The sequence below is a fragment of the Abrus precatorius genome, unplaced genomic scaffold, assembly GCF_003935025.1.
Source record: "Abrus precatorius isolate BTA unplaced genomic scaffold, Abrus_2018 Scaffold1, whole genome shotgun sequence".
NCBI classification, from domain to species: Eukaryota; Viridiplantae; Streptophyta; class Magnoliopsida; order Fabales; family Fabaceae; genus Abrus; species Abrus precatorius.
The window spans coordinates 6,533,873-6,605,961 of NW_020874291.1; the positions used below are offsets into that span (position 1 = coordinate 6,533,873).

Genomic DNA, 72,089 nt, shown 5'->3' on the forward strand with positions numbered 1-72,089 from the left:
CTCAATATAAAGGAACCACGCTCACATCCATTTAAACCTAAATCCCCATTTCCCTCTGAAATTCCTCTAACTTTCAATCTTTCGTGAAGCAACCAGCAAGCAATTGCTCCCTCTTTTTCACTGTCATTCACATTTCTGAAGCTCAAGGTACGTTCTCTGCATTTTACGAAATTGTATTTAGGGTTTTTCTTTGTTGCAACTCTGGAAAAATGTCAAAAATGGCAAGTGGGGAAATATCTTGAGCGTATTCGATTTAAGGAACTTTAAATACTGTGAATATGTTTTAAAAGTCATTCAATCTCCTCTGTTAACATATGCACATCTGCATTATGCGAAAAATCTGAACATGACTTTGAAAGAAATAGAAATATTCCAGTTGCCATCAACGAAAATACTCTTTGCATGCAATATATAAATGTTGATGTCTGAACTGAGTTGTATGGAACGAATTACTGCTGTATATTGCACTGCCTGATTGTACAGATAGCATACTGATAATCCTGCATTTAGTGGATATTTAGTCTATGATGATAATGAATGAGTGCACTGTTCTAATTGTATGTGATTCAAAGAAACAATAGGCAATATTCTGGATGGAATTTTACTGTCAGAAGATAATTTCTTTTAGGAACCATTAGTAGTTGAAATTTGGTTGAAAATTGTGATTCTTTTTCTGCATTCTTGGTGAAATTGTGAACTCTGAGGGAACAAATTATGAAGGCCATTTTAAAATCCCCTGAATATGGTTTGATTAATTTTGTACCTAAGTTCTGGTATATCTGAAAAGTTAAGAGAGCATGTAAAAAAAAAATATGTTGATGACCAATAATAGCATCTCTGCGTTAACCTGATGTGCTTTGAAAGTGTGCACTCTAAACTACAAATTTAAAGGTTTAACAAATTTTGACTGTGATTGCTTAGTAATTTGCAATAGTGCTTGTGTGTTTATATGATTACATTCTCATGACAGCAACTGATTGTAAAAAGATACATACTGCAAGTTGGAATTCTGCACATGGATTGATTGAAATTATCTAGTAAAGAGATGTATACTGTCACAATTCTGTGTCATGAATTTTAAACTGTCAAATTACTTGCTTGTTTTTGCAGCCACTTCAAAATGGTCAGAACTTCTTTGAATACACCAATTGGACCTTCTAAGAAGACCAAAGCTGGATCTGCCAGCAACACTCCAAGAAGGAGATCTATCAGGAATATGCAAGCTGGAACAGCCAGGAATTCTCCAACCACTAAAAGAGCAAGAACTGATGGTGTCTCACCTTCCTCACCCATTGAAATCGCCGACCCTCCTCAGCCAAGTGTACCCACACCTGCAACCTATTCACCACCTCAGCCGACCAGAAGAAATGCTCCTTCTACCTCTACCCCTACTGATCATGATCCAAGATTCAGGAGTATTGCTCACGAAAACTATTTCAAGGCAAATATTCTGAGGAGGAAGATTGTCCCAGATAGAGCCTTTGAAATTGCTGAAGGCAACTACCCTGAGTACTCAGAAGAAATTCAGAAAAGGGGATGGGACAACTTCTGCTCCTTGGCTGATAATGGTTGGAGAGAAATTACACAGGAGTTTTATGCAAATGCAATGCGGTTCAAGGGAGACCAAATTCCCAAATTTCACACAATGGTCAAGGGTATGAGGGTAGATTTCACTGCTGCCAACATCAATCGAGTGTTGGAAATTTACACTGAAAGGCAACCTGAACAGATGGACTTCACTGACTTTAAGAATAGTCCAGACAAGGATTATATTGAAATCCTGCACAGAATTGGAAGGCCAGGCACAACTTGGCAGCTGACCTCGCCCAGAAACCCAAGTGTATCACCACCAAGAACCTGCTACCATTTGCTAAAGTCTGGAGTACTTTTCTGATGAACTCTTTCATGCCAGTCAAGCATAGTTCAACCCTGGCAGTAAAGAGGGCTGAATTATTGTTTGCTATTGTTAATGATATGTATATTGATGCAGGGGAAGTAATTAGTGAATGTATCTTAAATATTCTGAAAACAAAAAGAGATTCACTAGCCTTTCTCTCATTAATCACTTTACTTTGTGAGGATGCAGGGGTTGAAGTTGGAGACTACCAAGAGAAAATCAGATCTGCTCCCCCTATCTCTGTCTCAATGGTAAAGGAAATCTATGCCACCACCTCCTGCACTTCAGCTGCACCTATCCCCACCCAATTCAGAAAGGAGAAACCAATGAAGATGAAGGACATCCTACATCTTTTGGTTGAAAGGCAAAATCAATTGGCTGAACGACAAACTGAGCTCCACAACAGTTTGAAGGCAGGAACTATGCTAGTGGAATGTGTGTTGATGAATCTTGGTCAGAAGATGGGAATGACCAAAGATGAACTTTATCACACACCAGACTTGGCCGAGAATGCTCAATGTCTACGCTCATCAGTCTTTAAAGACTTACCAATCTACAAGACTCATTTTCCACAGCCAACTGAAGAAGTGGTGGAGGAAGAAGAAGATGAGGAGGATGAAGAAGAAGATGAAGATGAAATTTCTGATGAGGAGGATGCTCAAGATGACTAATTTAGGATTTTTGTTTTCTTTTCTGTTAATTCGAATTTTCTCTTGATGGTCTTGTAATTAAGTTTCAAACTTTTTGGTTTCATTTTAGAATTTGGGTTTGTAATTTGCACACTTGGTATATTTTGGTTTCATGCTAATTCTGAACAATTATATTTTGAACATACATTAATTCTGCAGAATTCAATCCCTTTTCGCTTGATAATTGATGGAATTTTTGGTGTTTTGTGCAGAAAATGTCACAACCACACAACACTCACACACCTTGGAAGCTGACACTTGCACAAGCTGCCATGAAAGGGGGGTTTCATTCTCTACCTCTTATTCATGAGTTAGCTTCACAATTACACTGAATTATTCCTGAAAAACACCAAAATACTAGAATAGATAATAAATTGCTGGCTGCTAATCAAATAAAAATGATTGACAATTTTGTGAATTCTGTGTGAATTTCTTTTTAAGTTGTTTTTCCCATTCTCAAAATGAGATCACACTTGTATTTTCAAAAATGAGGCAGTTGCCACTAGGTGCATATATTTCTGAAAAGTGCATTGTGTTTTCATTCATCCACATGATCACTTATAAATACCTAGTGAGATTTGAGCTGTCTAATTTTTTTCTTGTGTGATTAATCATATTTGGCTGTATTCTCTAGAACTTGCCCTTGTTCTTAATTGAATATGCATGCTACAGTTTCCACCCACATGATAGAGGCTATGTTTGATTATACCTAGTCAGCCTAAATGCCTTCCTTTATGATTGAATGTCTTAGTTCACCCTTTTGAGCTTAATATCCCTTTTCTTGAAATTACCTCATTATAAGCCTTGCTGAAAAACCAATTTTTACCATTCAAAAGATCAAAGGGATAATGAGTTTAATCAAGAATGAGTTTTAAAACTAAGTTTGGGGTGGTATCCAGATTTTAATTGCTTGAGGACAAGCAATGTTCTAAGTTTGGGGTGGGAAATATCTAAGTGTGAATTCAACAAGCCAGAAAGAAAGAACAAAAATGCTGCAGCAAAATGAAAAATTTATGAAGCAAAGCTGTGAAAAGAACAAAAATGTGAGTTCAAAAGAAAAGAAGTGCAGCAAAGTGCTGCAGAAAAGAAAATAGTGACTGAAAGCAAGAAAAGAAGAAAAGTATCAGTGAAAATTCTGCTGCAAGAAAAAAAATTTGTTTGCTGCATAAGTGAGAGAAGTAAGGAGGAATAATGTAGATCCAGACTAGTTTTAAAACAAATCACTCAAAATGCCTCTGATCTTTTGAAATTGCATGTATTATTTTCCATTTTCTTTGATACCTACCCTAACCTTAGCCTTGTTATAACCTGAAAAAGTCCTCTAGATGTGTGATTAATTGTACTAAGCAGAGGAGATGGAGAAATTGGGCAAGCATATGGTAGAATGCAGTGAAATTGATGATTTAGAGTGAAAACAGCACCTAAAAACTGTTGAGTGATGAGAGAAACACTTCCAAGTGAGCTGTGATCATGTTGATTAATTGTACTCACATGAAATTTGATGAAATATATGAACGTAGGTAGCAATTCTTACTCAATGATGATTATGCAGTAAAAATATCATGATGAGTATTTGGATGAACAACTTGATTGAAAATCTTGCAGAAAACACAGAATTAGAAATTAGAAAAATCTGAAATAGGCAGTTTATGAACTGAATTTGAAAATGCAGGAACTTACCCTTGGTTTAGTTTGATTTGCTTGAGGAGAAGCAAAAATTCAAGTTTGGGGTGGTGATGAATCCATATTTTTACTGATATTTTAGCATAATTCTAGCTCATTTAATAAGGAAAATATATGAAGAAAGCAGAAAAACTCAGAAAAAGAGAATGATTGAAAGTTTTATTTCAATTTGTAGTTATTTTCGCATTTGTACAATTTATGCTTAGTTCTTAAGGAATTTATCTTGTTTTTTAAGGAATAATCTGAGCAAAAGTCATGGAAATGGATTATCAATGGAAAGGAAGAGGAAGAATGGCAATGTTGGACTCCAAAATACAAGAATTATGGGATGCAGCCTGGGCGTGATCACTATTGTTAGTGAAAGTGATCATTCCAGAGCCTAAAAGAGAAGAAGAGCCTGTGCGTAATCACTTTTATTTACAAGAGTGAACGTTGCCAGTGTGCGTTATCACTTTCGCCAACTAAAGTGAGCGTTCCAGAGAAGACTCCATTCCTGATGAGCTGCGCGTTGTCACTTTCGCCAATGAAAGTGAGCGTTCCAGAGACACTTGTATCAGGACAGCTTGCGCGTGGTCACTATTACTCACGAAAGTGATCACGCGCAGCCCTTGACCTCCTGCGTTGCCACTATTATGAATAAAAGTGAATGTTCCAGAGAAGCCTTCAACTCTGCAAGTTGCGCGTGGTTACTCTTGCTCTTCAAAGTGAACATGCGCACTACATAAAGCTTCTGCGTAGTTACTCTTGTGAAAAAAAAGTGACAACGCACAGAACTGGGGTTTCTATATATACATGATTGAAGCGCGAAAACGGGGGTCTTTTGCTCATTTTCTGTTTTGTTAGTTAGATTCTCGTTGAGAGAGAGTGGAGAGAAGATTGGGGTCGAAGCTTGAAGCTCCAAGAAGAGGGATCGGATTGGAGCTCGTGGCCATGGCTGCTCTGCATTCTTCTTCATCTTCTTCTTCTTCTTTCTCTGTTTTTGTTGCAATGTGTGCTTAATTTCCCATAGTTAGGGGTTTATGGAACTCGAATTGATGTGTTGATTCGACTTTATCTTCTGAACTTTAAGTTCTTGGATTAATTGAGTTGTTAATTCTGCTTTTCATGCAATCTTTGAATGGAAATTCATTTGATTAATCAAGAGGAATCGTTACCAATGGGAATTGGATTGTTTGCTCCGATCTGAATTGGCAACCAGAGTTTAGGGATTCTTAGGGATAAGGAGACCTAATTCTGCAATCTTATAGTTCTAATTCTTAATGCAACTTGAAATTGAATCTCACCTAAGGGATTAGGGAGGTTTAGTGGATTGTTAGGGTCAATGAGTTAAGGAATTAACCTTTGACTATTACTATGCGAAACTGATTGTCAATTAACCAAGTTCTTGAATGTTCAGAGGCATAATTGAATTAATACTAATATTCTTGTGAAGTAAATTCCTAACTATTCTTCATTCCTATCTCATTTCATTACATACTCTGTTTTTCTGCAAGTTCTTTACTTTAATTGCTTTTGTTTACTGCTGTTATATGTTACAAATCTCATTCCAAAATTCGTATGGCTCAAATGGTTATAATTCTGTGAAGTGGTACTTGAAACCTAAATTCCCTGTGGAGACGATATTCTGATCTTAAATTTACTCATCACTTGCTGCAATTCTAGTGCACTTGCTAGTGTTAGATTGCAAACAACAGTCCTCCACAAATACATCATATTTTTTTAAAATCCAGGGAATCATTGTCTCTCGAATATTAGCTTGTTACTTCCACTTGCACCTTCTTTCTTTTATGTTATAAACAGACAATCATTCGTTGAATGTCTTGTCTTTTCACAGTGGTCGCACGTTGTAGGTAGTCATGTACAATTCTTCAACATATGAGGTCCCCTGCACCGAAAACATTTTATTGAATCCAAGCAGTCCTTGCTTTTAGATACACATTTCTTGTTTCTATTGGCGCTTCCACTTTTCTAAGATGCTGATCAATAAATATTGGCTAAGTGCCCCTTGTTTCCATAGTAGTTACAAGTCAAGATTGACATAGGGCAGTCTTGGACCACACGAGGTCCCTTGCATTGGGAATGTCTAACCTTACCCCGAGAGTTCTTAGAGTTATGTGTGTTGCTATTATGAGGTGTCTTTCTCTTTGCTTGAAATTGAGTTGTATTTGGGTACGTCATAATTCATGTATTATACCATATCAATCAATGTATCACAATATATGTGCCTAATCGCACTCATCGATGCATTACAACACATATATCATAACTACATCAACCGACATGTTACAATGCATACATTATAATCATATGAGTACAACAATAATCCATATTCATCACACATTCACATTCATTGCCCCTGGGATCCTTTGAGGACTTCATAGCATAGATAGTCGCTGGTTAGTCGCAGCAACACGAATACACATGTGTCGACCTGACCTCTTTTAGCAAAGGTATAGTCAAGAGTCTTGTTAGGAAATGAGTGTGTGGCCTGTGAATGCTTTCACTTTCAGCAATTCATTGTGCACCCATTTATACTTAGTATTCACCATACTTATTTTCCAAAGATTTCCTAAATCTTCTTTGGACTATATACCCTAGTGTATCTCTATAGCTATCTATACTTACTATCAGCATTTCTCAAATATTCTCATTATTTTCCATATCCTTTTCATATATCAATGTGTCATAATATTTGAGTCTTGATCGTATAACTTAATGTATTACAATACATGTATTATAAGTCCACACTTTTGATGCACACAATACCTATATCATCATCACATCGATCAATCAATTCTGGCTCAAGTATTTATAATCACATTTCTCACAATTCCATCATCATGTCCTATCATTTCATTTCATACATAAAACTCTTTCTTCATTTGAGAATAGTATAATACTTTTCATTAACAACATAATTTCACCTATTCCAACATGCATCAGTCATCAACAAACATTCATATTTATATTATCATATCCATCTAACACAAAAGATCCTTAAACAATTTCACACAACACAAATCAATACAACGTGCTGGAGATCGGACACCTCCAAACCCAATCGTATAATCCAACATACACACTTTCTCAGCATTAATAAAATCGTCTATTCTAAAGTTCAATATTACTTATTCATACATAAATAATAGTAAAATCTTAAAAATTTTCCAGAAGCTTAGTTACTCATCTTTTTACTATAAAATTTTATCTATATGATCTTTGGATTAAACTATTAGTTCCTCATACCCAAAATTTCATTTGTAGTAATACAATTTAGAGAATCATTGGAGTTTTATTATCAAAAACAAAATACCGAAGTTAGGGTTCAAAAGGGGGGTTTCGTGTCAAACTCTCTATCCTACACATTAAATTTTTAAGAAAACCTTAGTATATAAGGTCCCAATAGAAATTTGGTACTTTTAAACAAAAATATCAATAAGGAGTTAGGGTTTGGGATCAACTCCCCTTACCTGGAAATAGGTCTCTCAGATCAAGCTTTCCTAGAGATCCAAGGGAGAGGTACAACATCTTGGTAGATGATCGCTCAGATTGCATAAAGATTTGTCACTAATCTTCATCAAAATATGCCAAAAAAAAATGTATATTCTAGGATGCAAGCCTAGGTTGTCTCCAATGACTTTGATTGAAAATGTTCATCAAACATGTTACAAACATTCGCTATAAAAATAATTAAATGGGAGGTTTTGTATGATTCCAACTTCAATAATAAGAGCAAGAAACAAAATTATGAAATTCAATCAATAAGATGAAGCTCACCCCGCCTTATGGCCATAGTCATCTGATACCTCTATCCCAAAGTCTTACACATCCATGTAAATAGTCATCAGATGATTTAATGTAATACGGATACAACCCATGCAATAGACAACCTAAGGTAATGATGGTCAGGAGTCAAGGCAGAAAATGAGTGTGTGGCCATGTGGTGCATTCGTTCACAATATTCTATGCACAATCTCAAATGTCGCTCACCACCATGCATTTCTCTAAGATATTCATATTGCCTCCATCTTTCGCACCCCCAGTGTATCTCTGTAACTATTTACATCATATCCATTTCCATCTCATACTCTTTTGAGTATATTCACATGTTCACATATGTCATTTGTCATGTTCACACATATTTTTCATTATATTTCCACATACTTTTCATCATATACATCAAACCATGGCATATTCATAACATACATCATTTTTACATCAACCACAATATATTCAAACATGAAGCATCATTTTCTTTGAACATTTCATATCACAAAATCATAACATCATATCAATCATCCTCAATATACCTTATCATGCACTATTTAGACATAGTAACATATTTTCCCAATATATTTTCATATATTCATCATAGAATCACATAAACAACCAATTATTCTCACTTTTCATCGATTATTTTTCACAAAACAAGGATTAATCCACATATAATCATATATAACAAGATCTATAAGAACACAAGTAATATTCATAACAAAATGATAAAGTAGAACCTCACCTTACCTTAAGATAAAGATTTCTCAAAGATTTAACCAAAGATTTTGCTCTAAAATCAAAGTTTATCCTAAAAACCATAAGATATCTATAAGAAATGTGAGATGAAGAGAAACAAACGGTAAATCTAGATTTAAACTTAGAGAAACTTACTTCAAATCGCATAGAATGAACGTACGATCACAGATCTAGAGAGATAAAAGTTTAGACGGGTTTAATATGAGAAAAAATGAAAATCTAAGGGTTTGGTTCGTTTGAGAGCTTAAGGGAAGTTAGGAAATGAAAAGTTTCGTACATGAGAACCCTTTTATATAGAGCTCACTTCGCAAACCACCATAGATCTCGCTTAAGCAAAAATATCTCTCTTGAGCAAGATTTGCTGATGTTGTCGACTTTGAAAGTGAAGGTCTAAGATTCATCCTTCTCGCTTGAGTGAGGTTGTCTCGCTTGAGCGAGAATTCATGTACTTCACCTCCATCAAACACTTAGAAATTCAATCCAAACTCATTTCAATCATACTTAATATCAAATAATTCTTCAATTAATACTTAAAAATACTGAGTGTTACAAGAAATACCCTTACATTCCATCCTTGAGGTCAAGGATATTTTCAAGGGAGGGGGGAGGGCATTGATATGAAGTAAAACTATTAAGTCAGTTAGTTACTTAGTTAGGTATAAGTAGCAAGTTAACTAATTGATCCCCATTCAATTCATATCTTGTAATAACCACTTCTATAAATCTCTGAAAAATCTCAATAAAATCATTCGGGACATTTTCTTCCATAAGGTTTCCTCTTTTCTCTATGTTCTTCAAGTTTATGCTTAATTCCTAGAACTAGAAATATCGTGTATCTTTGAATATCGTGTATAATAATGTGATAGTTAAGCCAGATTTTATATTTTGAAATATTTTTATATCTGTATGTTATAATTTGTAATATAAACTCCACAAATAAATATATTAGGTGTAATCAATTAGTTTATTTATTTTGTTGTGTTCGCAAAAAGATAAAAAATAAACTACAAATTTTCAAGAGATACTTTTATTCAAATTAAATTTAGAATCAGATTTAAATGTTAGAGTTTTAATATTGAGTTCACAAAAATCGTGAATTATTGGCTGATTCTAACGGATCGTCAAATTTTAGATGATGAAACTACAGGAGGAATTTGCTTGATATTTTGAAAAATTTATCTTACTACTTCATGTGTGTTGGCTTCTAAATAAACTTATCCGATTATATGATGTATCTAAGAAACTTGGCATGTGTAATGATCTTGAGTCTAAATACATATCGTGACATTTAATGATAATGTCCTGACCTTTAATATTTAACCTTATTATTAGATGATCAAAATAAAACTTTGACTCTGGATGAAGATCAACACCAACAATAATATTGCACCTATTTTTTATCCTTTAATTTGTTTTTGCCACTTCTAGTTAAGCTTGCTGCACATATGCTCTATCTAAAATCTTGAAAACCACCTTCACAAATCAGTCATCTAAATCAAATTACATTGCATTTTAACCAGTGAATCAGGTTGGGTAGAATAGAGTGTTTGTTTGATTCACATTTGAAGGGTCATAGATCCAAGTTTATTTCAATGTTATTGGATTGAATTCATGTTTAAAACACTTTCAATGTGTTTCGAAACGCTGATTTCTTTTCTTTCTACTAAACAATGTACAGTGCGGAGAGATAAACACAAAGTTTCTCTTACACAAGGCCCTACAATCTCTATCTCTTTCAACATGGCATTTTGACAAGAAAACTAACACAAAAAGATTCAAATATGATTTTTCATCTAAAAAATTTAAACATAACAAGAAAATAAGTTGTTTGGATCAACAAATACCTACGAAGTCTATGTTACAATCATTCCTTCCGTTTTGTATTCTTTTTCCTCTCTTTTTTCAGTATGGATTATAATATTTCCATCACTTAAAGACTGGACCTGTTTCCCTCAATTACATGTTACAAATAAGCCCCACCAGGTGTGAACTGAACAAAGTTCATCAAGCTGAAGGGTGGGATAAATTTTTCTATAACTGCCAAGGACAAACCAGGGCAGAAAATAATGCACCAGTGAATGCCTCATTGGAAAAGATTCCGAAAACCTTTGAAGATGTTTAGGGCTCTTAATTCACCAGCCCTCATATCCCTCAGTTTTCTTCTCAGTATCTGCCATCATTATTAAAAACCAGTCAGAATTAGTGATAAACAGATATTATATTGTGAGAGAGTTGCATGCCATCATTGGTGCGTGAAATTACAAAAGAAAGCATCAACCTAATTTGAAGGTTTATTATTTACTTTTCGACATTTTTTCATCATTTTCTTTTCTGGGACCAATGTTACATGGATCTCATGTGCCATTGAGCTCGGTCAAAAACTAAATTTTTAGAAATTTGGTTACCAATGTATAAACATACATGCTTGACAATATTCAAGTGCATGCACCAATCATAGTTATAACATATAACAAATGAATTGCTATTTTAGTGTCTTGTTTACTTTTGACTCCTTTCTTAATGTTTCTGTATCCATCCCTAACAATTACCACAACAAAAAGATAGTTGATGGAAATGGAATTACATTTGCCGATGGAATGCTTTTCATGTTTATTTGGAAAGTGAAGAAGTGACATTTGTACATGAAATAAACTATGTTAGGTTTGAGAAAAAAGTAGTTCAACAAATAAGCTATAACCAAGTTCAGTGTTTACTTCAAACAACCAGCAATGTTATGTAATGTAGAGATTAGGGGAAAAATGCTTATTAACTTACATATTGAGCACGGAATAATATTCTTCGCTCACTATTACACAAATCCACAGCTAGCTGTTTCAGAAACAGTCTTCTGTTGAGTTGTTTAGGAGAAGTCACATCCAAATCCAGTGATCCACTTGCCTGCCAGAAACATGCAAATTTCATTTAAGATAGTTCTGATTACCAATACAATCCAGATGAAAGAGAATTGCGAGGGATTAACTCATTAGAGACTAAGAATTAGATAAAGCACAGTGTTCAAAACTATGGATTAAAAAAAATAAAAATAAAACAAGACATATAAAGCATTTCCTTGCCTGTAAGAACTTGTTGTATTTTGATATACTGAATTCGCAGCTATCTAGTATGAATTGCAATGCTTGGTCCTCTATTTCAGGATATCTCAAATCCTTCATGGAGGTAGTTTTATTTGATGCTGCAGCAGCCATCTGTTAACAGAATCACTCATAGGGTCATACAACAGCCATAGAATAATTCACAAAGATTGCAAGTGCAGACCTCTTCAAATTTTCCTCCCATGCTTGAAGGACTAACAGCTAAATAAGCATAAGCCATTAATTCCAAGGGCCAACCAGTAATCTGTACAGGAAAACACTGAGATCTGATAAAAATATAACAAAGAAGTTAGTAACAAGTTCAATTACAAGTATACTTCAGAATCATATTTCAAAAGTATATTGTGTATGAATAATAATGTTTCTTGTCTGAAATTTAACTCTGTTGAATTTAGACACTAAGCCTAACTCAACCTCAACAGCTAGCTTGTAAGGAGAGGATTACTTTAACCTTTATAAGTTCTTATTAGTCATATACATAGTCAATGTCAGACTTCAACACACTCCCTTGCTCAAGATTAGACATCTAGAGCATGGAACTGTAGGACTGTTTTCTTTTTTTTATAATATAGCACTAGATAAGCCATGGGACCAAGTAAGTAGCACTGGGAAACCTGCAGGACCAAGTAAGTTGCACAGGGTAAACCACTGGGCCAGGTTAATTGCACTAGGAAAATTCATGGGGTTGATTTTATTTTATTTTTGTAGCCAAGGGTGGCCTAATATTGGATCTATTGGCTTTGATACCATATAGAGAAGAGAAGAAATATTCAAAACACCTCTTCTCTTTTCTATAAAATCTTCAATTAATCCAGAAAGATGGTAAGCAACAACTGGTGATGGTTGTTATGATAGTAGAAGCTCAATGTTTATCAATGGCAGATGACGGGTCAAGGCGGACAGCTAAAAAACTGCCATAAAATTATGGCCGGCTTATGGGGGAAGCATGGTGGCCGTAATAAAATAATACAATATATATATATATATATATATATATATATATATAGAGAGAGAGAGAGAGAGAGAGAGAGAGGAGAAGATGCAAACTGAGTGAGAAACAAAGCAGTGTTTGAAAAAGAAAAAACAGAGCACAGAAGAAGAAGCAAAATAGATGCAGAGAGTGTGACAAATGGAGCAGTGTATGAAGCAGAAAAACAGAGCACAATTAAGCAAAATGGAAAATAGATGCTGAATAACAGGGCTAAGAAGCTATATTGTAATAAAATTTCTGTTGAGATCCCACATCAATTACAGATATGGCCTAAGTAGACCATATAAAGGCTAAGATAATCTTGACCTTACAATCTATCTTATGGGGTTGACCTAGCCCAAGACCAAATCCAAGAATTTCAAAAAAGAAAATAATTGCACCAAAAAGTTGTGAGTAAATATGATTATTTTGAAGCATGGACACTTCTACACAGTACTTCACATGCTAAAAAGATGTGAATACAACTTTTATGATATTTTCAGCACCTTGAAAAATTGATATTTTGAAAATGCCTTGCAATGTCCTGAATGAAACTATCAATAAGTTGAAAAATGTTAATTGATACAACATTCGTAGTGAATGCTTCATATAACTTCCACTAAGGTATAAAATAGGAATGCTGCTGAAAATATTTTTACCAGAACAAAAGACAAGGAACTTCATCCTTATATATCTAGGTATAATTATGAAAATTTAGGTACTCACGCTGATAATCCATACTTTTTCAGCAATTCTAACTTCTCCTTATAGGAGCCATCAGTTTTTTTGAGTGACAGTGACAATTCAACTGAATCACTAGGATTAGCACCTTCTTTTGGAACAAATCCATACGATAACAGAAGCTCCCCATTAGATTTTTTTCCATAAGAAATAAACACCTGCATAATTTGATGCAGGCAATCAATTGCAATCTCAGGATTTAAATCAAATGACTGAGAAAACCTAAATGGTGAAGAATATCATCATCAAACACAGCTCTAATCAGACTAACATTTTATTCGTGAGGCACTAATGCAAATGGCAGAAACTTAATTGTTTTACTCATTCATATGCCATAATGCACTTTAGCAAAGAACAAGGGATATGTGTTTTATTTACTTGGCACTCACTTCTTTAAGTTAATCTAATTTAACAAATTCCAGTCTTTCAATTTATGTTTACCTGCTCACCTGGTTGATAAGGCCGATCTGTCATGAAGACAACTCCCTCTGATGTCTTATCATAATCCAAAAATGTCTCCACCTAGACCAGTGAAAACAAATCAGAGTTAAACTTCACATGGAAAAACTTTAGAGGAATCTAAATATTTTTTGCAAGATAACTTACATCACAACTATGATTCAACATATCAGCCCAGGGAACCAAAGCAACTTTTCCATCCATTGAGGGTAACCGAACCTGCATGGTACAAAGATCATGAATGATTGTTCTGGTAAACAACCATCTGTCTTAAAAATGAAACAACAAAATCAAAGTCTTGTTGAATTAATTGATCGAAAAGACAGAAAAATAAGAAAGCTGTCAGTTTTGTATAGAGCAAAAATATTGTCATAAATTATTAATTCTCCTTTCCTGTAGATTAGTTTTCAAATGCTGCAATTTTAGGAGCTATGGTTTTTCAGACCTGACGCATTATGGCATTTTTTTAGTTTTGGACCTCACCTCTTTCAAAATCAGCTCTATTATGACTCACAGGCCATAATCTGTGAATTGAATTATATAGGAAACATGGAAATTCTTAGTAGCTATACTTGAGTTGTACAGAAGAGGCAGACAATGGACTATAATTTGATTTCATTTCATCTACCAGGTTCACTCACCAAGCGAGAGAAAAGAATACCAAATGACCATTTGAAGGACTCTATGTTGAACACCTGTAAGTTATACAAATAACATAATCAGATCATAACCAGGTTATTGAAACAAAAGTCTATGGTTTTCTTGAACTATTAACTGTCATCCCTTGTTTAATGTAAGATAATTACCTCTTCGGGGAATAAATCAGGGTATTTGGAAAATATCCTTAGCCTTAAATCATTGTATCTGGAGAATAAAAGGGAAGTATTTATGAAAAGACACAGGATTATTCAATCAAGAAAGCACATTAGATTGATGCTTGAAGAAAAATGACAAACAACAAAATCCTCAAAAAATAAATAGAAGGTACAAACAACTGGTCCATACGTTCCAATAACATTATTAATCCTTTCAATTGCTCTCTCCCTAATCTGTGAAGCTTCCAAGTAGCGATCTAGTTCTGCTTGCGACCTGAAATGACATAAATGCCTCTCTTGTATAGACATAAGGAAGGGGAATGAAAACAAAAAGAAAAAGTAAAGTTTATATTTACTGAAATCAAAATGATACTTTTAGAAAGGCTTGTAATGTATAAATCTTAAATGCATGAAATGTTCCATTTTTGGATAGGCTGATGTTGGAGAAATTGTTGTAAAGTAGTCTCATCATGTCCATTTCTCCAATATGGTTGTAAAGTAGAATAGCATTTCAAACCCAATTTGTTTCCTCACTCTTCAGTATTCATTTTTCTCATCTTTCCTGAACAAGATCTCGAAAGATTTCATCAAAAGAACAACTCATTTACCAGTAAAGAAGTGAGTAAGGTTGACGAGGTAAGGCCGATATATAATTGCTCCATCTTGAAGATTCCATGAGGCTAGCTTCACTTATGAGGTAAGTTGCAATCAATGGCCAATCTGGCACTGAATTTTTCTTCAGTACTTTACCAGCCTCTGGGCAGCTCCACTCCTGACAACCAGAAGACACACCAAACAAAAGCATAAGCAAACAACTGATCCAAATTCATGTACTGAATCAACAAAGTATAACCACACATTTTCAGTAGAGATTTTAAAAAGCTTCCATTTCCTATATCAGTGAAAAACAACATTTCAGGGAACACCAGACGTAAAAATAACGAGCAACGCAATCAAGTTTGATGGTACTTCACAGAGTGTCAAATTTTAGTAAAAGCTGAACAAAGAGACACATTCTATTGACACCGACAATATAGTATTAACTACGACAAAACTAGATACAATAGCAAAAATGATATTGTACTCGAATAAAAATTGGACACAAAATATAAAACCGGTCAAGTGCCAAATTTAGTTACCAAGATGAAATTGATAGCCACATTGAAGGTCTGTAGCAGTTGGCTACCAATATCCAGCCAGTTTGTTTTGCATTTCCAGCTTTTGTAACTGAGTTTCACCGTTTTCAAAGCACATCAATAGTGGCTTTTTCAAAGTACAAGATTCCCAGTTCCTAGAAACTGAGTTTCCAAACGGTGAATGGTTCCAAAGAATCCAAACAAACCCAAAGAGCCTATTTGGAAAATAGTTGAAACAGAATTGTCACGCTTTTCAATGCACAAGAACCACATTAGCATCACGTTTTTCCGGGCAAAGTTTTATCAAAGAAGCAAAACTTGGTCATCAACACTGATACAAACAGGCTGGAAATATAACACTTGGACAGTTTTGATTTGAATATTGTATCTAAGTTTTGTCCACATAACTAAAGGTTATTCTGCTAATTTCCCAAGTATACCAATTCAAACGGAAACTTAAATAAACTAAAAATGGTGGTAATACCCACATAGTCACATACATAAACTAGACTACTAAAATTAATAATATATTTCAATTCCACTACTTTCTATTTACTTTGAATTAAAGTGAGGGAAAGGAAGAAGAAAGGGGTTACAGAATCTGCGGTTATGACAAGGGAGGGAGGCACAAAGAGGAGTTTCTCCCCTTTCCTTATATTCTTCAAAGCAACAAGTCCTCTCTCTCCCACATCCACTCTTTCTATGCCCATCTTCTGCGGTGGAAGGCCAGACTCAGACAGCCACCTCTGCAAAGCTGATGCATTCTCCAATGAGTCAATCTCACACCCCCAAGGAATCGTTTCCATAACTGAGCCTTGAGTGGCACCACTTGCAGACACTGAGCAGTGAATTTGGTGGCGCTTTCGTCGCATGGTTAGTTGAGGTTGACACACATGATGCGTTCTCTGGATCCTCGGGCTATAACATGGAACAAGAGTGCTGTTCATTATTCTTGATGCTTCAGCCATGTTTCTCTTTCAACACACACACCAACACAACCTTACCCTATCTGCTGAAACTTTAGAGCAACTTAGCTACGGAGGGATGGTGCTAAGTTACAGTTGCGCCACGTGTGGTCCCAATCCCAAGTTTGATTTAAGATTTCTTTAACGTATTTTAAATGTGTATTTTTCATAATAATGTACAAGAAATATAAAGAAAAAATCAAGTAAAGATGATAGGTCAAAGCAGAAGAGAGAGAAATTGATTGAAAATAAAATACTATAAATAATTTTTTTAATATACAAAAATTAAATATAAATATTTATTTTTTATTTTTTTAATAATTAACTACTAAAATAATTTTAAAATCAAATTATTTTTCTATTTGACTTTTTTTCGTCATTCCAAATTTAGTTTTGCATTTTAATGAGATAAACATATTTTTTATTTTTTAAATATTTTTGTATTATGACCAAATAAAATTTAAAAAGTAACGAGTTAAAATTTTATTTATATAATATATTAAATTTATTAAAAAATATTTTAAATTATTTGATATATATATATATATATATATATATATACATAAGAGAGATTTAAGAGAGAGAAGCTCTGAGAGAAAAACCTTCTTGTAAGCCTTCTTCTTCTTTGAGATCTTTCAATAAAATTTGCTGTTTCAAATTATTTTCCTCTCTTCTCCCTCTTAGCCGGTCCTGTTCGGACTACCGTCGCTCCGGCTTTCTTCTCTTCTCCCTCCACTAGATCTGTGTTGGTTATACCACCGTTCTAGTTTCTTTATGTTATAACTGTTTTAAATACTGCACTTTTAAATTTCTTTATGTTATAACTGTTTTACATACTGCACTTTTAAATTTCTGCATTTCATTTAGTAGTCCTGCTACTGCCTACTTTCCTTTCAGTCGTTTATTCTACCTTTAGTGGGTTATCTGGTATCAGAGCCAGATGGGGAAGTAGGAATATAACTGTTGATTGTCTGTAACTATGTTCTTCTGGATCTGGACTTTAAATTCCTTTATGAGATTTCTGTAACCATGGTTTATAGGCTGGACAGCTGACAGGCCCTTCGGGTGAGATCAGTAATGATCGTCCCTGTCTGTAACAACGCCACGAACTAATGGTACTGAAATATTGCTTTTGTACAGTTCTTTGTTTTTAGAAAATCCTTTACTGGAAGTACAGCAGTTCTTCGTTCTTTTGAATAGGGCTGTAGCAGTAAGTCCCGTATGGTTGAAAGGGCAGTAAGGCTAATTTGACGATGCTGTATTCAAAAGAAACAAAAGAACATAAGAAGCTGGTGGCTATAGTAAAAGAATTTTCAGAAAATTAAAAAATTAAAAAAAAAAAAAAAAAAAAAAAAAAAAAAAGTCCACAAATAACCAGATCTAATTGGATTAGTTATAAACAATTAACAGATGTATTGTTACGGAACCAAATGAGGGTTATGAGCCAGATGTTTTATATCATGTCTAGACTTCTACGCTCTTTCTCTAGCATTTCCTTTCGTTCTGGCTCCAGTTCCTCCTCCTCCTCTCCAACTAAAACCAATCCCTTTAATGACCAGGAGAATCATTCTCCTGAAATCACACCCAAACATAACCTCTTCGACGAAGAAGTTCGTTTTGAAGAGATCAATCAAAGTATGGATGACTGGACTATTCCAGTCATTCCTCAGGACACATTATATGTTCCTGAAGACCAACCCAAGAAAAACAGTTCTGATTATATTATCAAGACTGTTGAAAATAATATCCCTTTAGGGAAAGGTATAGGGAAAGAATTTCATCTCCTGTCTAAATCCTCTCTCAATGACCATAAAAGAAAGTACAAGTACCTTCACATAGGATGTGTTCAGGTAGCAATTAAACCTTTGATAGACATAGGCATAGATGCTGCTGTCTTAATTTGTCTCAGAGACATTCGTCATAATAAATTTGATGATTCTCTCATAGGAACAGTTGAAACCAGTCTCGGTCAAGGTCCGATTTATTTTAACTGTTTTCCCAACAAAACTGTGAGTCTTATGGATGAACACATCCTAGACTCCTTATTTCTTAATATTTGCTTTCATGGGTTAGACATGAAAGAGGGATCTATTCCCGCCGCTTTAATCTATAGGATTCAGTATAAGGTCATGAATTCTTGTGCCTCTAGAGTCCTTCTCAAACCTCAAAAAGGAGAAACTACTTTGTTTATCACTGATATGACAAAGGCTAATGTTTCTCTACCTAGAATTATTAAATGGGATGAGGTTACTCTTCCAGAAAAATGGGTGATGGATAAAGCCTCACCCAGTGTTCCTCGTCCTGCTCCTCAAATACAGGACATCTCACAGGACAATTCTGGAAAGGTTGAAATAACCTTTGATAGGAGAAACTCTTTCTCCTCTAGGATCGATGCTTATAGTAATCGATCTGATTTTGTCTCTGCTAGGAGATCTTTTTCTTCTAGATCTTATGTTAGACCTGATATCCCTAGGTCTGATAACCATGACCCATCGCTAAATCTTCAAGGTTTAGACACTTCTTCTAGGATTCCCAGAAATGTTTATCAGACTTCTGAAAAAGAAGACGAAAATCAGAGTATCCAATCTCCAACTTACTCTTCCCTTAATGAGTCTTATGATGTTATCTCATAAATTCATTATAGATAAGGAAACCCTTAGGAAAGATTTTTACTCTGAGGAATGGAAACCTCAAAGAGAGTGGTTCTTTCAAAATTATAGGGGAAAAGACAGGTCTGATATCCAAGAGAAATTCTATCAATTTCTCGAAAAAGTCAAACAAAATATTCCATTCTTTGATTGGTATCATGCTTATACCATTCGTAATAATATTAATTATCCCTGGCAAGAAGATGTTATTAGTACATCCTCTGCTAATGTCATAAACTGGCAAATCAAAGATGGACAAATAGTCCAAAGTGATTTACCGCCCATATCTCAATACCAATTGCCTAATTTGAAAGATAAAGGCGGTAACCCTGTTACTGCCACTCCTTTCAAGTCTAAAAGTGCTGATGAGTCTATCACTCCTCATGACATCCAAGGCCTTATGGAACAGGCCAATTATACCAATAAATACCTTCAGGTTTTAGGAGAGAAAATCTCTGTTAATCCTGTCAAAACAAAAATTGAAGAAACTGCTTCTTCATCCTCCCAACCACAACTAGAAAAACCCCTTTTTAAACCTTTTAAGATCAGCGCCAAAGCTAAGCAGAAAATCTTAGAACTTAGGCAAAAAGAGAAAACCAAAATAAATGAGGAAAACCAAAATGAGTTGCTTAGTAAAATTACTAGTCTCCTCACTACCATTCCAGACACTCCTCAACCTACTGAAGAATCTAGTGCTAAACCCAGAACTAGGTCTCTTGCCAAAACTATCAATGCCATCTCCAAGGCTGATTCAGAACATTGTTCTGAAACAGACTCCGTCTTAGCTATTAATCCTATCAATAATTGGAAAAATTCTTCCAAGCTTTATTATAATAGAGCTACTGCTCCTGATCTTATTTTAGAAGAAAAACAAGATTTTATTCAAAGTTTTAATTCTAATGATATTTATATTTGGAATATCGATGGATTATCTGAATATAATATCATTGCCAAACTTCAAAATATGTCGGTTGTCGCTATGGGCTATTTTACTAACCAAAATATGCCTGAAGACACCATTGTCTATATTCTTGTTGCTGGTTTTACTGGCCAACTCAAAGGTTGGTGGGATAATTATCTCACTGAAGCCGACAGAGATAACATTCTCTCTGCAGTCAAAATTGATGATAAAGGGAAAACCATTGTCAGTGACAATGAACGTCTCCCCGATGCTGTGTATACGTTATTATACACAATATCTCAACATTTCCTTGGTGATCCTTCTCTTTGGAGAGAGAGATCCGGTGAGTTACTGTCAAAACTCAAATGTAATTCCTTAGAACATTTCAAGTGGTATAAAGATACCTTTATGTCTAGGGTCCTTACTAGGGAAGATTGTAACCAAGCTTATTGGAAAGAAAAATATCTTGATGGTCTTCCTAAAGCCTTCGGAGATCTTATTAGGAGTAAACTCCGAAGTCGTTCTCCCACTGGAGAAATTAATTATGATAATTATGATTATGGTCAGCTTACTGCTATTATCATCCATAGCGGTATTAAAGCTTGCCAGAAAAATAAACTCCAAAAAGAGCTTGCCAAAGAAAAGGCCTTGAGCAAGAAAGAATTAGGTTCATTCTGCGAACAGTTTGGTCTTCCATCCTGCTCTCCCAAAAAGAAGAAACATGCCCCTAAGAAAGAGGCTGTAGAACCGTACAAAAAGCCCTATAAGCGCCGGTACAATAGAAAACCCAGTCCTAAGAAACAAGGGGATAATGTCATCCCCACCAATATTCCCAAAAAACCCAGAACAGGTATAACTTGTTACAATTGTGGTAAACCTGGCCATATTAGTAAGTATTGCAGGTTAAAGAAAAAGATTAGTAGTCTCAATTTAGAGCCTTCTTTAGAAGACCAAATCAACAACCTCCTGGCTGATACTTCTGATGAGGATTCTATAAAAGAATCCGAAGAAGAGGTCAACCAAATTCAAAATGATGACCAGGCCTCTTCTTCTGACAGTGATGAAACTCCAGAAATCAATGTTTTGACAAAAGAACAAGACCTTCTTTTTGAAGCTATAAGCTCTATTTCGGATCTTCAAGAAAGAAAAGAATTTTTAAACAAGTTTAAAGAAGTTTTAGAAAACAAAACTAAACCTAAAGAATATTTCACTTCAAACAAATTTGATATTACAAACATTTTCAAAAGATTAGAAAAGAATTCTAGTATTAAACCAACCACCATTCAAGATCTCCAGATTGAGATAAATAATCTCAAGAAAGAGATCAGAGAAATCAAAGAGCAACAACAAATTCATCAAATTATCCTTTCTCAATTAGATGATGATTCTGACATTGAGAAAGTTGAATTTCCTGAAAAAAATGATTCAGTGAAGGATGATTCTGATTATCCAGAAGAAACTTTTATGTGCTTGATCAACAAGGTCAAAATACAAAAATTTTATATTAATATCAGAATCGTTATTGATGATTTTGTTCTTGATACTTTGGCCCTTTTTGATACTGGTGCTGATTCGAATTGTATCTTAGAAGGTCTAATTCCTACAAAATATTTTGAAAAAACCTCTGAAAAACTCAGCACTGCTAGTGGTTCAAAGCTGAAAATTAATTACAAACTTTCTAAAGCCGTGATTGAAAATCAAGGGCTTAAGATTGAAACAAATTTTCTTCTTGTTAAAAATTTAAAAAATGAAGTTATTTTGGGAACACCGTTCATAAAGGCTCTTTTCCCTCTGCAAATTTCGAAAGATGGCATATCCACTCATTATTTAGGGAAACAAGTAACCTTCAAATTTTCTAATAAGCCTTTTACAAAAAATATTAATTCCATCCAGAACAAAATTAATCAAATCAATTTTTTAAAAGAAGAAGTTTCTTTTGCTAATATTGAAAAATATTTATGTAATTCTTCACTTCAGAAGAAGATCCAAGCCCTTTTAAACAAAATCCAAGCTTCTATATGTTCTGACCTACCCAGCGCATTCTGGAATAGGAAAAAACATATTGTCAGTCTCCCTTATGAATCGGGATTCAAAGATACCCAGATTCCCACTAAAGCCAGACCAATTCAAATGAATGAAGAACTTCTTCATTATTGTCAGAAAGAGATTACAGATCTCTTAGACAAAAACCTTATTAGAAAAAGTAAGAGTCCTTGGTCTTGCTCAGCATTTTATGTCAATAAACCCGCTGAGATTGAGAGAGGTACTCCCAGACTTGTCATCAATTACAAACCTCTCAATCAAGCCCTTCAATGGATTAGGCATCCTATCCCCAATAAGAAAGATCTTCTTAACAGACTCAATTCTGCTAAGATATTTTCGAAATTTGATATGAAATCTGGATTTTGGCAAATCCAAATTTGCGAAAGTGATAGGTACAAAACTGCCTTTACTGTTCCTTTTGGGCATTACGAATGGAATGTTATGCCCTTTGGCCTAAAAAACGCCCCTTCTGAATTTCAAAAAATCATGAATGACATTTTTAATCCTTATTCAAAATTTGTCATCGTTTATATTGACGATGTTTTAATTTTTTCTCAATCCATTGATCAGCATTTTAAACATATAAATGTTTTTATCAATGTTATTAAACAAAACGGTCTCGCCGTTTCAAAATCAAAAATTAGTCTTTTTCAAACTAATATCAGATTCCTTGGACATAATATTCACCAAGGTACTATTATTCCTATCAGCAGATCCATTGAATTTGCTGATAAATTTCCTGACAGGATTCTTGATAAAACCCAATTGCAAAGGTTTTTAGGTTGCCTCAATTATGTAGGAGATTTTATCCCCCACCTAAATAACATTATCAAGCCCTTACATGATAGGCTTAAAAAGAATCCTCCCTCTTGGACTGACGTCCACACTAATGTCGTTAAAGAAATCAAAACCAAAGTCAGGAAGATAAATTGCTTATATCTTCCCATCCCTCAAGCCTTCAAAATCGTTGAAACTGATGCTTCAGACATAGGTTATGGAGGCATTCTTAAACAAAAAATTGAGTCTCATGAGCATATCATTGCATATACTTCAAAACATTGGAATTCTGCACAACAGAATTATTCTACTGTAAAAAAGGAAGTTTTGGCAATTGTTTTATGCGTCTCAAAATTTCAATCTGATTTATTAAATCAAAAATTTTTAATTAGGGTAGACTGCAAGTCTGCCAAAGAAATTTTACAAAAGGATGTTAAAAATCTTGCCTCAAAACAAATCTTTGCGAGATGGCAAGCAATTTTAAGTGTTTTTGATTTTGATATAGAATATCTCAAAGGCACTTCAAACTCCCTTCCTGATTATCTTACCCGTGAATATTTACAGGATAAGTAAGATGCCTAGAAAGGCAGTTACCCCTTCTAGGGGAGGAACCACTAGAGGCGGCAAAGTCAGATTAGCTCTGACTTTAAACAAATCAAAATCACAATCTGCTTCGGCAGACCCAAATACCTCTTCTTCTGGGTCATCTACCCCCATTGAGTCATCGACTCAAAAAGCAATCCAAATTGTTGAGTCATCAACTCAGCAATCTGGAACTCCAAAAGAATCCTCTAAAAAGACTGATTCTGTTGTAAAAGCCACCAAACAAACCAAAGCAGACTATGCTCTCCCAATTAGTACGCTTTTAGCTGTCCAACAAGGAAGCTTGAATAGCCTACCAAATAAATCTTGGGCAGACATTGCCTCTGAAGAAGAAATGGAATTAGATTTAGCCAGCCTAAATACTATAATCCAGTCCTTCAACCAAACCCAGAAAACAATAACCAATAGACCAGAAGGGACCCTTGACCCTCAAAAAGGAAAACAAAAAACTTCAAGTCCAAGCCATTATATAGCCAAAGGAAAATTCTCCTCAGTTATACAAATGGAACCTGAATTTTGGGACAAAAACCCATACAAGGCAATTACCAAAGTTTTCCCACCAGGGTTTCATTTCAGGCCATATCAGGCTAATAAAACTAGACAGTTTTATGAGTTTATCTTAGTGGATTCAGATTCTGTTTCCATCAAACACTACAAAGACCACAAAGACCCATCAGTCACAACCCATTCGACAATCCAGATCCTGAAAGCCTTAACTCCAAAGGCTTTTGGAAAAAATTTAAATTCTTATAAAAAGTTTTCCCAACCATTTGATCCAGCAGGATACAATTATTGGGATTACATTGACGCTTGGACAAGAACTTTCTGGTTCCAAAATAAACTTAACCGACATTCTTGGTTAATATATTTTAAAAAGAATCAGAATTATGACTTTCCAAATTGGTTCCTCCAATGGTGGGATTATTTTGGGCCAATAGAAGAAATCCTTCCCACCCCTGTCAAGGAAGGATACAAAATCTACAAAGGTAGATATCTGCGAGAATCAAGAATTCCAGCAGATCTTAAATACTTCTCTGACTTTGCCCTGGCATGGGTATTCTCATGGCAATACAGATATGGTAAGACAGAGAATGAAGACACTCTCCCTCTATTGCATAGGTATTCCTTTGTAAAGTGGTGGAATCAATTCAATGCAGATCATGCCGGACCAGAAGGAGTTGCTGAATATTTTGGGAAAAATCCCAAATTATTAAATCTTGCTGACCCAGCAACATTTCAATTCCTTAATCAGAAATCCAAAATTGCAGCATTCTTATCAGGATGCGACACCAAAGAAAAAATGAAGAAAAATCTTCAAGATGTTCTCCTGTTATTGCAAAGCCAAGAAGAAGGAGAAACTTCTAACCAAGATGCCAATATTGAAGATAATCAGAATGAAGATGATTGTTTCGGTATTGATATCCAAGATCTTTAATAACCGGTACTATAGTGAATAGTTCCAGTCACCAACCGGAACTGTAGAAATAGTACTTTAAAAATTTCTATATAAGGAGGCCTCGTCTATATTGTGAGGTACCCTTTCATTTAGCAACATAAGAGAGATTTAAGAGAGAGAAGATCTCCCTACAGTAATGTACGTCTAAAAATTCTTACAATAAATTTAAACTTTTTATTTAACTTATATTTAACAAGTTATAATTTATTATTTTACTAGTCGTTAAATATAAGTTAAATAAAAAGTTTAAATTGGATGTAAAAATTTTTAGACTTACTGTAATATATATATATATATATATATATATATATGAAACTTGTTAAATTTTTTTAAGACAATTTTAACTCTACTTTCTACTACTACGTTCTTCCTTCAACGTATTTTAAAAGTATATTTAAATTATACATTTATATTAAAATATGTATATTTTTATAATAATGTACAAGAAATATGTAAAAAAAAAAAAAAAGTAAAGATGATAGTTCAAAGTAAAGGAGAGAGAAATTGATTAAAAATAAAATACTATAGATAATTCTTTTAGATAAGTAAGAACTAAATATAAATATTTAGACTTTATATATTATTTTAATGTTTTTTAGTAATTAATTATTAAAATAATTTAAAAATTAAATTATTTTTTAGAGACTTTTCTTTTATCATATGCAATTAGTTTTGCATTTTAGAAAGATGAAACTGATTTTTTATTTTTTAAACATTTTTGTACTTTAAGAAGGTAAAACTGAAAAAGTAATAAAACGTATTAAAATTTTAGATAAATTTGTCTATATAGCGTATAAAATTCATTAAAATAATATTTTAAATTATTTTGTATATATAAAATATGAAACTTGTTCAATTTTTTGAGACAACTTAGACTTTGTATTCTACTACTGCATTATTTCTCTCTCTCTCTTTCTCATGTATTGCTTATTGTTTCTTAATTGTTTCAATGTTTCACTCATCATTTTCTATGTCTCCTTTTCTAAATTCAAACTAATTTAAAATCATGTTGAAATGGGAAACTTGATCATGCTGAGCTTGTTAGCCTTTCACATTAATTTGGCAGTGACAAATAAAATTAGTATAATAAATTTATAATATTAAAGTTATAATAATATAACAAATATTTTTAATAAGGTTTTACTATTTTTAGTTTTTAGATGTAATTAAAAAGAAAATTATTTTTTTAATTATATTAAATTTTCATTATTTTTAAAAACTAAAAATAAATAAAAGGAAAACTATAATAGACACAGCTCACAATTAAATTCTTGTTACTTTTAAATGATAAAAAAAAAAAACCATAAATAATAGACATAACTCATACTTTAATACTATGTTTGAAAATTGTGTTTAAAAGGGAAAAAGAAGAAAAAAGAGGGATTAGGAAGACCTAATCATTATTTGTGTATCGGATAGGGCACTACTTGGTCCTACTCATAGAAAGAGGAAACCGAGTACCTATTCGGCCTACGAAGAACGGGTACCTCTCAAGCCACATTAATTATAAATTAATAAACAATTAAATTTATTTAGATAAAAAAACCAAGAATATTATCAGATTAATTATCAGGCTAAGAATAGGGTTGACCCACAAGGCCCGTTAGCCCATAATATCTCCTATAAAAGGAAAGTAAGAGGTACAGGTAAGTGGTTGACTTTTGAATATTGAACAGTATTTAGTACAGAGAACCGAGACCTGACTTCAGCATCAAAGTGCTTTTTGCACGTACCCTCCCCATGTCAGCAACATATGGAAGGACGTCATCCTACCCAGGCAGAGATTAGAAAATTAGTGTTTTCCTAACAGGACTATTTTGGCGCCCACCGTGGGGCACGATTTGCCTTGCTTTTTCAATCATCATGGTACTGACAAGAAGCCAACAGGAGGGACAAAATTATTAAGGAGGAACTTCTCGTCAACAGGAAGATGTGATACCTAACCAACTGATCCCTGAAGTTTTGGCTGAAAGGGGGGAGATGAAACCCTTTTTTTTGTAGTAAGATAGCTCAAGGCTGAGATGAGAGAAAGAGATGCTCTTGAGATGTCGGCCTTAAGGAAGGAGAACGCTAACTTGAGGGAGGAAATTTAAACCCATATACCCTCTCAGACTACTCCTTCCGCTCAAGAGTAGAGAGAATCCTCAGCACTGCAAGAAAAACCAAAGGGAACAACACAAATTGGAACCCCTACTGAACGGGACGATGTCTCAAGTTGGAGCCCTTTTATTCAGCCTATCCTGGAGGCCAAGTTACCTGATAACTGGAGAGGTTTAACGTTAGAAAAGTATGATGGGACATTTGATCTAGGAGAACATTTGGATATTTTCACAACTCAAGTCAGCCTGTATACAGAAAATGATGCCTTGTTATGCAGGATATTTCCCACTTCCCTTAGGGGACCAGCACTTAGCTGGTTTACCAGGTTACCCCCCTCGTCCATTGATTCATTCGCAACCTTGACCAGATGATTCAATCTTCAGTTTGTTGCAAGCCGTCCCCACCCTCTAACATATTTGGCACAAGTCAACATCCGTCAGGAAAAAAGAGAGACGCTTAGAACATTCATGGAACGCTTTGGCAAAGTTGCATTATCAATCCACAATTTGGAGCCAACAGTGGCAATGCACCATCTCACTACAACCCTAAAATCAGGCCCTTTCGTTAATAGTATTTGCAAAAAGCCACCAATGGATTTGGATGAACTGAGAAGCCGAGCTGCTAAGTACATGCAGATGGAAGACCTGGTCGAATACCAAAATCAGGTGCGACTGGAACAGGGTTCCAACTCAAAAGAAGCGGACAAAAGAGAAGCTTTCAAACCTAGGCAAGAAAACAAGGATCGAAGGAGTGATGTTAAAAGACTACCCAGAAGACCTAAGTATCCTTCTTATACAACCCTCAATACCAATCGATCTAGGGTGCTCAACCAAACTCTGGCAACAGAGATACTGACCATGCCTAGGGGTGCCAACACCCCCCCTCGGGCAGACAAATCCAAGTCTTGTCGATATCATAGAAATAGAGGGCACACCACCGAGGAATGCACAGCCCTGAAGGACCACATTGAGGATTTGATTAAAGAAGGGAATTTGCAGGGTTTTGTATAGACAAAACCCCTCGGTCATTCTGAAAGAAGTAGAGACCGTTACCCTGACCCACTAAGAAGATACAATGACAATAAGCCTGAACGACAATGTAGCCGGTCAAGAGAACCTCCCGTCAAGCGATATGATGAGCATGAAAAATATCCCAAGAGGATTATCAACACTATAGCTGGTGGGTTTGCTGGAGGAGGACCGACTAACTCAGCTAGAAAAAGGCATCTGAGATAGGTTCAATCTGTGAATAACATATCATTAGGCAGCAGAATCTGAATCCCTTCCATCACATTCACTGATGAAGATTTCCAAGGAGTGGATCCGGTTTAGGATGATCCCATGGTCAAAAGTGTCAATATCCTTAACTGCACAGTCTGAAAAACCCTAATTGACCAAGGGAGCTCGACTGACATCCTGTACTTGAGTATGTTCAAACAACTGGGGTTACTAAAGGAACAGTTGAAAGAGTATCATGAGCCACTAGTCAGATTTTTGGGAGAACGAGTTGAGACACGTGGCTGTATCAATCTCTACACCCTGTTCAGATCAAAAAACGAAGGAAAATGCATCAAGGTCACTTATCTGGTGGTGCATGCAAACACTTCATACAATATACTACTCGGTCGACCATCGCTCAATAAATTGAAAGCCATAGTGTCCACTCCTCACTTGGCTATGAAATTTTCATCTGACAAAGGCTGAATTTTTACCATTCATGCTGACCAAAAGGTGGCCAGAGAGTGTTATTTTGCAAGCCTACGGGTAAAGCCACTTCAGGAGAGCAGACGAGATGTTAACATAGTATCCTTTCGGTCAGGAGCGGATCTGGATATCGAACTTGATCCAAGAATAGATGAGGGATGTCGGGTTGAGCCTAATGAAAACAAGCAACCTTTCCAGCTAGGAAAGAAGCCCGAACAGGTTACCTACCTGGGAACTGGTTTGTCTAAGGAAGACCAGATGAATCTTCAGAATGTATTTATAAGAAATGCCAAATTGTTTGCCTGGTCGGCCTCCGATATGTTAGGAATAGACCTTGGATTTTTTTGTCATCATTTGTCAATTTACAGGGGAGCGAGACCGATAACACAAAAAAAGAGGAAGATTAGAGGTGATTGAGCGAAAGCGGTCAAGAAGGAGACTAGCAAACTGCTACAAGTTGGCTTTATCTGAGAAGTAAGATACTCCACCTAGTTGGCCAATGTAGTCATGGTCAAAAAGGCCAATGGCAAATGGCGAATGTGCACTGACTTCACGGACCTCAACAAGGTATGCCCAAAGGACGCTTATCCTCTTCCAAACATCGACACCTTAGTGGACGGTGCAGTCGGCCACACAATACTTAGTTTCTTGGACGCATACTCTTGATATAATCACATCTGAATGTATCCCCCGGATGAGGAAAAGACAGCATTTATCATGGACTTAGCGAATTTCTGTTACCAAGTAATGCCTTTTGGTCTGAAAAATGCAAGGGCAACTTTTCAAAGGCTGATGAATAAAATTTTTGAAAAACAAATAGGGAAATCCATAGAGGTATACATCGACGACATGGTGGTCAAATTATTTTCCTTGGAACACCATCTCGCTCATCTAAACGATGTATTCGGCGAAGCCAGGCAACATAGGATGCGATTTAATCCTGAGAAGTGCACATTTGCAGTAGCCGGGGGCAAATTCCTGGGGTTTATGCTGTTAGAAAGAGGGATCTAGGAAAATCCTGACAAGTGCCAAGCCATCATTGAAATGACTAGTCCTCAGAATGTCAAGGAGATCCAAAGACTTGCCGGTCGGATTGCTGCCCTCGCCAGATTTCTGCCCATAATGGCAGAAAGGTCTCGGCCTTTCATTGATTTGCTAAAGAAATCACAAAAATTTGCTTGGTCCGATGAATGCGAGGCCGCCTTTCTCCAGTATAAAAACGTGTTAGCAGCACTGCCTCTTTTGATAAAACCAAAACCAGGATAGGATATGATTATTTACTTGGCTGTATTAGAAAATGCAATTAGCTCGGTCTTATTACAAGAAACACCTGAACCGACTCCAATATACTTCATCAGCCGAGCGCTCCAAAGTGCCGAAACCTGATATCAGTTGATGGAGAAGATAGTGTTGGCTCTAATACACACAGCTCGTCGGCTAAGACATTACTTCTAAAGCCACTGGGTTGTCGTATGTACCGACTGCCCAATGGCCAAAATTTTGAGAAAACCAGAGTTAGCTGGTCTGTTAGTGGCATAGACAATCGAGTTATCCCAATTTGATATCCATTTTGAAAACCAACGCCCTCTTATAGCTCAGGTGCTTGCAGATTTTGTCAATGAGTTCACCACCAGAAGCAGACCAGCAAAGATATGTGAAACCTACATGTAGATGGATTGTCAAACTGACAAGGTTGTGGAGCAGGAATTATACTAGAAGAACCGAACATCATAATGATTGAACAATCCATTCGGTTTGGATTCAAAGCATCCAACAATCAGTCCGAGTATGAGCACTGCTAGCTGGCCTCAAGCTGAGAAAGGAAATTGGAGTCAAACGCATCACTTGTTAGAGTGATTCTAAGGTAGTGGCCAAACAGGTCAATGGAACTTTTCAGGTGAAGGACTCGGTTATGCTCCAATACTACCAGGAATTCAAGAATATGGAAGAGGAATTTGACGAGGTACACGTTCGGTACACACCGAGGACCATGAATGTACAAGCCGATAAGCTTGCTAGGCTGGCTAGCCAAAGGAAACCAGGGCAATTACAAAGTGTGATTCATCAGGAGATCCCTAAACCAAGCATTTTTAAACAAGAGTGCATGGACATAGAAAATATGCCTTAAAATAGGATGACCTCAATTATCCAGTATCTTACTGACAACAGCCTGCCAAATGATCCGGCCTCGGCTAAGAAAATAAGAATGGAGGCAGCCAAGTACATCATTCCCGATAAAGAACTATATATAAGAGGAATTTCAACACCCATGTTGAAATGTCTTGATGAGGATTAGGCCAGTTATGTCATGAGGGAAATTCACGAAGGCATTTGTGGTACCCATTTGGGTGAACAAACCATGGCAGCTAAGATTCTGAGAGCCGGATACTTCTGGCTGACACTATCCAAAGACTGCGACATCTTTGTAAAGAAATGCATTCTCTGTCAACAACATGGTCCTCACATACACCAACATGCCAACACCTTTCATCTCATCAGTGCTCCCTAGCCCTTTGCCATTTGGGGAATGGACCTTTTCGGCCCTTTTTCCTTGGCAAAAGGGCAATGTAAATTCCTGATTGTCGCTGTGGACTACTTTACCAAGTGGATTGAAGCATAGCCACTCGCCACCATCACGGCCAACAATGTACAAAAGTTTACTTGGAAAAATATCATCACTCATTTCGGTCTTCCTCATGCCTTAATCACAAATAACAGTTTACAATTCACAGATCGATGATTTAATGAATTTTTGGAAGGGCTTCAAATCAAACACAGAGTCACATCTGTTGAACATCCTCAAACTAATGGACAGGCCAAGGCTACAAACAAGGTCATCTTACATGAACTTAAACGAAGATTGAGTTCAGCAAAAGGAGAATGGGCAGAAAAATTACCCGAAATCTTATAGGCTTATCGATGTACACCACAAACAACCATCTAGGAGACACCTTTTCGGTTAACCTATGGTACTGATGCCATGGTGTCGGTCGAGATTGGAGAGCCATCATTTCGAAGACAACACTTTGACGAATCAGCTAACGACGAATCCCTAGCCATCCACCTAGAATTATTGGATGAAGTACGCGATCAAGCAGCGATAGTGGCTGAGGCCAACAAAAGGATAATGGCAAGGAAGTTCAATTCAAAAATTAACCCAAGACAATTCTATGTTAATGACTTGGTGTGGCGAGTAACAGGAGAAGCACGTCAGGACTGACGGGAAGAGAAGTTGGCTGCTAATTGGGAAGGACCCTTTTGGGTAATGGCACGGCTAGACAATGGGTCATACAAGCTAGAGACACTCGAAGGGAAAACAATATCGAGAACTTGGAACAGCACACATTTAAAGCATTATTTCAGTTAGATATTGGTAATATGTAATCAGTGCACTCTTTTCCTTACCCAGGTTTTGTCCTCTTAAAAGAATGTGAAAAGGGGTTTTCCTGGAAAGGTTTTTAACGAGGCACATTATCAATAAAATACTTCTTCTACAGCTATTTGGTTATCTTGACTCTCACTTAAATTCCCTTCTGAGTACCCCTACTCAGTCAAGGATGATTCATTTATTAAAATTCCCTCTTAAGTACCTCTACTCAGCTAAGGATAAATAAATTATTAAAATTCCCTCCCAAGTACTTCTACTTGGCCAAGGTTGAATTAATTAATTCCTTCCTAAGTACCCCTACTCGGTCAAAGATGAATCATTTATTAACATTCCCTCCCAAGTACCCTTATTAGGTCAAAGGATGAATCATTTATTAAATTTTCCTCCCGAGTACCTCTACTCGGCCAACGACGAATAAATTATTAAAATTCCCTCTCAAGTACTTCTACTTGGCCAAGGTTGAATTAATTAATTCCCTCCCGAGTACCCCTACTTGGTCAAAGATGAATCATTTATCTTGGTCAAAGATGAATCATTTATTAACATTCCCTCTCGAGTACTCCTACTCGGTCAAGGATGAATCATTTATTAAATTTCCCTCCCGAGTACCTTTACTTGGCCAAGGACGAATTAATTATTAAAATTTCCTCCTAAGTACTTCTACTTGGCCAAGGTTGAATTAATTAATTCCCTAGCGAGTACCCCTACTCGGTCAAGGATGAATCATTTATTAAAATTTCCTCCCAAGTACTTCTACTTGGCCAAGGATGAATTAATTATTTCCCTCCCGGGTACCCCGTACTCGGCCAAGGACGAATCAACTATTAAATTTTCCTCCCAAATACTCTTACTCGGCCAAGAAGGAATAAATAGTACCCTCCCGAGTACCCCTGTTTGGTCAAGGATGTATCAAATATTCAATTACCCCCCCGGATACCTCTATTCGGTAAAGGACGAATCAATTATTATATACCTTAGCAAGAAAATCTCTATTCAGTATTCGATATTATCAGAAGATTTCGTTATATCAGTTAATTGATTCTACCTAATTGATTGAAGTCATTGTTGTTCATAAAAATATTAGTAGTTGGCTAATAATAAGACAAGGAAACAAAAAAAAAAAATTGGTATTCATTTGCCGATAAGCATTACAAAAAATTAGGCACTATTGGCCTCCTGTTTACAAAAAAGAGAACAAAAACCTACATCCCCCCTTCGGTGTCCTGATGGGTCGGGGCATCCTCTTTAACGGGGTTCAAGAGTTGGCTTGGTGCCAAGGCATCGGGTTCCACCTCCTTATCAACTTCATCATATGGTAGGAACTTCCCACCAAAGAAGTCCCTAGTTAGGTCAAAATTGAAGCCTGAGGGGATTTGGCAGAACTCAACAGCTTGGCAGACAACATGATTGAAATCAGCTTCGTGCTCCACAACGATTTTAATATTACTCTCGTCGATCAAAGCGTTCAGCTCGGTTTCAGACTTTTGCTTCTCCTTGTCCAATTCCAAGCCCTTAGCCTCCAACTCCAAACTCTTGGCCTTAAGCTCCAAGTTTTTAGCCTCTAGCGCCTCCTTGGTGGCACACAGCCGATTCCCCATAATATAGAAGTGCTTTTTCAGTTGAACAACTTCTTCCTCCAATGACTTATTGGTCTCGACCAAGTTTGACCAGACCTCTTCACTCTGTGCAAGCGCCTGTTCAGAGGAAGAGAGTTGGCTTTGGACCCTTTCAAACTCCTGCAGGGGTTCCAAAGCAACGTTGCGTACCATCGCCATGGCCCAAGCCTGGAATTCGCAATACCATTGCCAGCGAGTCCTATAGGTCTGTGATGATTGAATTGATTTGTCGTTATGTTTAAAAGATTTGTCGCAAATCCTCATCAAAATTTAAACAACTTAATGTAGTACTAGGGTTATCTTAGATTGTCTCCCGTGAACATTGGCTATTAATCTTCATTAAACATGTTGAAGGCATTAACCAAATAAACAATTAAAATAGGGGATTTTGTGGTTTCAAATCAATATAAAGAACAACAAGAAAACAAGTTTAATTAATTAAAACAATAGAAAGTAGCAATCCTCCGTTCACCCACATAGATTCTATCCTCATTCCACTCAAAATTTAACACTCATCCTCTCTCCCATGAATTAGGTTAATTTAACAAGCGAAAATCAACCTTATGGTCCCAACGAAATTATGCAATTTATTAGGCTCTAATCCCTCATCCCAAGATTACGCAACCTTAGAATTAAACCAAGGCTTAAGCAATCCCTAGTTTAGAATCTCCTTAAAACGAATTAGGGTTAATTAAGTAATATCCCCCTCATTCACCATTAATTCAATTTAAGAGACAAGGAAGAAGTAATTTATGTAAAGAAAGGAGTTATATTATCATTAAAATCAAGTAACTCAAGAATCCATGTGAATTCACCAAGGATTACACAAAATTTAGCCCTCCATGGAAATGGGGGTCAAAACTGCAAGTTGGAAATGTAGAAAACTCATTGGCATTAATGTAAAAGCAAGGGAAATGAGAAACCAAACCCTAGGTTGGACCCTTGGCTATCACCCAAGGTTGCCCTAAGCTCTGGAAAATCATCCTAATTTAGTAATGAAAAGAAAAGGTATGAAAAATGTAAGAAGTTCCAACCCTAATTTGGTAAAAATCTATTTATACTAAGGTAGGCGCCCTCCAAAGTGATCACTATGAATCTTCAGAGTAAACACGCGCAGCATCAGTGAATTTTGGGCTCTCTGAAGTGTTCACTATGAACTTAGAATCAAGAACCTGGAGGTTGATCTAGGAAAACTTCCTCCACATTAGACTCAAGTGTAGGATTCCCATGGAAAGGCTTTAGGTGATGGCCATTCACTTTAAAAACCTTGTTTATGGATTCACTTTTCACCTCCACTGCTTCATAGGGAGAAATGGAAGTCATAATGAAAGGTCCAATCCACCTAGATCTGAGTTTTCCAAGCATGAGCTTCAAACGGGAATTGAACAGCAAAACCTTTTGACTTATGAAAAACTCCTTTCTTGCTATCCTTCTGTCATGAAAGGTCTTTGTTTTCTCGTTATAAATTCTGGAGTTTTCATATGCTTCAAGGCGGAGTTCTTCTAATTCTTGCAAGTACAGTTTCCTTTGTTCCCCAGCTTTGTCTAGGTCCATATTGCAAGCTCGCACTGCCCAATAAGCACGATGTTCTACTTCCACTGAGAGGTGGCAGGCTTTTCCATAGACAATTCTGTAAGGTGACATTCCCAAAGGAGCTTTGTATGCTGTTCTATGAGCCCAAAGAGCATCATCAAGACGCTTGCTCCAGTCTTTCCTATTTGGTTGAACAATCCTTTCCAAGATTTTCTGAATTTCTTTGTTGGAGAGCTCAGCCTGCCCATTGGTCTGGGGGTGATAAGGTGTGGATACTTTGTGCACTACTCCATACTTTTTCAGTAGAGTCTCAATGGTTCTATTGCAGAAGTGGGTACCCTGGTCACTAATCAAGCTTGAGGCACTCCAAACTTACAAAATAAATGAGTACGCACAAAATATGCAACCACTCTTGAATCATTAGTTCTTGTGGGCTTAGCCTCTACCCACTTAGAGACATAGTCCACAACAAGCAAAATATATAAGAAACCAAAGGAAGGAGGAAAAGGACCCATGAAGTCTATACCCAAACATCGAATACATCACAATATAAAATGGATTGTTAAGGCATTTCATGCTTTAAGGTGATTACCCTTCCAGTTCTTTGGCATTTCTCACATGTAGAACACACTTGGCAAGAGTCCTTGAAGATTGTAGGCCAATAAAAACCTACATCCAGTACTTTCCTTGCAGTCCTTTGGGGCCCAAGGTGGCCTCCTACAGTGGATGCATGGCAGAAATGCAAAACTGACGCAACTTCTTCCTCAGGAATGCACCCCCTAATCACTTGATCATTATAGAAGTTCCACAAATAGGGGTCATCCTAGAGGTAATGCTTGGCATCATTCTTAGTCTTTTCCCTTTTACTCCTTGGGGCATCTATTGGAAAAACTCCTACAACTAAAAAGTTTACAATGTCAGCAAACCAAGGCAACTTTGAAGTACACAACACTAGTAGTTGCTCATCAGGGAAATCATCTTTTAGAGGAGTGAGTTCAGGGACTCCCTCTATCCTGCTCAAATGATCTGTCACTAAATTTTGTCCTCCACTTCTATCCTTTATCTCCAAATCAAATTCTTGAAGTAGAAGCATCCTCCTTATTAGCCTTGGCTTCAAATCTGTCTTTTTCAAAAGAAACTTAAGAGCAGAATGATCAATAAACACCACAACTTTTGACCCTAGCAAGTATGATCTAAATTTATCTAAAGCAAATACTATGGTCAATAGTTCCTTTTCAGTTGTGGTATAGTTACTCTGTGCAGGATCCAAAGTCCTAGATGCATAATAAATGACATGTGGATCCTTACCAAACTGCTGTGCTAAGACAACGCCCACAGCAAAATTGGATGCGTCACACATGAGCTCGAATGGAAGTGTCTAGTTTGGTGGCTGAATGATGGGAGTTGTGGTCAAGGCTGTCTTTAGGTGATCAAACACCTCCTTGCACTTGGCTCCAAACTCAAAATCAATATCTTTCTGCAGTAACATAGAAAGAGGAAGGGCTATCTTGGAAAAATCCTTGATAAAGCGCCTGTGGAAACCTGCATGGCCAAGACATGCACGCACTTCTCGCACACAAGAGGGGTAAGAAAGCTGCGAAATGACATTAAGCTTAGCAGGATCTACCTCAATTCCCTTCTCAGATATTATATGTCCTAAGACTACCCCCTGCCTAACCATAAAATGACATTTCTCAAAGTTCAGAACAAGGTTAGTCTCTATACATCTTTGTAAAACTATATCCAAGTTTCCTAAGCATGCAGAAAATGATGACCCATAAACAGTGAAGTCATCCATGAAGACTTCACTACAATGCTCAACCAAATTAGAAAATATGATCAGCATGCATCTTTGAAATATACCGGGAGCATTGCAAAGCCCGAATGACATTCTCCTTTATGCAAATGTACCGAATGGGCATGTAAAAGTGGTCTTCTCCTGATCCTCAGGAGCTATGCATATTTGAAAATAACTAGAGAATCCATCTAGGAAACAGTAGTGAGATTTACCTGCCAGGCGCTCCAGCATTTGATCAATGAAAGGTAGAGGAAAGTGGTCTTTCTTGGTCGCCTGGTTGAGCTTCCTGTAATCAATGCAGACTCTCCAGTTGTTCTGCACTCTAGTGGTCAAGAGCTCATCCTTCTCAGTCTTCACCACTGTAATCCCTGACTTTTTGGGCACCACCTGCATTAGACTCACCCATGTGCTATCTGATATCAGGAAGATGATGCCTGCCTGGAGTAGTTTGGTGATCTCCTCCTTCACCAGCTCCAATATGATCAGATTTACCCTCCTCTGGGGCTGTCTCATTGGCTTGGATCATTCTTCCAACAAAATCCGGTGCATGCACAGGGAAGGGTTTATTCCAGGGATGTCAGCCAAGGTCCATCCAATAGCCTTTCTATGCTTCCGGATCACATCGAGCAACTACTCCTCTTAGTCCTTATCAAGATCAGTGGATATAATCACAAGGAGCTTCTCATCTGCTTCCAAATAAGCATATTTTAAATGCTCAGGTAAGGATTTAAGCTCCAAGGTGGGAGGCTGCTCAACTGAAGGAGGTGGTTTAGCACTCTCATTTGAAATGATCTCTGCAACATTTAAATCATAAGGGTTAGATTCAAGTATACTTGATGTACTCAATGAACCACATTCTATCCCTTTTGACTTTTCAATGTCATTAATGTTAGAAGTTGCAAAATCTAAATCCAGAAAATTAGCAATACAAATATCACACAAAGATGAATTAGTACGATATTCACAAATTTTAGTATCTATGGTATCTACACAATCAGAAAAATAAACGAAAGAGTCTCCTAAAAATTCAACAAAATTATCATCTATCAAGCTATCAAGAACATCAATGTGGAAAACTGAATGCTCCTCAGGTGAGTGCTTCATAGCATCTAGTATGTTGAAGCGAACCACACTCTCTCCAAACTCCATAGTGAGAGTTCTAGCATGCACATCAATTTTGGTCCTGGCCGTCTTCAAGAATGGCCTTCCCAAGATGATTGGTGCAGCTTCTTTTATTGGCTCTTCTTCTTGCATGTCCAAGATGTAAAAGTCAGCAGGAAAGATCAAGTCATTCACTCTCACTAGAACATTCTCCACAAGGCCGGCTGGATTAGTGTTGCTTCTGTTTGCCAGCTGGATAATGACACCTGTGGGCTACAATGGTCCAAGAGACAAAGATGTGAAGATAGATAAAGGAATAACATTAATAGATGCACCTAAATCAAGCCTGACATTATCTATCCTATTGTTACCTATAATGCAAGGAATAGTAAACGTCCTTGGATCTTTGCATTTCTCAGGCATGGAAGTTTTCTACCTCTCAAAAAGGGCTGATACATTTCTCCCCATGTTCACTCTTTCATTACCCTTTAGCCTTCTATGAGTGCACAAGTCCTTAAGGAATTTGGCGTACTTTGGGATTTACTTGATAGCATCTAGCAAGGGGATATTGACTTCAACCTTTCTAAAGGTATCCAGAATTTCTTTGTCAACCTCTTCTTGCTTCTTGCTGGGCTGAACCATTCTTTAAGGGAAGGGAATAGGAATGGACCTCTCTTCTTTGTCTACCACTTTTGGTTGACATGGTGTGGGCATAGGTGCAGGCTGCTCTTGGCTCTTAATCTCTCCTTTTCCACCTTCTGCAGCTAAAGTGCAACTAGGATTCTTCTCTTTAGGCATCTCTGGCTCTTGTATCACCTTACCAGATCTCAAGGTAATGACACTCACATTCTTTGGGTTTGTTACAATTTGTGCAGGGAGATTGCCTGAACCTTGAGATTGAAGTTGATTCAGGGATGAAGCAAGTTGACTCATTTAATTCTCCAAGGTCTTGATGCTTGCTTGAGTGTTTTGCTGGAAAGCCTGACTCGATTGCTGGAAATTGAGATTATTCATAGTGAGTTGCTTCACAAGGTCTTCCAAGGATGACTCACTCTTTTGTGGTGCAAGAGCCAGTGAAGAGGATGCTTGATGGTGCTACTGAGATGGAGATGATGGATGGTGATGTTGCTGGACTGAATATGGCTTGCTTTGTCTAGCTTGATGCGGTTGGAAATGGTTGTTGGTTGGTTGGCTAGAGCCTTGATGCTGTGCATTTCCTCCCCACCTTAAGCTAGGATGGTTCCTCCAACCGGGATTATATCTATTAGAAGATAAATCTCAGCTTTGTTGTTGCTGCGGGCTGAAAAGGAAATTTATTAGCAAAAATATTAGCAGCATAAGCTTGAGGATTACCTTCTGAAGGTTCAGTTTCTTGCAATGTGGGGAAAATATCAGTGAAGTGATCCGTAAAGAGATCCCACAAAGCATGGCTGGAATGGATTGAGGCAGAGGTGTATATGCAGTAGAATTCTTTTGGATGGATGCCAACTGTTTTACTATAGAAGCCAACTCATTTAGCTTATGCTCTAACTTGTGTGAATCTGAAGTTTGAATTTCATTGATATTCCTGGACATGATAGAATTTTGCCTTGTAGTAAACTATTGAGAGTTAGCTGCCATTTTCTCAATTAGGTTTCTAGCGGCTGCGGAAGTTTTATCAACTAGGGCTTCTCCGCTAGTTGCGTCGATCATGCTCCTATCCATTGGGTGTAAGCCCTCATTGAAGTATTGGATTAGGAGCTGGTCACTTATCTGATGATGGGGGCAGCTAGCACAAAGTCTCTTGAAACACTCCCATTATTCATACAAACTTTCTCTCTCCAGCTGCCTAATACCACATATTTCCTTTCTTATTGAGGCGGCCCTTGAGGTAGGGAAAATTTTTTCCAGGAACAATCTCTTGAGGGAATCCCAACTTGTAATAGAGCCAGGTGGAAAATAATACAGCCAATCATTAGCCAAATCCATAAGAGAGAATGGAAAAGCCTTCAATTTCACATGCTCTTCAGGCACACCTTGTGGTCTTATTTTAAAGCAAACAATATGGAATTCTTTGAGGTGTTTTTGTGGATCTTCACCTGCAAGACCATGAAATTTAGGCAAAAGATGGATTAGGCTAGTTTTAAGAACAAAAGGGGCATCCACATCTGGGTATTGGATGCACAAAGTCTGGTAAGTCACGTTCGGTGCAGCAAGCTCCTTAAGTGTCAGGTCATTTTCTGCCATTTCTAAAGGCTCAGAATTTAAAGAATGCAGATAAGAATATATGGAAGATGGAGAAGATGATTCTTCACTATGTGCAGAGTTTTGTCTATTAAGGTTCCTAAGATTCTTACGGAATGTCCTATCAATTTCAGTATCTGGAGGATATAAATCTCCCGAATTTGATCTGGTCATTCATTAGGAATTAGCTATGGAAATTGAAAAGAATTGAATGAATGAAGTACTAAAGTGCAGATTATGCAGGAAACTATTATGTAAAAAAATTAAATACAATGTGCAGTGAAAATGAAACAAAAGAGTGTGCGGTCCTATTGATTAAATTATGCAGAATTATGTAGTAGAAATAGGGCAATTATGCAACAAACGAAAATGCAATGCAACAAACTAAAGTGCGGAAATCAAAATTCACAAAATGCAGAAAACAACAATTGGTTTTACCTAAATGCAAGATATCTCTACTTACCTATGAAACTACAACTATACTAAAGTATTCACAATGCAAAAGTTAAAAGAGAATTCACTAAACATGCAAAAAAACAAAAATGAAAACAGAGCAAATAACATGTTTATGAAAAATCAACACCAATGTTCCCCACCAACGGCGCCAATTTGATGATCGAATTGATTTGTCGTTATGTTTAAAAGTTTTGTTGCAAATCCTCATCAAAATTTAAACAACTTAATGTAGTACTAGGGTTACCCTAGATTGTCTCCCGTGAACATTGGCTATTAATCTTCATTAAACATGTTGAAGGCATTAACTGAACAAACAATTAAAATGGGGGGTTTTGTGATTTCAAATCAATATAAAGAACAGCAAGCAAACAAGTTTAATTAATTAAAACAATAGAAAGTAGCAATTCTTGGTTAACCCACATAGATTCTATCCTCATTCCACTCAAATTTTATTACACATCCTCTCTCCCATGAATTAGGTTAATTTAACAAGGGAAAATCAACCTTATGGTCCCAACAAAATTACGCAATTTGTTAGGCTCTAATCCCTCATCCCAAGATTATGCAACCTTAGAATTAAACCTAGGATTAAGCAATCCCTAGTTTAGAATCTCCTTAAAATGAATTAGGGTTAATTAAGCAATATCCCCCTCATTCACCATTAATTCAATTCAAGAGACAAGAAAAAAGTAATTCATGTAAAGAAAGGAGTTATATTATCATTAAAATCAAAGAACTCAAGAATCAATGTGAATTCATCAAGGATTACACAAAATTTAGACCTCTATGGAAATGGGGGTCAAAAACGCAAGTTGGAAATGCAAAAAGCAAGGGAAATGAGAAACCAAACCTTAGGTTGGACGGTTGCCCTAAGCTCTAGAAAATCGTCCTAATTTAGTAAGGAAGAGAAAAGGTATGAAAAATGTAAGAAGTTCCAACCCTAATTTGGTAAAAATCTATTTATACTAAGGTAGGCGCCCTCCAAAGTGATCACTATGAATCTTCGGAGTAAACACACGTAGCATTAGTGAGTTCTGGGCTCTCTGGAGTGTTCACTATAAAATTAGAAAGTGTTTACGCACAGCTCTTGAAATTCTGCACTCTCTGGAGTGATCACTTTCAACTTTGAAAGTGATTACGAGCCGCTTAGTGGATTCTGAGCTCTCTGGAGTGATTACTTGTAACTTTGAAAGTGATCACTTTGGTCCCTTTGCTGAATGTAGCTTGCTGTAGTGGTTACTATCAATCTTGAAAGTAGTTACTTTCACCTCAAATTCCTCAAAATCTAATAATTCTTCAAAATAGGCTTAGGGATTCCTGCTACATTATTCAAATGATTAAAACATGTAAAATAAACTATCTAAATCAATGTAAATTAACCAAAAACTAAGAAACCTATATTATTTAGCATAATTGGAATGTTCATCTTATTTACACTATCTAAGTCTATTCTTTTCTATAAGAAGTAATAAATGATGTATAAAAATCTAGTAAAATGTGGATTCATCAGTCTGCTTATTTATAAGGACTTGTCTCGACTCTGATATGGAATCCGGACATACCATTTGGTTGACCCGAAAACCTTCAACAAAGAAAGATTCAGATATAGTGTCAGGTGGCAACGGTGTGAGCAGAGGAACTCCCCCGACCACTTGACCCAACGTCACGAGCATGCTTGGGTCTTTTTTCTTTCTTTGACTCCTTCTCCTTGCCTTTGTCTTTTCTTTTCTTTGATCGACCTTCGGCAAGGGCAGGATCTTGAGGAGGGGAGCGGGCTTCAGCTACAGGTGGCAACTGATCTATTATTGGGTGTCGGTGAGCGTGGGCTGGAGTACCTTCAGGAGCCTTCAGCTTGAGACCGTGTCGATAACCCAAACTAGCTCCTCTTTATGCCATTATTCCTAAAATGCAAACAAGTTGAATTAATATAAACCAGCGCTTAAAGGAAACAAAAGTAAAAATATGAAACATACCATCCATATCCAACCGAGGTTGGGGGGACTTCAACAATAGAACAAAGGAGCGGGCAGGGAGCTCCCTAGGCAGAGTCTTTATATACTCCAGAGCCGACAACTCCTCAGCCGACAACATTTCCTTGGGATAAATGTCATATCAATGAGGTACCCGAGTCCAACGGAAAGGAAAGAGGGGTCAATTTTCTTTATCAAAAAAATATTTCTTACCTATAGGGTTCATGGTTTAAAGTAACTAGTTTTGAAACCCTTAAAAGACGAAGTGTAAGGTTTGAATAGGAGCAACTCGGCCTGCCTTATTAAAGACACCCATCTTGCCTTATCAGACGAACGAATAAAAAAAAATGAAGAAATAAACCTACACTAGGTTCTATATAATGAAATTTACAAGGGATCCTGAACGCTTGCATGGCCGCCCACCCATTTGGATGCAGTTGAGTAGGTGCAACGTTCAACACCCTTAAAACTCCCATTTGGAAGTCGTCAAAAGGGAGTCTAATACCTAACTCCCTAAACATATACTCATACACGTAGAAGGTGTCAACCATTTCAACATCTTCCCCTAGAAATACAAAGTCTGGGTGGTCAGATCCATCCCCTCGACAGGTGTTTATTGTTATAGGATACGGATTTGAACCCTCCCACAAGGATATGTCAAAGTTATCTACAAAAGATTGAATGTGTTTATTCCTCTAGAAGCGAGAAAAGTAGGCGGCCACCTCATCATGCACCCATTCATATCTAGGTATCGAACATGGGGAGAAAACATGTCTCTTTCTTAGGGGGCTCGCACCCGGAAGAGGTTCATCCGACTCAACACCTGCATGGGACGATTCGACATTGTCTTCATCCTCCCTAATATTAACCTCAGAACTATCCCTATTCGGTTATGAAAAAACTTCTTCAAACCTTCTATCATTCACGAGGTCCCCACCCTCGGCAGTATTAGTCAGCCTCACATGATCTGACAGGGAGTCTTCCCACACAATTGAACTAGCCATGATGATAACAGGAAAAGAAAGGAATGAAAGAAGCAAAGCGTACCTTTCGGTTTGAAGAAAATAACTATGGAAAATCGTGGAAGGCAATGCACAAAAGGTACTCTTCGGTCTAGAGCAAAAAATGTGAATTGAAGATTGGTCCACCACATATTTATAGAAGCCAGGGGTTCAGGCAAGCGAAGGGTCACACCTTCTCCGAACCATCAAATCTTCCTTAGATTTGACAACTAAGATCATGCAACCTTTTGTTTCAGAGGCTCAAAACACGAGGAAGCCCTAAAAATTTGAAACCCTAATTCGTCAGCTGACATCATCGTTTTTCTCTACTAAAACTGAATACTTGACATGAAGATATCGTTAGAAGTAAGCCGACTACTTAACGACCATGTATTCTCATAGCCGAGCACTTCACCAATTAATTTAAGCCCTTTCGTCCTACCTCCTCGGGGTTGGGGGGCAAGTGTACCGGATAAGGCACTACTCGGTCCTACTCATAGAAAGAGGAAACCGAATACCTATTCGGCCTACGAAAGATGGGTACCTCTCAAGACACATTAATTATAAATTAAAAAACAATTAAATTTATTTAGATAAAAAAACTAAGAATATTATCAGCTTAATTATCAAGCTAAAAACAGGGCTGAGCTACAAGGCCCATTAATCCAGAATATCTCCTATAAAAGGAAGGTAAGAGGTACAGATAAGTGGTTGACTTTTGAATATTGAATAATATTTATTGCTGAGAACCGAGACCTGACTTTAGCATCGGAGTGCCTTTTGCAGGTACCCTTCCCACGTCAGCAATGTACGGAAGGATGTCATCCTACCCAGGCAGAGATCCGAAGATTAGTGTTTTTCTAACAAGAACAATTTTTAATTACTTAATTAAGAAGGGAAGAGTTTGAGAGATTTTTTAAACCCTCCAAAGTCCTTTCAACATTTTTCAAGTGAGAATTTTTTTAAAAAATTATAAAAATATAATTTTAAAAAAAGAAAATATTAATTTTTATTTTTTTGTAAAATTAAAAATATGAATAAAAGATATAAAATATAATAATATCATTTATATACTTAAACTCTCTTATCCTTGTTTCTCAATATTAAACATTTGAAGAATTTTAACCTCTTTTCACTTTGCTCTCCCTTCTATTCTTCCACCTTCAAATCTTTCACTTCCCTCCCCTCCAAAAAAACATAAGATTCTTTAAAAAAATCTGAAGAAGTTTTTTACAGTGTATACAAAATTATTTAAAATTATTTTAAATGAAATTATCTAAAATTTTGACATATATTATTACTTTTTTAAATTTAGTCTTTTTACTATATGAAATTATTTAAAAAAATTAGTTTTGTTTATTTGATATGTAAAAATATTTTTAAAAAATTATAAAAAATAGGGTGACATAGCAAAGACAAAATTCTAAATAGAAAAATAATTAATTTTTTGAATTATTTTAATAATTAGTTATTATAAAAATAAATAAGCTAAATATTTAATAAAACCTTCAATATATGATATACAACGATTATTTACTTAGTTTTATTTTATATTTTGACAAGTCATTTTTATAATTTCTGATAAATTTTGTTGTAAAATTATTGAAACAAACTAAATAAAAATTGCTTTTTATAAATAAAAATTAATAAGTTAAATTAATAAATAATTGTAGGAGTGAAAAGTTATTTATTGCTCCCAAAAAAGGTATGAATCTGTTTATCCAAAGTTGATGTAGAATAGCAAGCGGCGTTGCCATGAGCATTTGGACTATGCTGCTACCTCACCCCAATCTCATCTCTTGCACCTTTCCCACTCCCAACAACCGAAACTCACTCCAACCCCGCAACCCTCAAGCCAGAGTTTTGACACACAGACCAACACGTTTCAGTTGCTTCCTTAAACCGCTTCATGTCAAAACCAAAATCAAAATCTCGTTGGCTGCGTTTCCTAAAAAGGATCGTCTCCATGTTTGTGGCAGTTTGAAGAGAGAGAGTGAAGTGGGTGGTAATGGCAATGGAAGAGACTGGACAACCTCAGTTTTGCTATTTCTCTTGTGGGGCGCACTCATGTACTACGTTTTCTTGCTCGCCCCAAACCAAACCCCGGTGTGTTGCTTACATAACTCTGCTTTTTAAGTTGCAACATGCTATAATAGTAATGATGGATGCATATGAACTCACTGTTTCCACATTCTTAGTTATTTTAATTGGGTTTGTCTACTTTACCACTGGGTTAAGATGGGACTAATGAACTTAAGACAGAGTATTGAAACGTGTGTCAACTTTTTATAGACAAAAACCCTTAGTCCATATCTAAGATGATGTTATTTACTTCGTGAGACAACTTAGACAAACTCTTTAAAATATTCTAGATATGTTTAAATATTAAGAGAATGTACTTTAAATATTAAGAGAATGTTTATTAAAAAAATGAAAATATGTCATGAAAATATCGGGAAAGTTTTGATACAAAAAATGACTTAGAGGAATAAATTGAATTAAGATAAGTTTAAGGACCATATTGAAACCTAAATTAAACATGGAGGGTGAAAATTATAATTTAACCTATTCAAAATGTAAATTTTTGTCCCCGGTTCTCTTTTTCTTCAAAACTCAAATTCCAAACATATTTTAAAGGACTGAGGTAAGGGTTTACTGATTACTCGATATTTTCCTTTGCCTTGTTAAGCGTAGAAGTTTTTAAGTGCCAAAGAAACATTAAAATCTTCAATATGGTTGTGTTTGTTTTTAATAATGATTCGGGTTGGATCTTTGTTTTCATATTGTGGTTTGGAAGTTCATTTCTGCATTTAAGTAACAGTAATGCATTTGATGGTAGTGATTAGAACTGATGCTGATGAACCTTGAATTATATCCATTTTCTCGCTCTGACTAGAATCTCTTCTTCTCTTCTCTTATGCCTATGTCATTCCCTGACTCTTGTTAGTGACACTTGTATTGGTCAAGACTCGTTCAGTTTTATTATACTCACATTGCTGTTGATTTACATACAAATATCGCACTTGTAAGCTCTAATCAAATGTCTCTCACATTTGGTTGAGGACAAACATGACCAGCACATGGCTAGCTTTGATCATATAGATCGAGCCTCACCTAAGCTTGAAGAATCTATGGAAATGATGCTGGTATTATTTGATATAAAGGAAAAATCAATAGAATGAGTACTACTACCACAGAGCTAGGCTCTCACACAGAGCTAGTGCTCTCCATCCATAACTAACCTTAATTCTGAAAAGATACCCTTCTCTACCACATCACTCTCCACCGTTGCTGGTGAGAAGAACTAATGCTTGGTGGCAACAGTATAAGACCTTAGCAATCCATTGCTTGAAACTATTGAATCAACTAACCGCACATTAGAGCCTATAAAGTAACATTATGACCTCAAAGGCAAACACCTCTAATGAAAGTTTAATCACTCAAAAGCAGTGCACACACCTAAATAGTATAAGCACAGTGATCAGAGAAAAACAAAACACTTGAACGCACCTAACAATTCCCAGAATTGTTGGTCCCAAGCCTGGTGCTGAATCCTCACTCCTTTTTCCCCTTGACATGTTCCTTTGCACTCACTTATCAATCCTCTCTCCCAACATAACAAACACCCACTAACCGTAACAACCTCCCCATCCGCCTCCTTGCCACGTGTCCCCTTTTTTCTCCTGGAATAGAACCTCCAAATCAGTGGGCTTTGATTATCATTGCCCAACATCTGTTCTGCTGGATCATGGGCTCTATCAACCTCAATCTACTTCACACAGTGATTGTGATAATCTTCACACCTTTCCATTCCCTAAGTGCTTGTGCATCGATATCAACTACTTAATTTCCTTTAGTTATAAGCAGATGGCATATCAACCAATTGATGCACAAATGTCTCACCTAGTGCTTCAAATTGATTGCCTATTCCATTGATTCCTATCGATGGTTGCAGAAGTGCTAAATTTCAACAGATTGGATGCTCTTCTTCAATTGGCAATGCCAATGATGGACTATGGTAATCACCTATTGCATTCTACATGGAGGGGAAATAATTCAATTACAAAAGAATAATATAGCAATGACGAATCAAGTAGAGCAAGGATATAAAAGGAAAAGAATGTGAGTGTGATTGGAAAGGATGCTGATAAACCTTGACTCCGCTTTGTATCTCCATTTCCTTTCTCTGACTAAAATCTCTTCCTCTCTTGTCGCCGTTACACACGACTTTATTTTTTCTTTCCTTTTGTTTTGATCAGTGAGATTATTTATTTATTCATTCAGTCAAGGGACGTGTATTTCATTCAAAAGCTCCTGAATCTAAAAGGAGATGATGGTTTTAGAATGAATGAGGTGCTGGTATCATTGTGGTATATAATGGGCTTGTGGCCGTTGGCATATAGCATGCTTCTGCTTCCTACAGGAAGAAGGTACTTCACTCTTATTTATATTTCTCTCTAACATAAATAATATGGTTTCTATTATTTGATATAAAACCATTCATAACCTCTCCACCTGCTAGCTTGAGCTTTCAGGAGAGTTGTCTTTGACAAGGAAGCTGTAAGGGACTCTGTCCCATATCAACATTCCTAAAGGCTTAAGTAGTTAGGTGGAGGTTCATGAATGATTTCATATCTAACATCTTTGCCATGCATCTAAGAGTACATGCAATGTGCAAATAGATATTTCTTTAAGCCTTGCCACCCTTCCTTTTGGCAAACCATCAAAACATAAACAGTGATGAACTGGAAATCTGTGATGTAATGTTTGAGTACTTGACCCTTGTTTTAGAGTGAATACAATGTAGTTTTCCTTCTGGTTGAATACCGTTTTAACATCAACACTTTGTGGTGTTTTATCTAATAACCTCTCAATTTGTGATGTAATATTTGAGTACAGTCAAAAATCTGTGATGTAATGTTTGAGTACTTGATCCTTGTTTTAGAGTGAATACAATGGAATTTTCCTTCTGGTTGAATACCGTTTTAACATCAACACTTTGTGGTGTTTTATCTTATAACCTCTCAATTTCAAGATTAATGCTTACCTCCTTTGTCTTTTGCAAAAATCAGTCAAAATAACATTTAACTGAATACTACTAGTTTGAAGTAACATACCCCATCCTTGCAATTTAATTACACATTACTGCTATGTTAATTCTGTGATGTAATTTTTGAGTACTTGACCCTTGTTTTAGAGTGAATACAATGGAGTTTTCCTTCTGGTTGAATACCGTTTTAACATCAACACTTTGTGGTGTTTTATCTAATAACCTCTCAATTTGTGATGTAATATTTGAGTACAGTCAAAAATCTGTGATGTAATGTTTGAGTACTTGACCCTTGTTTTAGAGTGAATACAATGGAATTTTCCTTCTGGTTGAATACCTTTTTAACATCAACACTTTGTGGTGACCTCTCAATTTCAAGATTAATGCTTACCTCCTTTGTCTTTTGCAAAAATCAGTCAAAATAACATTTAACTGAATACTACTAGTTTGAAGTAACATACCCCATCCTTGCAATTTAATTACACATTACTGCTATGTTAATTCTGTTACTGCTTTGAATGCTACTATGAGAACTTTACAAGCCGCTACACGTAACATATTGTATGGAGAATAAAATAATTTAGTATTTTTGTATGTATACGTCCTATTTGACAATACTTGAAGCTGATTTCATATGTTCCACCTGTTGTTCTACAGCTCGAAAAACAATATTCCTGTATGGCCTTTCCTGGTACTTTCATCTATTGGTGGTGCATATGCACTTCTTCCTTATTTTGTACTTTGGAGACCACCAGCACCTCCTGTTGAAGAAACTGAGCTTAAAACATGGCCATTGAATTTTATGGAATCAAAAGTAACTGCAATAGTAAGTGCTCATCTTGCAAAGTTGTTGCAAACTTATCTTTGTAATCTAAATAATGGTTCCATGTTTAGGTGATTTTTTCAGGTTAATGCTTAACAGAAACAACCCTATTGCAGTCACATGTTTACTTTTAGAGAAAACCTGAAAATAGTTTTAAATCATTATGTATTCTATTCTTTCTAGTGAATTCAATTTGCTCTATTGCTGAAGCAAAACATCCAAATTTGAGAGCTTTATTAATTTTAAGTCTTCTATCTCAACAATGACAATCAATTGATGCTTTCTCTTAACACACATACACACACTAGCTTTAAATCTCACATTTAATAGTAGTATGCTCCTGTTAAGATCCAATTGCAAGGTATGAGACTTGGGTCCCACACTGGAAGTATGGGATTCTATTGTGAGGTTTATATGGCTTTGAGCTCTCCAACTAGGCTTGTGTTTTTGGTATGGTTCTCCCAAGGTTCTTATTAGTTACTATATCTTACAGTAAAGCGAACTACAAATACTGGGAAGGTTTTCACATACAGGGTTACTATATCTATAAAAGCCGTATTTGAAGTTGGGAACGTGTTAGGATCGAATTGCATGTTATGAAATTGGGTCCCACAATGGAAGTATAACATTCCAGTATGAGGTTTATAAGACATTGTGCTCTCCAATTGTAATAAATAACTTTTATGGTATGGTTTTTAGAATGCATCAAATAAATTTCACACTAAAACTAAACCAACCATGATGACTTGGAATAGTTTTTAAAAGCCCTTGAATCCAAGAGATTTCCTTTAGCATGAATTAGTATTGAAAGACCTAACTTCCGAAACATGCTGTGTTGAGAACTTGAGAAGCTTTATTGACCATTGAATAGCACAATCCCACTAGATTCTTCATTTTTATTTTTATATTTTGGACTTTGTAACTTACCTAAGCTACACATCAGATATCACTTGCTGCAGGGATAGCCATCATAACCTATGCTGGTTTAGCTGGACAAGATGTGTGGAAAGAATTTTACCAGTACTTCAGGGAAAGCAAATTTGTAAGTTCTTACTCAGCATTTCATGTAGTTGACATGAATTGCTTTTGTATTCACTATACAAGCTTAGCGGTGCCATGAACTTTCAATCTTGCTATGCTGATCTTTGCTAATGTAAAATTAACAATTGCTAGTCTGTTGGAACCTAGTAACACTAGGCCAAATATTTGGCTAATTTAGAAAAAGATTCTTATGCGCTCATTTTCATAATTTGCATTTATCCATCCTTGATGAAATATGAACTTGGAATTATTCTTTAGTTGCTAAAATTGGGTTTTCATGTTGCAGATCCATATTATGTCCATTGATTTTATTATATTTTCCACATTTGCACCATTTTGGATCTACAATGATATGACTGCTCGAAAATGGTAATATCCTTGGCATTTAAATTTTTATTTTAGTTTATACATAGATACCTGCCCAAGTTATCTGAAAGACAATCTAGCATATATTTTAAAGCTAATCCAATGTGCAGGTTTGACAAAGGTTCTTGGCTTCTTCCCATATCATTGATACCATTTTTGGGGCCTGGTTTATACCTTTTCCTGCGACCATCACTATCAACAGTGGCCATTTCACAAACTCCTGTTGAGCCCGAGTAAATGTCCATGAGATGACTGGCAAAGGTACAAATACACAAATTTAGTTGCAACTAGAAGTGCATCTAATCTCAAGTTTGGTTCAACAAATAAACAGAAAAGTGAGAGCAGCTTACTACCCAACTCACTAGTCCATAACAATATTGAGACCCATTGGCTTATTCATCATTTGGGGCGAGAGACTTTTCTTCTGTTGCTGTATGATTCTTCGTAACCACATTGAGATAAATCAGCGTATACATTTTTATTAGCTTGGGGGAATTCCTTGTGACATCATTTAGCCAATCACAATCTTAATTAAGGATGCATTTGGTTACACAACTATTGTAAATACTTATTTAATAAGTTATATTTAAACAATAAATTAAGTCAAATTCAATAATAAAATTTATTGGAATAAGGTGACAACAGTAAGTTTATTGAAATTAAGATAAAAAGAGCTAATGTGTGTCATATTGTTTATTTAAATTGCCTATAAATTTTTCTAAATAAGCTCTTAATTCTTAAATAACAATAGAAAAATTCAACTTAAAGGCCCTTTGGAGCGCTTTAATTTTGCCATGATAAATAATAATAATCAAATCTTATTTCTTTATTCGATTAAGAGATATACAATTCACTGTTTTTATTGGCGCTTTTAAAGCTATTTGCGTATGATTAAACTATCTTAGATGATTTTCAGTCATTCTTTTCACTATAGATGCTATTATAATATTCTCTCGTATATCTACTTATCCATCTTTGTATTCTCATTTCTACTACTTTCACGTGTTGTTCCTTTAAACCTTAGCATTCATTATCATAAAGAATAGTTTGTTGTATTGCAATGCAGTAAAACTTTTCTTTTAACTTGATATGCATTTTACAGTAAAAAATAACTCCTGGTGCCTTTCTCCATTTTAATCACTCAATTTGTATTTTGTGAGTAATATCTTCATTAATTTCTCTATTATTTTGTATAATCGATTCTAAATATGAAATTAGAAACTTATACTATAATATCATCTTCAATTTTAACTTTCAACGCATGATCCTTATCTTATTTTTCTTTTTCTAAACTTAATATATAGTTTGCCTTACTTCTACTAAAGAAAAAACCACTAGATTCTAAAGTCTCTCTCCATAACTTAAGTTCAAATCCTTAATTAATTCTATATCATTTGCAAAGAACATGGATTGAGGGATAATCTTTTGTAAGTCTTTTGTAAGTACATTTAAGACTAGATTACACAACAATTCAAAGTGAAGTTTTGATGTAAACCTATTCCAATTGAGAAGTCCTTATATACTCATCCAGAAGTTCATACATGTAGTTACTTCCTCATACATGTCTTGTATAGACTAAATATATGTTACACAAACCACTTTCTTTTCTAAAGTCTTTCATAGCACTTCTCTTGGTGCCATCATATGTCTTTTCCTAGTCAATAAAAATCATGTGTAAATTATTTTATTTGTAGTAATATTTTTCTATCATCTTTTGTGACATCCTTAATTTCATTTGTAAAATATATAATATTTTATGTGGAAACGGAAGGATGAAATATATTTCCATAAAAAATATGTAATATGAAAATGTGAGAATATTTAAACTTTCCATGAATAAATCCTTTTGTAAGTTAATTAAGGTAATAAAACGAGAAAAATGATAAATTGTAACTTAATAACTACATTGTACTGAACCACTTTGGGAATATATATATAAACAGTATAATAATTTACAAATATTTAATCAAAAAGCTATAATATTTAGAACAATTAATTACATAATCAAAATAAAACTAAGCCCTAAAGGTAGTTACAATCCATACCCAAAATACTGAGGACCCAGTCCTAGTTGTCATCACCATGCCAACTTTCTATCTCAGCTAGCTCATCTGGAGTCAGATCCTTGTCTTCTTCGAGATAGAGATCACCGGCATCTTCCACGACCTTAACACCCGTGATCTGCTCAAAACTATATCGGGTAGGTCTTTCAAGAAAGTCATGATTGTGAAAAGTGTAAACATTATCTATAACTCTCGAAGGCCTAATAGTTCTTAAGTAAATATAAATACTAAGAGTGTGTCGAATCCTACTATTTACAGGATAATAAAATGGGACACCATAATCTACATTTATTTCTACTGTCCATATACAACGTAATTCATCATCACAGTATATACTAAACATAAAATGACAAAATTGCTGATATTTTCTAAATACATAATTCATTTTATAGTATACAAGATAGTCTACTAATCTAATTTGCCTTTGTGGTGGCATTATCTTTATTCTTTGAAACATTTAGTAAGAATGAACATCTACCTTGTCATTGAACATAACATGATCTCAATGATTAATATCACAACATAAGTATAATCATAGGATAAAATATAACATAATAATATCAATCACAAAAATAAGATATCGGTAATATATATATTCTATAACAACTCATTACATCATAGACGCATTCACTCTCATTAAGAATGTGTACACATACGAAAATGTCACCATCCTACATTTCTTCCAAATTTTCACATCGTCTCTAAACTCTATATATAACGCCCCAAATTTTGTAATAATAATAGTTTAAATTATTAATATAAATATATGTGGATTATTATGTGTCGTGTGTTTGAATTATATGATGATAATGAGTATTGAATGGTGGCTAGAATATGTCTGTAAATACGTGAAGATATGTGTATGTTTGTATAATGTGATTAAAGGATGAGTGTGGACTTGTGGATTAATGGAATATATAGGTTAAGTGTGTAGTACTGGGGTGTTTGCATTGTAGTGAGAGGGGTCTTGCTGTAGCGAGAAGACCCTGAGAGAAGAGCATGAAACTGTCGCATTCTGACTGTAGTGAGAGGTCCCTCGCTGTAGTGAGGGGTACATTTCTGGGTGCAGTCTCGTTATAGTGAGATTTTGTAGAAACTAGAATGCAGTTTCCTCTGAGATTTTTGCTATAGCAAGAGGAATGTCGTTGCCTTCGCTGTAGCAAGAATATCTCGCTGTAGCAAGAATATCTCGCTGTAGCGAGAGTGTCGCGACTAAAGGGGTATTTGAAGGGTTAGGGTTTGAGGGAATGGATTATTTTACATTTTCTTCCCTTCTTCTGTGATTCTCTCAATCCGAAACCCATTCTTACTGATTAAATTGCCTCCAAGGCCATTTGGAAGCTAGATTGAAGGTTGGAATCATGTTTGGGGCGTTTGAAGGTAAGTGTTAATGGTTAGGGTTTTAGTTTCTCTTCCTCATTCTCTATTTCTCAGTTTTTCTTGGTTCTCATGGGATTCTTCCATGTGTTTAGGACAATTCATGTGGAGAGCACATTCTTTGTTGATTTTGTGTGTGGGTCTTTGATTTGAGGTAAGAGGAGATTCCACCCCATCTTATTTTGTGCTTGAACTCCGTTAATTGGTTGTGTGTTGTAATATGGATGATTGAAATGTAGGAAGATGTATCTTTTAATGGAATTGATTTGATTGGGATGGATATTGAGTATAATGTGTGTGATGTAGCAATTTAGTTGTGAAGGGATTTGATATTTGAGTGTAATACAAATGAAAGTGGGCATACGTGCCGTGTATGGACATGAATGTTGTGATGTAATTGAGAATGTAGTTGAAAATGTGTGTGAATGGCATGTTAAATGTGGTTGTGAATGTGCTGGAAGCTATGAATGGTTCAGCGATACACTGGGGATATGAAAGATGGGTGGCGGTAGAAATACTGATGAATCCATATTTTTACTGATATTTTAGCATAATTCTAGCTCATTTAATAAGGAAAATATATGAAGAAAGCAGAAAAACTCAGAAAAAGAGAATGATTGAAAGTTTTATTTCAATTTGTAGTTATTTTCGCATTTATAGAATTTATGCTTAGTTCTTAAGGAATTTATCTTGTTTTTGAAGGAATAATCTGAGCAAAAGTCATGGAAATGGATCATCAATGGAAAGGAAGAGGAAGAACGGCAATGTTGGACTCCAAAATACAAGAATTATGGGATGTAGGCTGGGCGTGATCACTATTGTTAGTGAAAGTGATCATTCTAGAGCCTAAATGAGAAGAGGAGCCTGTGCGTAATCACTTTTAGTTACAAGAGTGAGCGTTGCCAGTGTGCGTTATCACTTTCGCCAGCGAAAGTGAACGTTCCAGAGAAGACTCTATTCCTGAGGAGCTGCGCGTTGTCACTTTCGCCAGCGAAAGTGAGCGTTCCAGAGGCACTTGTATCAGGACAGCTTGTGCGTGGTTACTATTACTCACGAAAGTGATCACGCGCAGCCCTTGACCTCCTGCGTTGCCACTATTCTGAATAAAAGTGAATGTTCCAGAGAAGCCTTCAACTCTGCAAGTTGCGCGTGGTTACTCTTGCTCTTGAAAGTGAACACGCGCACTACATAAAGCTTCTGCGTGGTTACTCTTGTGAAGAAAAGTGACAACACGCAGAAGTGGGGTTTCTATATATACATGATTGAAGCGCGAAAACCGGGATCGGTTGCTCATTTTCTGTTTTGTTAGTTAGATTCTCGTTGAGAGAGAGTGGAGAAAAGACTGGGGTCGAAGCTTGAAGCTCCAAGAAGAGGGATCGGATTGGAGCTCGTGGCCATGGCTGCTCTGCATTCTTCTTCATCTTCTTCTTCTTCTTTCTCTGTTTTTGTTGCAATGTGTGCTTAATTTCCCATAGTTAGGGGTTTATGGAACTCGAATTGATGTATTGATTCGACTTTATCTTCTGAACTTTAAGTTCTTGGATTAATTGAGTTGTTAATTCTGCTTTTCATGCAATCTCTGAATGGAAATTCATTTGATTAATCAAGAGGAATCTTTACCAATGGGAATTGGATTGTTTGCTCTGATCTGAATTGGCAACCAGCGTTTAGGGATTTCTTAGGGATAAGGAGACCTAATTCTGCAATCTTATAGTTCTAATTCTTAATGCAACCTGAAATTGAATCTCACCTAAGGGATTAGGGAGGTTTAGTGGATTGTTAGGGTCAATGAGTTAAGGAATTAACCTTTGGCTAGATATATGTGAAACTGATTGTCAATTATTCAATTGCTTGAATGTTCAGAGGATTTAATTGGATTGATATTGATATTCTTGTGAAGTAAATTCCTAACTATCCTTCATTGCTATTTCATTTCATCACAAATCTTATACTTTGTTTCTCTGCAAGTTCTTTGCTTTAATTGCTTTGGTTTATTGCTGTTATATGTTACAAATCTCCTTCAAAAATTCGTATGGCTCAAATGGTTATAATTCTGTGAAGTGGTACTTGAAACCTAAATTCCCTGTGGAGACGATATTCTGATCTTAAATTACTCATCACTTGCTGCAATCCTAGTGCACTTGCTAGTGTTAGATTGCGAACAACAAATACCTTGGAAAAGAATAGGTGGTGGTGACACCAACAGTGAGCGTGGGTGCACCACAGGCCACACACTCTTCTCCGTGACCGCACACGTTGTATCCGTGAAGTGAGGGTTACAAGCGACCATCCATGGTGTGAAATTGTGATCATAGTGCCACAGTGAGCGTGGCTAGTGTGCAGTGAGCACATGTTGCTGTTCATCAATTGTGTGATGGTGCAGTGAGACACCAGTATGTGAATTGAAATGAAATGTTAATTGTGGTTGTGAATACTTGATTTAAACTGTGTTAGAAAATATGTGAAATGTGCATGGTTGAGACTCTATGCTTGCTTGTGTGTGTTGGATAGTGTAGAGTACTCATCCTTACATTTATTTTTTAGGTGGTTAAGACGATTAGCACCGGGTTCAGTGAAGGAATGGATGATACTACTACAGGACTTAGACTATTTATTTTGAAATTATGTAATTGAATTAGTCCTATAGCAGTTACTTGATACAAATTTGTAAACCCTTATTATTTTAAAACACTTTGATGAAAATACGTGTTGGGAAAATATATTTAAATAAAAATTTTATTATCCTCATTTTGTGAAATTTTTATTTCAAAATTAAATTTAAGGTGTTACAATTTTGGTATCAAAGCAGTTCATCCAAATTAGACTGGGGTATCGGGCAGAAGCGTCCAAGTTGAGTGTTGATATATTTTGATTACCTGATTCATAAATGTTGCTATTGACCTAATGAGTTTAGTGTGGTTTGTTGAATTGTTTGCTAGCTTAGATTAGAATGGCTAGCAGAGGAAGAGGAGCTGGAGCCACCAATAATCTCATGGAGTGTATGGCTCAAATTCTAGAGACCTTGTGCATAACCAAGGCAGGGAGCTGGCTGAGTACCGAGGGTTGTCTACTTTCACTAGGCACAATCCTCCAAAGTTTGAGGGAGGATTTGACCCTGAGGGAGTCCAGAGGTGGTTGGCTAGCGTGGAGAAGATCTTCCACGCAATGGGGTGCCGAGAGGAGCACAAGGTGAACTACGCCACTTACATGCTATGTGGAGAGGCGGAAGACTGGTGGAGGTTTGCCAGTCAGACGTTGCCACACGAGGGTGGCTACATTCAGTGGGAGACTTTTAAAGCAATCTTCCTAGGTAATTACTTTCCCCGGGATTTGAAGAAGGAGAAGGCAAAAAATTCCTTGAGCTGAAGCAAGGAAGCATGATGGTGGAAGAGTATGATACGAAATTCCAAGAGTTGATGAAGTAATGGCCTCATTAACAGCATGAAGATGGAGAAGAGGACTTGTGTGCTCAAGTAATATACATAACAAAATGTAAAGTAGAGCCCCCTTTACCTGAAGACAAGGATTTCTCAAAGATTTAATCAAAGATTTTGCTCCAAAATCAAAGTTTATCCTAAAAACCATAAGATACCTATAAGAAATTTGAGATGAAGAGAAATAGACGGTAAATCTAGATTCAAACCTAAAGAAACTTACTTTGAATCGCTTAGAATGAACATATGATCCTAGATCTGAAGAGAAATATAAGTTTAAGATGATATAGTATGAGAAAAAATGGTAGTATATGGCCTTAGCTCTCTCTAGAACCTTTGAAAAGTATAAAGAATAAAAATTTCGTGTAAGGCGCTCTATTTATATGCAAAATTTAAAAAAAAAATTGAGTACTGTTCACGCCAAATTTCCTGTTCACGTCGGATTTACTGTTCACATTTTTTTTAAAAATAATTTTAAACTCTATCTAAATTTATTCCAATACTAAATAATCCTTTAATTAACATTTAACAAGTAGAAAACATTATAGATTACTCAATAATAAATTACAAACTTGACAATTTTACTATGTAAATATGAAATGTATGATAAGCTAGGATGATGTTATGATTAAACTAGTTTTGATTATATGTGATGAATATATTGAATGTGATATGACTTTGATGTTGAGAAATATTTGAATATGATGAACAAATCATCGATGATTTATTGAATAATGTGGGTATTGAGACCATGAGTTGGAGATATGAGATTGGTTAGGAAGTGCTGTTAAGCACGATTTTGGAATGGAATTGGTAAATGAATAAGAAAGTTGAATGATTGGTGTAAATGTTGACAGAGATATACTAGGGGTATATAGTCCAGAGACGATAAGGAAATCTTAGAGAAATGTAAGTGGTGAGCAACATTTATGTTTGTGCACATATTATTGTTGAGTGCGAATGAGCCACATGGCCTCACAATTGTTTCTCGACTAGACTCTTGACTGTGACTGTGCTAAGGGGCTCGTGATTGCATACATTGTATCTGCATTACATGAGCTAACCAGCAACTATTTATATGATTGAGTAAAATCTCGAGATATTGAATGTGATATGACTTTAATGTTGAGAAATATTTGAATATGATGAACAAATCATCGATGATTTATTGAATAATGTGGGTATTGAGACCATGAGTTGGAGATATGAGATTGGTTAGGAAGTGCTGTTAAGCACGATTTTGGAATGGAATTGGTAAATGAATAAGAAAGTTGAATGATTGGTGTAAATAGTTACAGAGATATACTGGGGGTATATAGTCCAGAGACGATAAGGAAATCTTAGAGAAATGTAGGGTAGTGAGCAACATTTATATTTGTGCACATATTATTGTTGAGTGCGAATGAGCCATATGGCCTCACAATTGTTTCTTGACTAGACTCTTGACTATGACTGTGCTAAGGGGCTCGTGATTGCATACATTGTATCTGCATTACATGAGCTAACCAGCAATTATTTATATGATTGAGTAAGACCTCGAGAATTGCTAGAGGCATTGAATGACTGTGATCACAGTGCATTGAAAGTTCATATTTGGAAATGAAACAATAAGAATATAATGCAATTGTGTGAATTTGTGTGTTAGGAAGAGAATAATTGATATGTGATATGAAGTGATGATTTTTGCATATTTATCATTATTGTGATAAGTGATATGGTGCAATTGTGTTATGTTTGAAATAGAATAGTTGTTCACCCTTACATCACTCAATAGGTAGTAAAGATGACAACACATCCCATGCAGATTGATATAATATATGTTTATGCTAGTTGTAGATTAAATTATGTATTTAGGGAATATAGACGTGTTGTACATTTACATTTTAGAGTATATTTTGTAAATGATGAGGAGTACACATTAGAAGTAGTTTATAATTATGTAGTTCCTTTTGATTTTCCAACCGGTGGTCAAATTCATCAATCTTAGTTTTTATTTATACCAGAGAATAGAAAGGCCTTCTCGGATCATGAATAATGTATTTACTTATCATGATCACGATTTGTTAGAAAAACCTAATAGTTATACACTTGAGAGATTCCCTAGTATAGAAATGGTGACAGATTCTGGTGACGCCTATCTTGGAGAGGATGATGGATTAACCGCTGAAGACATGGCCGAAATTAAGAGCTGACGTGATACAGATGATTAGTTTCAGGTCCTCAGTATGTGAGAAGGAGTATGAACTACTATAAACTTTGATATATTCTGGATAATGATATGTAAATATTACTCTGTAATATATATCATGTAGTTTATTTTCTTAAATCTGTCATTATACAAATTAACTGTGATGAAAAGTTTTTATCTTTGGAAATTTTGATTAACTATTATAAGGAAAAGATTGATTGTTCTTTCTAAATTTTATAAACTTAATATAATTAAGATGGAGAAATGTAGGGTGTTACACATAGAATTGATTGTTTTCTTATTTTAGAGTTGTGATAATATACCTGTTAAACAAGATAATGGTTGTAAAATTGTTCGTGATTGTGAATATAAATTAATTCACAAGGAAAGTTGTTGAATATGCTACAGTCCAAGTAATGAGCAAATAGTATTGGTGTGACCATAAAGGATAAAAGAGTGCCCAAGAACTACAGGAGACCAAGAGTGACTAACTTGTGTCGTAGATAGTGAGAATTTTGCTAACATATCCTAACAGGACTAGAGCATACCATGATTGGTTTGAGTGAAGGCTGCTGTTAATGACAATAAAACAAAATGTGCACTTATGTTTTGTCTCTGATAAAGGAAGAAGATGTAACTATGACACTAGCCGGACTACAGACACATAACTCTCAATCTTCAACTTAGAGTTTATAGTGTTAGATAATTAATTAATTACTCCATGGAGAAATAATAAACGAAAGACATTGAAATGGTTGATTGGTTTGTTGATTGATTTTTTGTTCATTTAAGCATAAGTATTGCCTTATGACATTATTTATGAATGTTTATACTCACCCCTTGATAAATGACTTCAATACTTGATCCTAAAATGTAATTCATGAATGATAATCAATTTTTGAGTACATTTTATTTATATTTTAGGAAAAAGGATCAAGAAGTGAGAGCTTAAAGAATATTGGGAATTGAAGTAAGAAACGAACCAGAGATATACATGGGCAAGTACACGCTTGTGTACATGAGCGTGTATCTCACTGGTTGCATCAATTAAGCACATAATTAGAGTCAGAGATATACACGGGCAAGCACACGCCCGTGTATATGAGCGTGTATCTTAGTAGTCACGTCAATTGAAGTGCATCATGAAAACCAGAGATGTACACGGTCAAGGTACATAGCTGTGTACATGACCGTGTACTTTTCAAAAAAGCTTTCAAGGGCAATTTTTAGAGACAAAAAATGTACACGGTCAAAGTACATGGCCGTGTACTTTTAACTTGTAACGCCCCGAATTTTGTAATCTTAATTATTGACAATTGTATAAAAATAAAGGTATTTTCGTATATGTTGATGTATTGGAAAATGATGTTTATGTGTATGTATATATGTGTATATGTATGATTGGTTGGGCTGAGTGCAGGGCGAGATACTGGGCTGTTCTCGCTGCAGCGAGAGGGCCCTGGGAGGAAAGACCAGAACTATCGCCTTCTCGCTGTAGCGGGAGAGTGACAGTCTGGGGTGCATTTCTGGGTGCAGTCTCGCTGTAGCGAGAGGGTCTCGCCGTAGCGAGATTCTGCAGAAACCAGAGTGCAGTTTTCTTTGGTTTTTCCGCTATAGCGAGAGGGCGTGTTGCTGCAGCGAGGGGAGAATATCTTGCTGTAGCGAGAGTGTCGCAATCAGAGGGCTTTTAAAAAGTGGTTTAGGGATTTGAGGTTCATTTCTTAAATTTCCTCCCAATTCTCTTCAATCCTCTCAACCCAAAACCCGTTTTCACCGATTAATTGCCTCCAAAGCTGTTCGGGAGTGAGATTGTAGCTCAGATTCGTGTGGAGAATGCTTGGAGGTGAGTTTTAAATGGTTAGGGTTTCGATTTTCCTTCCCTTTCTCTAATTTTGGGTGATTTTTGGGGTTCTCATTTAATTCTTACATGTGTGCAGGGCGAAAATTGTGTGGGGAGCATTTCCGTGGTTGAGTTCAGATGTGGGTCTTCAATCCAAGGTAAGGGGAGCTCTACCCTATTCTTTTATGTGTATTGATGAATTGTACGAATTGGGTTGAGTCTGGAGGTGTCTGACCTCTGGCATATTGTGTGAAAATGTGGGCCCGAGGGTCGTGTAATATAAATGGAAATAGGCTAGGGGCCGTGTGTCTTGAATGAATTGCGAGCTATGTGCTGTGTGTGCTGTGAAAATGAAATATGGGCCTAGTGCCGTGAACTGTTAATTGTGGGCTATGTGCCGTATATCGAAATGTGTGTGACTAGGGCGTGCAACGCTGTTGTAATATGTTGTGAATGGTTCAGCGATACACTAGGGGTGTGGGAGATGAAGACAGTAGAAATACCTTGGGGAAGAGGGAGTGGTGCTGACACCGACTGTGGAACAGGTGCACCACAGGCCACACACTCTCTTCCTGACTAGACCTCTGAGCATTACCTTTGCTGAGCAACCCGTGACTGTCCACGTGGTATCCGTGAGGTGGAGATAACTGGCGACTATTCATAGTGTAAATCTGTGATCATAGTGTCAATGTGAATATGACTGGCGTGCATATGCATGGGAATGTTGTTAATTGTGTTTAATGAATGTGAAATCCGGTTGGTGCCATGTGTGCATCGATTTTGAATGATAATGTTGTTTGTGTTTGGTTATGCATAAATGTATTGAATTGTATTTGGAGGTGAGACTCTATGCCCACTTGTGTGTTTTGGTGGTGTAGAGTACTCATCCTTACATTCATTTTTCAAGTAATCAAGACGATCAGCGCCGGGCTCAGTGAAGGGGTGGATGGAACTACTATAGGGCTTAGAATATTATTTTGAAAACTGTTGCATTTGAAATAAGTCCTGTAGTAATTGTTCGATATAATTTGTAAACCCTTTCTGTATTTGCAATGTTTAATGAACTTGGATTGAAAATAAGAATTTTATTATTTTAAAAATTTGTGAAATTCTTTATTTATTGAAATTAAATTTAAAGTGTTACAATTTTGGTATTAGAGCAGTTCATCAAAACCAGACTGGGGTATCAGGCGTCCAAGATAAGTGTTGATTGTTTTGTTTGCCTGAATTATAAATGTATTATTGATTTGATGTGCTGGACTATGAGTGTTAAATTGTGTAGCTTAGAATATGTCTGGTAAAGGTAAAGGTAGAGGTAGAGGAGCTAGAGGCACCAATGACCTCATAGAGCGCATGACTCAGATTCTGGAAGCCATGGTGCATAATCAAGGCGGGGAGTCGGCTGAGTATAGAGGGTTATCTGCCTTCACTAAGCATGATCCTCTAAAGTTTGAGGGTGGGTTCAACCCCGAAGGAGCTCAAAGGTGGGTGGCTGATGTGGAGAAGATCTTCAATGCTATGGGGTGCCGTGAGGAGAACAAGGTTGCCTATGCCACCTATTTGCTGTGTGGGGAGGCTGAGGACTGGTGGATGTTTGCCGGTCAGACTCTGCCACAAGAGGATGGCTACATCCAATGGGAGACATTCAAGACCATCTTCCTTGGGAACTACTTTCCCCGGGACCTAAGGAAGCAGAAAGCTAGGGAGTTCCTTGAGCTGAAGCAAGGAAGTATGACTGTTGGGGAGTATGCGGCTAAGTTCAAAGAGTTGATGAAGTACTGACCTCACTATCAGCATGGTAATGGAGAGGAGGATCTGTGTGCTCAGTTTGAGCATGGATTGAGGCCAGACATCCAGGCTGCAGTCAGTGTGTTTCAATTGACAGACTTGCCTACTCTGGTGAGCAAGAGCAGAATCTTTGAAGCTAACTCAAGAGGGAAGATAGTGGACACTAGGGGAGCCGGCCCTGTGAGGCAAGATAGAAGACCCCCTAGGTTCTCAAGGGGACCGTATTCGGGTTCGAACAGCTCTCAGTCTTGAGGGAGTTCATCTCAAGAGAGGAGTAGTGGAAGTGGTTCTGGATCGAGTTCTTTTAGAGGGCCGCTCAAGTGCTTCAGGTGTGGTGGGCCACACATGGTGAAGGATTGCCCACAGCCGAGGATGACTTGCAACAACTGTGGGAAGTTGGGGCACATTGCCAATGAGTGCTGGGCCGCTAAGAGAAGCGGTAGTGCAAGTGTAGCTCAGAGATCGGAATCAAGAGGAAGTACGGGGCCAAGTTCGGGGCAGAAGCCAAGTATTCCTAGTCGAGTCTTTGCTATGAGTGGGGCAGAGGCTTCACAGTCAGAGGAGCTGATCTGAGGTAAATGCATTATTAAGGGTCGATTGCTTGATGTACTGTTTGATTCGGGTGCTACGCACTCTTTTATATCTGTGGACTGTGTGAAGATTTTGAACTTGTATGTGACTGAATTGCCATGTAATGTTGTGGTGACTACCCCTACAGGTAAGCTGGTTGTGACTTCATGGGTGTGTTTGGAGTGTGCAATGATGGTACACGGTAGGGAGTTCGAGGTGGACTTGATTTGTTTACCTCTTTCTCAATTGGATGTGATTCTGGGAATGGATTGTGTTCCTGTCAAGATAACATGGGTCTTCAAGTCTCTGCTTTGCGGTGCTGACGTTTCTCTAACTGCTGTTGACGTGGAAGGGAACCTGCAAAAGGCACTCCGATGCTGAAGTCAGGATTCGGTTCTGAGCAATAAATGCTATTTAATAAAGATAAGTCAACCTTTTACCTGCATTTCTTACCTTCTTTTTATAGGCATTACAATGGGCTAATGGGCCTGCTGAGTCAGCCTTGACTTTTGGCCCTTTTCTTAATTTAAATAATATTTTAATTATTACCCTTAATTAGGTTAATTACCTTTTAATCTTGACGAAGGGTATCTGACCTATTATGCCGAATAGGTACTCAGTTTCCTTTACCAACCAGTAGGACCGTGTTGACCTTTATTCAGTACACTAGCCCCCCAAGTGAATTTCTGTACATTGTTGGCCGTGATGGTGGCAAGGGGTTCGGCTTCGATCCATTTGGTGAAGTAATCCATAGCGACCATGAGAAATTTACATTGCCTTTTTGCTAAAGGAAAAGGACCGAGGAGGTCCATTCCCCAATTGGTGTAGGTGAGGACCATGTTGTTGGCAGGACCATGTAGTATCCGGCTCTAAGTATTTTTGCTGCCATAGTTCGTCCTCCCGAATGGGTACCACAAATACCTTCATGGATTTTCCTCATGACGTAGTTAGCTTGGTCGTTGTCTAGGAATTTAAGCATAGGGGTTGAAATTCCTCTTCTGTACAAGTCTTTGCTGAGAAGAAGGTATTTAGCTGCATGTGTTTTTATTTTCTTAGTTGAAGTTGTATCCTTTGGTAAGCTGCCATCGGTGAGGTACTGGATGAGTGAGGTCATCCAATTATGAGATGAATTTTCTATGTCCATGCATTCTTGTTTGGCGATACTGGGTTGGAGGATTTCTTGGTGAACCACACTTTGCAACTGCCCTGGTTTCCGTTGGCTAGCCAGCCTAGCTAGCTTGTCGGCTCGTTCGTTCATGTTTCTTGGCGTGTACCGAACACATACCTCCTCAAACTCATCTTTTATTCTCTTGATTTCTTGGTAATATTTAAGCATAACCGAGTCTCTAACCTGATATGTATCGTTAACCTGTTCGGTCACAATTTTTGAATCACTCCAACCAGTAATACGTTTAACTCCCATCTCCTTCGCTAGTCTGAAATCGGCAAGTAAAGCCTCATATTTGGCTTGATTATTGGATTCCTTGAATCAAAACCGAATGGATTGTTCAATGGAAAATGTGTTCGGCCCTTCAAGAATGACCCCAGCTCCACTACCTAGTCGGTTTGATGATCCATCAACGTGCAAATTCCACATGTCTGAAGTAGTATGTCATTGTACAGTGAATTCATTGACGAAGTAGGCTAACACCTGAGCTTTAAAGGGGCGTCGGTTCTCAAAATGAATGTCAAATTGAGATAGTTCAATTGTCCATGCTACCAATTGACCAGCCAATTCTGGTTTCCTTAAAATTTTGGCCATTGGACAATCTGTACGTACCACCCTCCGATGACTCTGAAAGTAGTGTCTTAACCGACGAGCTGTGTGGACTAGGGCAAGTACCACTTTCTCCATTAATTGATACTAGGATTCAGGACCTTGAAGTGTTCTGCTGATGAAATATACGGGAGCCGGTTCAGGTGTTTCTTGAAGTAAAACCGAACTAATGGCGTTATCGGACACGGCCAAATAAACAATCATTTCCTGATCAGTTTTTGGTTTTGTTAACACAGGTGGCGCTGCTAGCACGTGTTTATATTGGACGAAGGCGTCCTCACATTCGTTGGACCAAGCAAATTTTTAGGATTTCTTCAATAATTCAATGAAAGGCCGAGACCTTTCTGCCATTATTGGCAAGAATCTAGCGAGGGCTACAATCCGCCCGGCAAGTCGTTGAACGTCCTTGACATTCTGAGGGCTGGCCATGTCGATCATGGCTTTACATTTATCGGGGTTTGCCTCAATCCCCCTTTCGGACAACATGAAACCCAAGAATTTACCGCCAGCTACACCAAATGTGCATTTTTCAGGATTGAACCTCATACCATGCTTCCTAGCTTCACCGAATACCTCCTTCAAGTGGTCAAGATGTTGCTTCAATGCGAGGGATTTAATCACCATGTCATCCACATACACCTCCATGCATTTACCCACTTGCTTCTCGAAAATTTTGTTCATTATTCGCTGGTATGTTGCCCCTGCATTCTTCAAACCGAACGGCATCACTCGGTAACAAAAATTTGCTGAATTTGTGATGAATGTCGTTTTCTCCTCATCCAGGGATACATTCATATTTGATTATATCCAGAATAAGCATCCAAAAAACTCTGTATTCTGTGACCGGCTGCACCATCGACCAGGGTATCAATGTTTGGTAGGGGGTATGCATCCTTTGGGCATGCTTTGTTGAGGTCCGTGAAGTCCTTGCACATTCGCCATTTGCCGTTGGCTTTTTTAACCATGACGACGTTGGCTAACCATGTTGAATACCTGACTTCTCAGATAAAGCTTGCCTGTAGTAGCTTGCCGGTTTCTTCTTCTACTGCCTTTGCTCTATCGCTACCAATTTTTCTCTTCTTTTGAGCTATTGGTTTGGCCCCTTGTAGACCGATAAGTGTTGACAAAGAAATGTTGGATCGATGCCAGGCATGTCCGAGGCTGTCCAAGCAAACAAATCGGCGTTATTTAGCAGCATTTCCTGAAAAATTTGCTTTTCTTATGCATTCAAACCGACTCCTAAATAAGCAACTTGTTCTAGTTTTGCTCCAAGTTGGAAAGGTTGCTTGTTTTCATTAGGCTCAACCCAATATCCCTTATCCATTCTGGGATCAAGTTCAACATCTAAGTCCTCTCCCAACCGAGGAGATACAATATTGACATCTCGACTATTCCCATGAAAGGGTCTAATACGTAAGCTTGCGAAGTAGCATTCTCTGGCTGTTTTCTGATCAGCATGGACTGTAACGATTCGGCCTCTTTCAGATGGAAACTTCATGGCCAAGTGCGGAGTGGATACTATGGCCTTCAATTTATTCAGGGATGGTCTGCCGAGTAGTATATTATAGAAGGTGTTCGCATGTACTACAAGATAAGTAATTTTTATACGTTTTTCCTCATGTTCTGATCCAAACGAGGTATACAAGTCAATATACATCCCCTAGGCTCTACTCGTTCCCCAGAAAAACTGACTAACAGTTCGTGATATTCTCTGATCTCTTCTTCAGAGATGCCTAATTGCTTAAACATATTCCAATACAAGATGTCAGCCGAGCTCCCTTGGTCAATTAGTGTTTTCCAAACAGTGCAATTAAGAATGTCTACACTAATGACCATGGGATCATCCTGCACCGGATCGACTCCTTGAAAGTCATTGTCAATGAACGTAATAGGTGGGATCCGGATTTTGCTGCCCAATGAAACATTATTAACAGAACGGACATGTCTGAGATGCCTCTTTTTGGCTGAATGGGTAGGTCCTCCACCGGCGAACCCTCCAGCTATGGTGTTAATGACCCTTTTGGGATACTTCTTTCGCTTATCATATCTTTTAGTTGGGAGTTCCCTGGACCTGCTCCTATGTCGTTCAAATTTTTTGTCGTCAGACCTCTTTGGTGGTTCAGGGTAACAGTCTCTTCCTCTGTTAGGTTGCCCCATGGAATTTGTCTGTACAAAATCTTTTAAATGTCCTTCCTTGATTAATTCTTCAATTTTGTCTTTCAGCGCGCTGCACTCCTCGGTAGTGTGACCCCTGTTCTGATGGTATCGACAAGACTTACTTTTATCTTCCTGAGGAGGAGTGTTGGCGCGTCTAGGCATTCTCAATATTTCTATGGCCAACGCCTGATCAAGTACTCTAGACCGGTTAGTGTTGAGCGTAGTGTAGGAAGGATACTTAGGTCCCCGGGGCGGCCTTTCAAGTTCATTTCTTCTCTCGTTTCCCTGCCTAGCCTTGAAAGCTTCTCTCCTGTCTGTATTTTTTGAATTGGACCCTTGGTCTATTTGTACCTGGTTTCGGTATTCGGATAATTCTTCCATCTGCATATACTTTGCAACCCGACTCCTTAACTCGTCTAGGTCCACGGGGGGTTTTTTGCAGATGCTATTAACAAAAGGTCCTGGCTTTAAGGCTATTGTGAGGTGGTGTATAGCCACCACTGGTTCCAAGTTATGGATTAAAAAAGTCGCTTTGCCAAAGCGTTCCATGAATGCTCTAAGTGGTTCTCCCTTTTCTTGGCGAATATTGACTAGGGCCAGAGATGTTAAGGGATGAGGTTGACTTGTGGCAAACTGCAAGTTGAAACGTCTTGTGAGAGTTGCAAAAGAGTCGATGGACAAAGGGGAGAGTCGGGTGAACCAACTGAGTGCAGGCCCTCGGAGTGAAGTGGGAAAAATTCTACACCATAAAGCATCATTTTCTGTGTACAGACCGACTTGGGTTATAAAGACATCCATATGTTCTCCAAGATCAGATGTACCATCATACTTGTCTATTGCCAATCCTCTCCAATTATCAGGCAGCTTAGCTTCCAGAATATGGTGAACGAATGGGCTTTGGTTCGCTAGATCATCTCGGTCATTTTTGGCTACAGATTGATAAACTTGTTTTGACCTTTCTTACAACACCGAGGATTCCTCCTGATCCCGGATGATGGGTGTAGTTTGGGAGGGGATGTGTGTCCTTATCTCTTCTCTTAGGTTAGCATTTTCCCTTCTTAGAGCCGAAAGCTCCAATGCATCCCTCTCTCGTTCCTTCTTCATTTCCGTCATTTCTACCCTAAGCTGCCTCAGTACAGTTAAAATGCTCTCATCTGTTCCTCCTTGCATCACCACTTCAGGTATCGGTTCCTCTGGTGTGACACCCTTCATTTGTTGCCGAGAGGTTCCTTCCTGCTGGCTTCTCGTTAGTGCTATGTTTAATTCTAAAAAATGAGGCTAATCGTGCCCCACGGTGGACGTGCTGACGTTTCTCTAACTGCTGTTGACGTGGAAGGGAACCTGCAAAAGGCACTCCGATGCTGAAGTCAGGATTCGGTTCTGAGCAATAAATGCTATTTAATAAAGATAAGTCAACCTTTTACCTGCATTTCTTACCTTTTTTTTATAGGCATTACAATGGGCTAATGGGCCTGCTGAGTCAGCCTTGACTTTTGGCCCTTTTCTTAATTTAAATAATATTTTAATTATTACCCTTAATTAGGTTAATTACCTTTTAATCCTGACGAAGGGTATCCGACCTATTATACTGAATAGGTACTCGGTTTCCTTTACCAACCAGTAGGACCGTGTTGACCTTTATTCAGTACAGATTGGCTTGCTGCCAACCATGTGTTGCTGAACTGTAGGGAGAAGACCTTGATCTTCGGGGCAACAATTGTAGAGGTTCCAAGACTTATGAGCCAAGGTGCATGGGAGAACACGGTAAACGTCAAGGCTTTTATGGTGATGTTTTTGATGGATGCAGAAAATGTGGTTGAGCCGGAGTATATTCTGGTGGTGAGGGACTTCCTGGAGGTTTTCCCCGAAGATGTTTCTGAGTTACCGCCTGAGAGGAAAATAGAGTTTGCTATTGACCTCATTTCGGGAGCAAGTCCGATTTCTGTGGCACCTTACAGGATGTCACTAGTAGAATTGGCAGAGGTCAAGAAGCAAGTAGAAGACTTGTTACAGAAACGGTTTGTGAGACCGAGTGTGTCACCGTGGGGAGCACCAGTGTTCTTGGTCAAGAAGAAGGATGGAAGCATGAGAATGTGTGTGGATTACCAGCAGCTGAATAAGGTGACAGTCAAGAACAAGTACCCACTTCCGAGGATTGATGATTTGATGGACCAATTAAGAGGAGCCGCAGTGTTTTCGAAGATCGATTTGAGATCGGGATATCATCAAATCCGCTGAAAGATGTAGATGTACCTAAGACGGCGTTCAGGACGCGGTATGGTCACTATGAGTACTTGGTGATGTCGTTTGGGGTGACCAACGTGCCTGCGGTGTTCATGGACTACATGAACAGGATCTTCCACGAGTTTTTGGATAAGTTTGGGTGGTGTTCATTGACGACATCCTAATTTATTCAAAAACTCAGGAAGAACATGCTGAGCACTTGAGGATTGTCTTACAAATTTTGAGAGAGAGACAGCTGTATGCGAAATTCTCCAAGTGTGAGTTCTGATTGTCAGAGATCCAATTTCTGGGGCATGTAGTGTCGAAGGAAGGGATCATGGTGGACCCTGCAAAAGTGGAAGAAATCGCTGAGTGGCCGAGGCCGACGAATGTAACAGAGGTGCGCAGTTTTCTAAGATTAGTGGGCTATTATAGGAAACTCATTGAGGGGTTTTCCAAGCTAGCATTGCCCTTGACGAAGCTGACCCGTAAAGGAAAGGAGTTCAAGTGGACCAAGGGGTGTGAAGCTAGTTTCTTGGAACTAAAAATAAGATTGACTTCGGCGCTGGTGTTGGCTCTACCTGACCCGAGGCGGAAGTTTGATGTGTATTATGATGCATCCGGGCAAGGGCTTGGTCGTGTTTTGATGCAAGATGGGCGAGTGGTCGCCTATGTCTCGAGGCAGTTGCACCCGCATGAAGTCAACTATCCGACACATGATCTAGAGTTAGCCGTGGTGGTTTTTGCCCTTAAGGTGTGGAGGCACTACCTATATGGAGCGAGGTTTGAGGTGTTCAGTGATCACAAAAGCTTGAAGTATTTGTTTGATCACAAAGAGCTGAATATGCGGCAGAGGAGATGGATGGAATTTCTCAAGGACTATGACTTCACATTGTCTTACTACCCTGGCAAGGCAAATGTGGTAGCCGATGGATTGAGCCAGAAATCATTGCACGTGGCAGCAATGATGGTGAAAGAAATGGAGTTAATTGAGGAATTTTGGGACATGAATTTGGCCATGGAGGTGAGGCTGGGGAGTCTATATCTTAGAGCGACGATGATTCACAACGACTTTCT

The 72,089-nt window shown here is 37.1% G+C and overlaps 4 protein-coding genes and 1 non-coding gene across 6 annotated transcripts; 3 read left to right on the top strand and 2 right to left on the bottom strand.

The window, feature by feature from the left end:
- Positions 1 to 10,507: 10,507 nt before the first annotated feature.
- Positions 10,508 to 17,103, bottom strand: LOC113856258 (ribulose-1,5 bisphosphate carboxylase/oxygenase large subunit N-methyltransferase, chloroplastic). Of its 2 annotated transcripts, none has more exons than XM_027488008.1 (12): positions 16,630 to 17,103; positions 15,506 to 15,669; positions 15,088 to 15,171; positions 14,889 to 14,946; positions 14,724 to 14,777; positions 14,230 to 14,301; positions 14,065 to 14,145; positions 13,609 to 13,781; positions 12,076 to 12,178; positions 11,874 to 12,005; positions 11,575 to 11,697; positions 10,508 to 10,969 (listed from the first exon to the last, which is right to left on the bottom strand). In XM_027488008.1, exons 1-12 carry the CDS (start codon positions 16,999 to 17,001, stop codon positions 10,883 to 10,885), a joined length of 1,503 nt encoding a protein of 500 aa, XP_027343809.1. In that variant the 5' UTR covers positions 17,002 to 17,103; the 3' UTR covers positions 10,508 to 10,882. The 2 variants fall into 2 exon arrangements, with proteins under 2 accessions (XP_027343809.1, XP_027343817.1); XM_027488016.1 differs by having other exon boundaries at positions 15,088 to 15,191; positions 16,037 to 16,687.
- A 23,312-nt stretch (positions 17,104 to 40,415) lies between these two features.
- Positions 40,416 to 40,520, top strand: LOC113861723. The gene has a single exon (XR_003504319.1). It is a non-coding gene; the product is annotated as a small nucleolar RNA R71 (small nucleolar RNA).
- Positions 40,521 to 46,004: 5,484 nt separating this feature from the next.
- Positions 46,005 to 52,256, top strand: LOC113855831. Its single transcript, XM_027487463.1, has 6 exons — positions 46,005 to 46,421; positions 48,600 to 48,745; positions 50,023 to 50,191; positions 51,132 to 51,230; positions 51,516 to 51,598; positions 51,706 to 52,256. Exons 1-6 carry the CDS (start codon positions 46,071 to 46,073, stop codon positions 51,830 to 51,832), a joined length of 975 nt encoding a protein of 324 aa, XP_027343264.1. The 5' UTR covers positions 46,005 to 46,070; the 3' UTR covers positions 51,833 to 52,256.
- An 11,531-nt stretch (positions 52,257 to 63,787) lies between these two features.
- Positions 63,788 to 64,537, top strand: LOC113855400. The gene is made up of 2 exons (XM_027487035.1): positions 63,788 to 64,249; positions 64,292 to 64,537. Exons 1-2 carry the CDS (start codon positions 63,788 to 63,790, stop codon positions 64,535 to 64,537), a joined length of 708 nt encoding a protein of 235 aa, XP_027342836.1.
- A 2,886-nt stretch (positions 64,538 to 67,423) lies between these two features.
- On the bottom strand, positions 67,424 to 70,001 carry LOC113855410. The gene is made up of 5 exons (XM_027487047.1): positions 69,754 to 70,001; positions 68,912 to 69,636; positions 68,241 to 68,809; positions 67,866 to 68,157; positions 67,424 to 67,608 (listed from the first exon to the last, which is right to left on the bottom strand). The coding sequence occupies exons 1-5, from the start codon at positions 69,999 to 70,001 to the stop codon at positions 67,424 to 67,426; spliced, it is 2,019 nt and encodes a 672-aa protein (XP_027342848.1).
- Positions 70,002 to 72,089: the final 2,088 nt, after the last annotated feature.

Bases quoted from the DNA above. Each gene is read 5' to 3' on its own strand.
- LOC113855410 (XM_027487047.1), bottom strand. From the start codon at position 70,001: ATGAAGGGTGTCACACCAGAGGAACCGATACCTGAAGTGGTGATGCAA. The intron at 68,810-68,911 runs GTAAGTCTTGTC...GACATTTAAAAG, and splicing joins TCCTCCTCAGGAAGATAAAA to ATTTTGTACAGACAAATTCC. The intron at 68,158-68,240 runs GTATAAAAATTA...AATAAATTGAAG, and splicing joins ATCAGAACATGAGGAAAAAC to GCCATAGTATCCACTCCGCA.
- LOC113855831 (XM_027487463.1), top strand. From the start codon at position 46,071: ATGAGCATTTGGACTATGCTGCTACCTCACCCCAATCTCATCTCTTGC. The intron at 46,422-48,599 runs GTGTGTTGCTTA...TTATTCATTCAG, and splicing joins TCGCCCCAAACCAAACCCCG to TCAAGGGACGTGTATTTCAT. The intron at 48,746-50,022 runs GTACTTCACTCT...GTTGTTCTACAG, and splicing joins CTGCTTCCTACAGGAAGAAG to CTCGAAAAACAATATTCCTG.
- LOC113856258 (XM_027488008.1), bottom strand. From the start codon at position 17,001: ATGGCTGAAGCATCAAGAATAATGAACAGCACTCTTGTTCCATGTTAT. The intron at 14,947-15,087 runs GTATGGACCAGT...TTTATTCTCCAG, and splicing joins ATTAATAATGTTATTGGAAC to ATACAATGATTTAAGGCTAA. The intron at 14,778-14,888 runs GTAATTATCTTA...TATAACTTACAG, and splicing joins CTGATTTATTCCCCGAAGAG to GTGTTCAACATAGAGTCCTT.
- LOC113855400 (XM_027487035.1), top strand. From the start codon at position 63,788: ATGTCTGGTAAAGGTAAAGGTAGAGGTAGAGGAGCTAGAGGCACCAAT. The intron at 64,250-64,291 runs GCTAAGTTCAAA...CCTCACTATCAG, and splicing joins TGACTGTTGGGGAGTATGCG to CATGGTAATGGAGAGGAGGA.